The sequence below is a fragment of the Anser brachyrhynchus genome (genome assembly GCF_964034855.1).
Source record: "Anser brachyrhynchus genome assembly, chromosome: 19".
In the NCBI taxonomy this organism is placed as follows: Eukaryota; Metazoa; Chordata; class Aves; order Anseriformes; family Anatidae; genus Anser; species Anser brachyrhynchus.
Genome location: NC_137712.1, coordinates 171,769 through 239,909, shown reverse-complemented (window position 1 = coordinate 239,909; position 68,141 = coordinate 171,769). Strand labels below are relative to the sequence as shown.

At 49.6% G+C, this 68,141-nt stretch overlaps 1 protein-coding gene and 1 long non-coding RNA gene across 2 annotated transcripts; both read left to right on the top strand.

The window, feature by feature from the left end:
- The first annotated feature begins 7,468 nt into the window (after nucleotides 1-7,468).
- LOC308180333 (uncharacterized protein) lies at nucleotides 7,469-30,859 on the top strand. The gene is made up of 10 exons (XM_080561757.1): nucleotides 7,469-7,478; nucleotides 10,225-10,280; nucleotides 12,048-12,120; nucleotides 17,319-17,504; nucleotides 20,779-20,838; nucleotides 20,968-21,027; nucleotides 27,931-27,986; nucleotides 28,377-29,271; nucleotides 29,401-29,460; nucleotides 29,560-30,859. The coding sequence occupies exons 4-8, from the start codon at nucleotides 17,388-17,390 to the stop codon at nucleotides 28,780-28,782; spliced, it is 699 nt and encodes a 232-aa protein (XP_080417883.1). The 5' UTR covers nucleotides 7,469-7,478; nucleotides 10,225-10,280; nucleotides 12,048-12,120; nucleotides 17,319-17,387; the 3' UTR covers nucleotides 28,783-29,271; nucleotides 29,401-29,460; nucleotides 29,560-30,859.
- LOC308180334 lies at nucleotides 13,627-36,400 on the top strand. Its single transcript, XR_013940900.1, has 4 exons — nucleotides 13,627-16,432; nucleotides 32,965-33,527; nucleotides 33,618-33,754; nucleotides 33,888-36,400. It is a non-coding gene; the product is annotated as an uncharacterized lncRNA (long non-coding RNA).
- Nucleotides 36,401-68,141: the final 31,741 nt, after the last annotated feature.

Genomic DNA, 68,141 nt, shown 5'->3' with positions numbered 1-68,141 from the left:
CATCTCCCCCTTGGGTGCGGAGATGCTGCCTCTCGCCCTGCCTACAGGGGGGCTGCACTCTCTGGGCAGCCAGAGGAGCAACGGGCCAAAAGGCCAAAAAGAGTGCAAAGACCCAGCCCTGCTTACAGGGAGGGCGCCCAGCACAAACCAGCCATGCTCTCCCATGACCACAGCCCCGGTGACAGGGGGTTCCCTTTGCCCTGGCTGCCTTTCTCTTGCCACCTCATCAGTCCTCCGCTCCTCTTGCCTCACAGCTCCACACCAGGACTCTTCTTTCTTCCTCCTGCACCATCGGACGCTGCAAAAAGGAAGGATGACGCCGTGAGACAGGACAAGAGCCAGCTCCTGCAGCTGAAGGATATGGGGATGCCCGCTGCGTCCATTTGTCCTCTTGTTACCACAGTTTTTCCCTGCAAAAATGCTTAGTTTGTCCCTTTCAAGGTACCTCAGATTTTAACCCATAATTGTAATTTCATATCCTCTAACGTTACTGTAGATTTTCCCTCACAAAATGCTTCACTTGTCCCCTTCAACTTACCTGAGATTTTAATCCATAAATGTAGTTTTATATCCTCTTATGTTACCACAGATTTTCCCTCACAAAATGCTCCATTTGTCCCCTTCTAGGTACCCCCGATTTTAACCCATAAATGTATTTGCAGTTTTATATCCTCTAATGTTACCACAGGTTTTCCCTGCAAAAATGATAATTCTCCCCTCTAGGTTTCATTAGATTCCACCCCCTAACGGTGTCATTCTCTGCCCTCTGAAGTTACCTCAGATTTTATCCCCAACATATTATTTCATATCCCCAAACGTTACCACAGAATTTCCCTCACAAAATGCTCCATTTGTCCCCTTCAAGTTATCTCAGATTTTAATCCATAAATGTAGTTTCTTATCCTCTAATGCTATCACAGAATTTCCCTCACAAAACAGTAAATTTCCCCCTAGGTTTCATTAGATTCTCTCCCCGCCCCAGCGTCATTCTTCACGCTCCTCAATTCCTGGGACAGGCAAAGCCTCTGGCAGGGGGGCGAAACTGCGGGGCGGGGGAGCAGGTCAGAAAGCTCGGGGCTGGCTCTGGGGCGTCCACACGGTCAGGTGGCTGTGAGCACCCTGCCCTGCAGCATGCCGGGAGTTGTGGTCTTTGGGCTCCAGGCTTCCGGTCGGCCAAGCTGCTTTCTGGGGCACGCCGGGAAATGTAGTTTCACGTTGCCACTCAGCTTCCAATCCCGGAGTGTCACGTGGGCAGTTTGGAACGGCAGTTCCTTCGTCCGCGTCAGTGAAGCGGGGTGACTTTTCTTGCCGTTTTCGTGCGGTGTTCCGCCTGGTTCCCGCTGCTTCCCTTTACGAGCAGACGGTTTTGGAAGCCGTGCCTGCAGTTCTGCTTCCGCGCATGAGAGAAGGATGAGTCGGCACGGGCGCCGGGGCGGTGTCGGGTGACACCTGCTGGCCGAACAGCGGTACTGCAGGCGGAGAGGCGTCACAGCGGCGACTCGCTCTCTGCTCCCACCTGCTGGACAAAAATCGGTATTGCAGACGGAGATGCGCAGCACATGCGCAGTAGCGTCACGTGGCACTCTGCTCCCACCTGCTGGTGAAGAATCGGTACTGCAGGAGGAGAGGCTTTGCGCATGCGCCATAGCTGTGGCCAGGCCTCGCCCCCCGCAGAATGCCGGGAGTTGTGGTCTTTAGGCTCCGGTGCTCCGGACTTCCGGTCGGCCATGTTGGTTTCTGGGGCATGTCGGGAAATGTAGTGTTCCGTTACTGCTCGGCTTCCAAACCAGGAGCGGCACGTTGCTCAGGGCAGTTATTTCCTCCCCTCGACAGTGTGGTGTGCATTTCTTTCTGCTCTTTTCATGTCTAACTTTCCGTGAGGATCCCACTGCTTCCGTTAACGAGAAAACAGTTTGTGAAGCCGTGCCTGCCGTTCTTGGCACGTGCAACTGCCGCACTCTGCCGCCACCTCCTGGCCGAAGAGCGGTACTGCAGGCGGAGAGGCACCACAGCGGCGACTCGCTCTCTGCTCCCACCTGCTGGAGAAAAATGAGTACTGCAGGCGGACATGCGCAGCGCATGCGGAGTCGTGGCGCGTTGCACTCTTCTCCCACCTGCTGGCGAAGAGTTGGTACTGCAGGCAGAGATGTACCGCGCATGCGCTGTAGCTGTGGCCAGGCGTCGTGCCCCGCAGCATGCCGGGAGTTGTGGTCTTTGCGCTCCAGGCTTCCGGTCGGCCGTGTTGGTTCCCGGGTGTCCTGGTTCCAGTTAGGACAGAGTTAATTTTCCTCCTAGTAGCTGGTAGGGTGCTATGTTTTGGATTAGGATGAGAAGAGCGCTGATAACATGCTGATGTTTTAATTGTTGCAGAGCGGTGCTTGCACCAAGCCAAGGACTTTTCAGCTTCTCGCTCTGTCCTGCCGGCGAGCGGGCTGGGGGTGCAGCAGGAGCTGGGAGGGGACAGACCCAGGACAGCTGACCCAAACCGGCCAAAGGGGTATTCCATACCATCTGACGTCATGCTAAACAATATATAGGGGTGGCTGGCTGGGGTGGGGGGGCCGGCTGCTTGGGGATAGGCTGGGCATCGGTCAGCGGGTGGTGAGCAATTGCATCGTGCATCACTTGTTTTCTTACACATTATTATTATTAATACTATTATCATTATTATTATTATTGCTATTATTATTTTCCTGTCTTAATAAACTGTCTTTATCTCAACTCACAGGCTTCACTTTCCCGTTTCTCTCCCCCATCCCAGAGAGGGAGGGGGGAGGGTGAGCGAACGGCTGTGTGGTGTTTAGCTGCCAGCCGGGTTAAACCACAACAGTCCTTTTGGCGCCCAACGTGGGGCTCAAAGGATTGAGATATCGGCAGATTTGATCGGAGTGTGTTAAACTGAAATTGGTATAAGTATTGGACCTGCTTAATAGTTGCTAGTCGCGATGTTGATTGCCTTAATCTCCAGTCTGCTGTGCCTGTTTTCCAAATTGAGTTTTATGGTGCGTTACTTTCTGTATGTGCTCCCTGTTGCACTGTTTATCCTTTCCGGGCCCTGGTTTAAGATTGTTGTGGTACTGTGCGGTGTAACAATGGCTTGTGAAATGATGAGATTTCTGGTCATGACTCTAACCTGGTACTTGTACTCAGCACTGTCATCGACTCTATACTTTGGAAACCATATCTCGGAAACTATTAGCAATTACACCTATTGCCTTTTTTCAACAGGGAGCCAATCTGTGGAGGGGACAGGGGAAGACATGTTTCCCTACCTGTGCACTCTCTCTTTCTCCTTCACCACCCTCTTATCCCCCGAGCTAGTTACGGTAGATCTCCAAGATGTTGAATATCCTTGGGATACTCAGACCAGCATGTTCTTGTTGTTATGTCTCCTGAATGCGCTTCAGGTTTTGTTTAAGGTTAAACAACTACTTAGGAATTTCATCTGGATATCTGTCTTGAGGCGGGATAGTTGCAAGTGGCAGGGAGTGTGGGAGGATATGGGCAGGTTTCTAGAGCAGTGGTCACCTCCAGTGTTTTGGACATTCATCCCTGAACAACTGCAAAATCCTAAAAAGCTGGCAGAATGCTTGAAAAAAGGTGTCATGACTCTGGCAGTTCCAAAGTGACACAAATCACTGTAGCGTGCTGGGGTCTGGCTTGTGCCTATCGAGCTGCAATTGATGCTACTATCAACCTAGCGACAGCTCCTGTAGCCGCTCCAGTTCCAGCTCCTGCAGCCGTTCCAGTTCCAGCTCCCGTAGCCACTCCAGCTCCCGTAGCCGTTCCAGTTCCAGCTCCTGCAGCCGCTCCAGCTCCTGCAGCCATCCCAGTTCCAGCTCCTGCAGCCATTCCAGTTCCAGCTCCCGCAGCCACTCCAGCCCCTGCAGCAGCTCCAGCTCCTGCAGCCGCTCCCACTCCTGTGGCTGGGTCAGAGAAGCGAGCTGTAGCAGTGCAAGTTGCCCCTGCAGAGGGTATTCCAAGCCCTGTGGCAGACCCTGTGGCTGGGTCAGAGAAGCAAGCTGTAGCAGTGCAAGTTGCCCCTGCAGAGGGTATTCCAAGCCCTGTGGCAGACCCTGTGGCTGGGTCAGAGAAACGAGCTGTAGCAGTGCAAGTTGCCCCTGCAGAGGGTATTCCAAGCCCTGTGGCAGACCCTGTGGCTGGGTCAGAGAAACGAGCTGTAGCAGTGCAAGTTGCCCCTGTAGACAAGGTGAAAAAATGGTATAGAGACTCAGGTCGTTTAGAACGCAGACAGTCTTCTGCTAGGTCTAGGTATAGAGAAGATGAGGCTGGGCCATCAAATGTGCAGGAGGATGAAGATGAGGATGAGGATGTCGAAAAATCAACAGTAACTACCTGAACCCTATACCAGCGTGAGCTATGAGATGTGCAAAAAGATTTTGGTCGCTGTATAGGTGAGCAGCTTGTCACCTGGCTGCTCCGGTGCTGGGACACCAGAGCCAATTGTGTGGAATTAGAGGGCAGGGAAGCCAGGCGGCTGGGATCCCTTGCTAGAGACGCAGGCATTGACAAAGCAATTGGAGATGGAGCACAATCTCACAGCCTCTGGAGGCGTCTCCTGTCAGCTGTGCAGGAAAGGTATCCCTTCAAGGAAGAACTTGTATGTCTACCAGGCAAGTGGACCACCATGGAGAAGGGAATTCAGTACCTGAGGGAATTAGCCGTACGGGAAGTAATTTATAAGAACCTAGACGACGCACAAATATCCACAGATCCAGATGAAGTCCAGTGTACACGACCCATGTGGCGGAAGTTTGTACGGAGTGCACCATCATCATATGCCAGCTCATTCGCAATAATAGCCTGGAAAGAGGAAGAGGAACCCACAGTGGATGAAGTGGCTAAACAACTCCGGCAGTACGAAGAAAGTCTCTCCTCTTTCCTACAGGCCTGCGTCTCGGCTGTGGAGAAACTCTCTGAAGAGTTCTACCAACTGAAAGAGAATTTATCTTCCCCTCCACCTGAACGAACCAGTGTCCACCAGCTAAAAGAGAATACTTTGGAGAAACTTTCTGAAGAGGTCCACCAACTTAAAGAGAGTTTATGTTCCTCCCCACCTGTACAAACCAGTGTCTCAGCTATTAGGGGTAAACGTTCATCTGTGCAAGGAAGACAATATGGTGGGCACACACCCCACGCCACCCTGTGGTTTTACCTACGTGACCATGGAGAGGACATGAGAAAACGGGATGGAAAATCTCCTGCGACCCTAGAGGCACGGGTACGTGAGTTGCAAAAGAAAACAATTGGGAAAAAGGGGTTCTCTGAAAAGTTTGCTGCTCCAACTTCCAGCAGGCAGTCCTTTAAACACAGAAATGAAGATTCTGACCAGGACTAGAGGGGCCCTGCCTCCAGCCAGGGGGAGGAAAGGGACAATCGAGTTTATTGGACTGTGTGGATTCGATGGCCTGGCACGTCAGACGCACAGAAGTATAAGGCTTTAGTAGACACCGGTGCACAATGTACTCTAATGCCATCAAGCTATAAAGGGCCAGAGCCCATCTGTATTTATGGTGTGACGGGGGGATCCCAGCAGTTAACTGTATTGGAGGCTGTAGTGAGTCTAACTGGTAATGCGTGGCAAAAGCACCGTATTGTGACTGGCCCGGATGCTCCGTGCATCCTTGGCATAGACTATCTTAGAAGAGGATATTTCAAGGACCCAAAAGGGTTCCGCTGGGCTTTTAGCATAGCTGCCTTAGAGACAGAGGACATTAAACAGTTGTCTACCTTGCCCGGTCTCTCAGAGGACCCTTCTGTTGTGGGGTTGCTGAGGGTTGAAGAACAGCAAGTGCCGATCGCTACCACAACTGTGCACCGGCGGCAATATCGCACCAACCGAGACTCCCTGAGTCCCATCCATAAGCTAATTCGTCAACTGGAGAGCCAAGGAGTGATCAGCAAGACTCATTCACCTTTTAATAGTCCTATATGGCCAGTGCGAAAGTCTAATGGTGAGTGGAGACTAACAGTGGACTATCGTGGCCTGAACGAAGTCACGCCACCACTGAGTGCTGCAGTGCCGGACATGCTAGAACTCCAGTATGAACTGGAATCAAAGGCAGCCAAGTGGTATGCCACAATCGATATCGCTAATGCATTTTTCTCCATCCCTCTAGCAGCAGAGTGCAGGCCACAGTTCGCTTTCACTTGGAGGGGAGTCCAATATACTTGGAATCGGCTGCCCCAGGGGTGGAAACACAGCCCTACCATTTGCCATGGACTGATCCAGTCTGCGCTGGAGCAGGGGGAAGCTCCTGAACACCTGCAGTACATCGAAGACATCATTGTGTGGGGTGACACTGCAGAGGAAGTTTTCGAGAAAGGGAAGAAAATAGTCCAAATCCTTCTGAAGGCTGGTTTTGCCATAAAACAAAATAAAGGTAAAGGACCTGCACAAGAGATCCAGTTTTTAGGAATAAAATGGCAAAATGGACGTCGTCAAATCCCAAATCTGCAGGAGCTGGAACTGGAACACTGGGGCATGCCGGAAAATGTAGTTTTACGTTGCCGTTCGGCTTCCATGCCGAGAGCAGCACGTTGCTCAGGATAGTTATTTCCTCCCCGAGAGCGTGGGGTGCATTTTTCTGCTGTTTTCACGTGTGACTTTCCACGTTTCCCCACTGTTTCCACTTGTTGTGGCCAGCAGCTAAGCACTACACAGCTGTTCCACTCACCCTCCCCCCTCCCTCTCTGGGATGGGGGAGAGAAACAGGAAAATAAAGCCTGTGGGTTGAGATAGAGACAGTTTATTTAGGCAGAGAATAATAATAATAATAATAATGATAATAGTACAACTAATAATAATGTGTACGAAACAAGCGATGCACAATGCAATTGCTCACCACCCGCTGACCGATGCCCAGCCTATCCCCGAGCAGGTGTCACTCACATGCTGTAATGGCACATTGCTCTCTCATCCCACCTTGTGGCAATGGGGTTTAAGTTGGCGCAGCAGAGGACCAGTATCCTGTGTCCTGTTTTGACCTATCAGCACAGCCTTATGTTTTTTCAGATATCCTACTCAAGCCTGTGATTTCTCCTCTTAGTAATGTTATTACGTTGAGAGTGAGCGAGTGAGTGTGTGTGCATGTGTAGTCTGTTACACTCCTAGATTATTTTTACCTATGTAAAGAAAGGTTTAAGCTAATTTCAGTTGAAATAGTTTCAGTTACTTGCTTGGTCGTATTGTCCTTTCAATACTGAAAGCTGAAGCAAAAGCATGGGAATTGTTGCCTCTAGAAACAGCCCAGTTCTCTTTGTTGTGCTCTGCACACTGTTGACCTAAGCCAGCCAAAAAACAGGGCTGCTGCTCCTCCTTTTCTCTTCATCCCTTCTTGAGCTTTGCCCCTCCCCTTTCCCAGGTGATTGGGGCGGGGTGCCAGGCGGGGCCCAATGGTATATGAGCCACAGGCATCCCATCAGAGTTCATTCTGCCTGAGCTGCTTTTTTGGGGGGTAAGTGCTTTGTTTTTTCCTCAGTCAGTTGCAGTTTTTTTTTTTTCTTTTTTAGTGTGGGTCAGAGTCTGTGTGCTGATGTGTTTCCACACTGAGAGAGGTAAACACATCTTTTTGAGGTAACAACTAGTAGGATCATTTAAAGTAAAACAATCTATATAGTAGTAGGTGCATTTATTGCCTACAGCTCTTCTTCAGGTGAGTAATTTTTATGGCGTCTATGGTTAGAAAGATGACATTACTTTGTGTTTGCTTTGTAATTCTAGGCCCTGTTTGATTTTTGCACAATTATAGGGCTTACTGTGAATGTGACCTTATGTCTTCACCTGTTCTGTCAAATATTACCAAAGATATAACCTGGATGGTGAAATGATGGAGCAGGGTTTAGGGTCAATGTATCATCTAAGATCTATGTGCAACTATATATCTGAAAACAGCAGCAGTAAGCACATAAGGAGTAATCTTTTTCAGGGTTAGCTGTAGTTGATTATAATTCTGGAACTTTTGTCTGCTGTTTTGCTGGCTGTTGAGTCTTTAGACCTTGTAGCCTTCTAGATTTTAAGTGCTTAGAATTCAGTTAATAAGTGGATATTTGGTAGAGGTTGCTGGCCAGATTGTTTCTGGGACGTGGTGGGGTATACTTCTGTTTTTAGGTTATGTTTTAATCTCTAGATATATCAGACCACTTGAGTAACTCTCCAGAGGACTCAAAAGAGCTTCAGTACACACCATGAGGGGCTTGACCTCATAGGTGTGGTAATACCAAAAGACTGAGCAGGGTCATAGCAGAGTTACCTTTTTCACCTATAAAGGTTAAGTCTGTGATTACCCCTGCCAGGGCTGCTGTGTATGCATGGCTTTTGTGCATTTGTGGATCTGCTTTTTTTTTTTTTTTTTGGGTTCCGGTATCTGTGTTTGAGTTATTTGGGCAGTCTTGGAAAGCACCGCATGACAGTAGTGTGCATCTCATGCCACATTCCTGAGGTACACCGGATGTCAGCAGTTCCAGTTCCTGAGGTGTTGGAGATGCTCAGAGTGCAGGAGCAGGGAGTGTGATGGATCTCTTTGGGACATTAGGTGAGCAAAGCAGTGGTGCTGGGCTGGGGGACATGGTGGCTCTGGGGCTTGGCTGTTGGGGTAGGGGAGGAAAGAAGGGGAGAGGATATATACTGTCTTGTGGATTTTCGGTTAGGGTTAGTGTTACAGGAATGGATACAATTAGGGTTTGGAAAGAGAGAAGGTGCAGAGTCCTGTTGTGTGTGGGGTTGCATAAAGGCTCCCCAAGGGAGTTCAGGTGTACCCAAAGGCTTCTGTTGGGAGTACTTTTTGATGGGAGAAAGTGGTGCCGTATGTGTTTCCTAGGGCCCTAATTAGGGTTAGCTCAGTTAGGGTTAGCATTACGGTATGGGTTAGGGTTATGGTTAGGGTGTGGGTTAGTGTTACCTGTTAGGGTTAGGGGTAGCTACGTTATGGTTAGGGTTTAGGTTAGGGTTAGTGTTACTGTTATTTTTAGGGTTAGGAATAGGGTTAGGGTTATGGTTAGGTTTAGGGGTTAGGGTTGGTAGGCCGTTAGGGTTATGGTTATGTTTAGGGTTAGCTATTAGGGTTAAGTATTAAGGTTAGTGTTATGTTTAGTGTTAGGTTTAGGGTTAGTGTTCGGCGTTAGGGTTACGGTTATGTGTAGGCTTAGATTTAGGGTTAGGTTTTGGGTTAGGGTTGGGTTAGTGTTACTGTTAGGGTTAGGAGTTTTGGGTTAGGGTTTAGGGTTAGCGCTAGGGTAGAGGTAGGGTTAGGGGTATGGGTAGGTTTTAGTGTTAGGTTTACAGTTAGGGTTAGGGTATTTTTTTTGTTTTTGGGTTAGTGTTAGGGTTAGGATTAGAGTCTTTTTTTTTGGTTAGGGTTAGGGATAGGGTTAGGGTTTAGGGTTAGGTTTTTTTGTTTTTGGGTTAGGTTTAGGGTTAGGGTTTTTTATTTTTTTTGGATTGGGGGTAGGGTTGGGGATAGTGTTAGGGGTAGTGTGGTTTTTTTTTTTTTTTTTTTTTGGGTCTAGGGTTAGGGCAGGAAGAGGTTCTTCACCGAGAGGGTTACGTGCACTGGAGCGGTCTCCCCAAGGAAGTAGTCACTGCACCACGCCTGTCGGAGTTTAAGAAGCGTTTGGACTGTTCACTTAGTCACATGGTCTGAATTTTTGGGTTTGGAGCGCCGGGGGGGAAGGGGCGGTTGTGTGCGCTTGGCCGACTCCGCTCTGGGTTCGATGGACTGCTCCATTCCAAGGCATGCTGGGAGCTGTAGTTCTGCGGTGCCGGGAGGCCACGTGGGCTCCGGGGTGCGCGGCCAGTCTTTCCCTGAGATACATAAAAATACAATTTTCTGTATTCCAAGGTAGTTGTGTAGTCATAATAAGGGGAAATGCTAAGTAGATAAGTGTAGTCCTGGCTTTAAGTGTAGGCGTAGCTAATGATTGTTACTCAAGTGGTTTGATTGTTACTCAAGCTAATGATTGTTCCTTTATCTTGAGTTGAATTTTTGTGCAGCGCTATGTTTGCAGTGGTAACATTGCGGCTGAGGGCTCTTTTTGGCGCGGCGCCGCCCGGGCTCTTTTTGGCGCGGCGCCGCCCGGGCTCGTTTATCTCAGATCAAGCTAACGAGCAGCTGAGGTAAAGGAGCTGGCACGAGGGAGGTATTGCAGCAGGTACGCTGTGGCTGTGAGGTGCCTCAGGGTGTGCTTTTTCTGTCGTCTCTGCAGGTGCTTCGTGCAGTGTTGGACAGGGAAATCCCCGTGTCACGGAGCAGTGAGGGAAGGTGAGCATGTTGTCAGCCTGGTCGTCCCTTAACCGAAGTGAAGGGGTGTAGTGAGTTTATGTGGCAAGGTTTTGGTAGCAGGTGGCTCTAGGGGTGGCTTCTGTGAGAAGAATCTAGAAGCTGCCCCACGTTAGGTAAGGGCCCCGCTGCTGAGCGGAGCCAATAAGCGATGTTGTTTGCGCGTCTGTGAGAGCATATTTAAGACAGGAAAAAAAAAATGAAAACACGCTGTGCCACGCATCAGCTGGGAGAGCAAGAGGAGTGAGGAACAGCCTTGCAGGCGCCAAGGTCAGTGAAGAAGGAGGGCGAGAGGTACTCCAGGTGCCGGAGCAGAAGTCCCCTGCGGCCTGTGGTGAGGACCATGGTGAAGCAGGCTGTCCCCCTGCAGGCCATGGAGTACCACGGTGGAGCAGGGTTCCACGCTGCAGCTGCTGGAGGAGACCACGGTGCAGAAGGTGGACCTGCACTGTCTGAGGCTGCGGCCTGTGGAAGACCCTTGCCGGAGCAGATTCCGGGCCGGACCTGTAGACCATGGAGAGGAGATCCTGCAGGAGCAGGTGAGCTGGCAAGCTGGCAGGAACTGCTGCCCGTGGGGGACCCAGGTTGGAGCAGTTTGCTCCTTGAGGGGTGGACCCCGTGGAATGGACCTACGTCTGGAGCAGTTCTTGAAAAGCTGCTGCCTGTGGGAAGGCCATGCTAGATCAGTTCACCAAGGACTGCATCCTGTGGGAGGAACCCCACAGCACAGGGGACGAGGGCGTCCGAGAAGGAGTGGCGGCGAAGAAGCACTATAGACTGACCATAAACACCGGTCACCTGCACCGCTGGGGGGGAGAAGGTGGAAGAGGGTGGTTGGGGGGGGGGGAAGGTGCTTTTGGTTGCTTTCCTTCGTATCTCGCTTCTCTACATCGTGTAGTAATAAGCAATAAATCTTTCTGTCTTCCTATGCTGAGTGTGTTTTGCCTGTCACTATATTTACTGTGTAATCTCCTCGTCCTTATCTCAACCCTTGAGCCCTTTTCATCATATTTTTTCCCTGTTATTCTTTGAGGAGGGGGAGTGAGAGAGTTATTGTGGTGGAGCTCGGTTGCCCACCCTGTTAGTGTTAGGGATAATCGAACGGATGTTTTATTAATGTCTCTTAGATGATGGGTCATAAAGTATAATTAAGCATTGCCAAATGTACTTATATTATCAATTTATGTATACTGGGAAGTGTAGGGAGTATATTATCAATTAATCTATGTATACTGGGAAACTTAGGGAGTATACTGAACAGTCAAATGAATCTTTGAAGGGGAACCCTGGGAGGGAACAGGTACAACCTGATCTTGGATAAGGGCCTGGAAATGCTGAAATGAGTTGAAGCAGAACCAAGGAGCGGAGGGAGCATGCGTCGAGTGAGAAAGGTGAAAAGTTTAGCGGAGAGGAAGACTCCTTACTTCATCTGGACGACCACCTGGATGACCGCCAGAGAGCACCACGCATGTGCAAAGGGGAGGGGAGCTAATTAGAATGGAATGCGAGGCTGATGTTACCACCTGTAATGAATATGTATGCCTTACGTAATGTTGAAAGTATAAATAATGGCTGGGAAGTAGCGGGACTTGAAGCCACATTTGGGCACCTGCCCCGGCTTCCAGCGCTGAATAAAGCACCTTCATATAATCACTTGGTGGTTATGTGGTTGCTACGCTAACATTTTGGCGACCCAGATGGGACGGCGTTGGCACTGCTGAGGCAGATCTTGTCTCGGTTTTGCTCCAGCCGGCACCGAGGGATTCTTGGGGAGCAGTTGACCGTGACCGACCTCCGCTGCTCACGACGTACCACTGGAGCGGTAAGCAAAGGTGCTTTCGACTTTGGGTATTCGGTACCGATTTGGTTGGGAAAGCCTGCCGGTCAGACGCGGCAAAAGCCACACTCGGTTGGGCAGGGAGCTCCCGGGGTAAGCCTAGGCGCTGTCCGTTAGACAGAGCGAAAGCTCTGCAGGTTCGGCATTGGTGGTTTGGTATTGGTAATTGTATTGGTTCGTGCTGAAGGGTCAGCACCTGGTATTATTGGTATGTGGTAAGCACGCTGCTGCTCCGGCAGCTTCTGGGGGAGTGTGCTGCTGCTCCGGCAGCTTCTGGGGGAGTGTGCTGCTGCTGCTCCGGCAGCTTTTGGGTTTGTATCATAAGTTCAAAATGAAAAAGATTAAAGGAATTTTGGGAAAAGATGTACCTATCTCGCGAACATCCCCACTGGGGTGTTTGCTAGCGCATTGGAAAGAGGGAGGTTTTGGTCAAGAAATGCAGAAAGGAAAGCTGATTGATTATTGTAATATTTGGTGGCCACAGTATAAACTAGAGGACCAAGAAACTTGGCCTGAGAATGGAACATTGCAATATAACACAATTTTACAATTAATGCTATTTTGCAAGCGGGAAGGAAAATATGATGAACTGCCGTATGTGGAATTATTCTTTTATTTGCGCCGAAAGCCTGAATGGCAGCATGCTTGTGGAATAATGGTGCTTGAAGTTTCAACTGAGGAACGTTGTTGTGCATGTACTAAGGAGGGACGCTGTATACAGCATCAGGCAATAGAGAATAATAAGTACCATGGGGAAATGAATAATGGAAATATTGATTTGGAAGTTTCGCCGTCGGCTCCGCCGGAAGAGCCAGGACAGGGAGGGAAAAGGGAGAATGAAGATAGCAGTAGTGATGGAGAATCCCCGACTTTAGTCTCCCCTGTGTCACATAGGACTCGGCAACAGCGAAGGGCAGGAGAAACTATAAATGAACAGAGAGGGAAGATAATCGCTCCCCTCAGGCAAGGAGTGGGGACAGAAGGACCGGTATATGTTAAGGTGCCTTTTTCAGCTGGGGATTTAATGATATGGAAACAAGCAGCCGGCACCTACAGGGAAAACCCAGATAAAGTAGCCAGGGTAATGAAAATGATAATTAAAACCCAAAATCCCGATTGGGATGATCTCCAGGTGATCCTGGATACTTTGATGGACTCGACAGAAAAAGACATGGTATTGCGGGCAGCTAGAGAGAGCCCGAGAGGATGTATGAAATGGATTAGTGCTTGGAAATCTAGATCAAAACTTCCCCACTGAGGATCCCCAATGGGATTATAACACAGGGGATGGAATAAGGAGGCTGAAGAGATATCAAGATTGGGTACAAGTCGGGGTACAGAATGCCATGCCCCGGACCATAAATTGGTCAAAATTGTATAATGTCAGGCAAGAAAAAGCGGAATCACCTTCCGCCTTTTTAGAGAGATTGAAAGAAGCTGCTAAGAAATATACGGATTTAGATGTAGAGACTGAGCAAGCTAAAGCTCAGTTAGCACTCATTTTCCTGGGACAAGCCCAAGAGGATATTAGGAAGAAATTGCAAAAGTTGGAAGGTGCAGATTTGAGAAATTTGGATAGGCTGTTGGAAATAGCCTGGAAAGTGTATAATAACAGAGAAAAGGAAACGACAAAAAGGCAACAACAGAACTTATTAGCAGTAATTCGAGGGAGAGAACATGCAGGATTAAGGGGCAGGGGAAGAGGAAATATTAACGGTCGAGGTAGAGGAACAGGGAGAGGCTACCCGAGCTCAGGGGGAAACCGGCTGGGTCTTAACCAATGTGCCCATTGTAAGGGGGAGGGTCGTTGGAAAAATGAGTGCCCTCTCCGTGGACAGCTGATCGTTGGTGGGGGAAATTCGTTCCGAAACCAAGAAGCGGCCAAGGCGATGGTTCTGGGGGAATATAATAGCTGACTAGGAGATCCGGTAGCAGAAACTAAAGAGCCCTTAGTAAAAATTCAAATAGGAAATAAGGAAGTAAAATTTTTAATTGATACAGGGGCCACATATTCAGTACTCAATAGATTGAGTGGTAAGATAGGGGAAAGGAAAACTACTATTGTAGGTGCCACCGGGAAGGAGGAAATACGGCCGTTCTTACAACCCCTTGATTTACGGTTTGAACGTAAAGAAATTACGCATGAATTTTTATATGTACCAGAATGCCCTATTCCTCTTTTGGGACGGGATTTGTTAACGAAACTAAACGCTACCATAACGTTTGAAGATGGAGAATTGATTATGAGAATCCCGGAATCAAAAGTGGGACAAATATTAATGATTAATATGTTCCTCATATACCAAACATATATGTTCCTCATATACCAAAAGAGGTAGAAAATGCAGTAATGCCTACGATTTGGGAAACAGACGTACCCGGAAAATCGAAAGTAGCCCAGCCAGTAAAAATTGAACTTAAGGAAGGGGCCCGACTGGTACGGATTAAACAGTACCCGTTGAAGCTAGAAGCTAGGCTAAGAATAGTAAAGATTATAGATAAATTTCTTAGCTACCACATTCTGTAAGAATGCAAATCCGAATATAACACCCCAATTTTCCCAGTAAAGAAACCTAATGGGGAATACAGGCTAGTGCAGGACCTTAGGGCAATAAACAAAATAACAAAAGATATTCACCCAGTGGTGGCTAACCCTTATACATTGTTAACATCTGTAAAAGAGAAATATAAGTGGTTTACGGTAATTGATTTAAAAGATGCCTTCTTCTGCATACCCATTGACAAGGATAGTAGAAAACTCTTTGCTTTTGAATGGGAAAATCCACGGAACGGACGAAAGATGCATCTGACCTGGACAAGATTGCCTCAAGGATTCAAGAATAGCCCGACCCTCTTCGGCGGTCAACTAGCTAAAGAAATAGAAGATTGGATTAACCAAGGACAGATTCAGGTACCAAAGGATCGATACCTGCTGTTACAATGTGGACGATATATTAATAGCTACTGAAGGAGAGTCAGAATGTATTCAGGTAACTATTGATATTTTGAATCAATTGGGACTAAATGGGTACAAGGTTTCTAAACAAAAGGCACAAATCGCGTGCACAACAGTAATTTATTTGGGATGTGAAATTTCTCAAGGACAAAGAAAGTTGGGAGTTAACCGAATACAAGCTATTTGTGAAATCCCCGAGCTGTGAAATTTGCATGAACTACGGGCTTTCCTAGGTATGGCTGGGTGGTGCAGACTGTGGGTAATGGACTATGGACTCATAGCAAAGCCCCTCTATGAAACCCAAAAGGCCTGTACATATACCTGGGGAAAGCCACAACAAGAGGCCTTCAAGAACTTAAAGGAAGCCCTGATAAAGGTGCCTGCCTTGGGCTTGCCGGACTTATCAAAGGACTTGCAGCTGTTTGTGCATGAGAGACAACGATTGGCATTAGGAGTACTGACCCAGCGACTTGGAAGCTGGAAAAGACCTGTGGGGTATTTTTCTAAACAATTGGATGCGGTAAGCGCTGGATGGCCCTCGTGTTTAAGGGCCGTGGCAGCCATAGTCCTTTTAATACAGGAAGCCAGGAAGCTCACATTAGGGAAACGAATTGAGGTGTTCGCGCCACATATGGTGACTACGGTATTGGAGCAAAGGGGGGCCATTGGCTATCACCCAGCCGAATGATGAAATATCAAGCTATACTAACTGAGCAAGATGATGTAATCTTAAGAACTACTAACTTATTGAACCCAGCAGTGTTTCTAGGAACAACTACAGAGGAAGGAGACCTCAGTCATGATTGCGTGGAGATCATCGAACATACCTATGCCAGCAGAACAGACTTAAAGGATCAGCCTCTGGGGAGACCGGATTGGGAACTTTTCACGGATGGAAGCAGCTTTGTGGAAAATGCGACTCGTTACGCAGGATACGCAGTAACTACATCAAAGGTAGTGATTGAGGCAAATTCCCTACCTCCGGGAACTTCAGCCCAACGAGCAGAAATAATTGCCCTGACACGAGCCCTGGAACTAAGCGAGGGTAAGAACGTGAATATTTGGACAGATTCAAAATATGCATTCGGGGTAGTTCATGTACATGGGGCATTACGGAAAGAAAGGGGAATGTTATCCTCACAAGGGACTAATATAAAATACCAGGAAGAAATATTGAAATTAATAACAGCTGTACAGAAGCCCCAACAGGTGGCCATAATGCATTGTAAAGCCCATCAAGGAGGGGTGTCAGAGATTGCAGAAGGTAACAGACTGGCAGATTTGACGGCCCGGAAGGTTGCGTGTGAAGTATGGAAAGTAATGACTCTAATTCCATCAAAGGTAGGCCTCTCGTTTTAAATTACCTAAAGACCCAAAGTATTCGGCAGAAGATGAGAGACTTGCGAATTTGATGAAGGCCCAAAAGAATCCTGACAGATGGTATGTGACTACGACAGGGCAACTCATAGTGCCTCCTATAGTAATGCGAGAAATTTTACAAATAAAACATAACGAATGTCACTGGGGTGCAGGAGCAATGGTGACCTATTTGAAACGAGGTGTCATCTCGGTACACATGTTAACAATGGCAAAGCCAGTAATGTCAAAGTGTGAGCTTTGCTTAAAGAATAATCCGGTAGCAAGGAAACATGCTGAGATGGGAAGAACTAGGGCTGGGATAGAGCCTGGAGATTACTGGCAAATAGACTTCGTGGAACTGCCCAAAGCAAGAGGTTATAAATACCTATTGGTAGGGGTTGATACTTTTTCAGGATGGCCGGAGGCCCTTCCCTGTCGCACCAATCAAGCAAAGGAAACGGTAAAATGGTTACTACAGGAAATAATCCCTAGATTTGGTGTACCATTGGGTATTTCTTCAGACAGGGGACCACATTTTATTGCCAATGTGGTTAAGGAGGTTAGTAGGTTACTGGGAATTACCTGGAACTTACATACCCCGTGGAGGCCTCAATCTAGTGGTCAGGTAGAGAGGATGAACCAAACTTTAAAAGGACAATTAAGCAAAATCTGTCAGGAAGCTAAGATACAGTGGCCACAGGCCTTACCAATAGCCTTGCTAAGAATTAGAATAAAGCCAAGAAGTGGGATGTCAGTAAGTCCCTATGAAATCATGGATGGAAAACCTTATGAGTCTCCTGAACCGAACCCGAATATGCATGTTACCGGTAAACAGGATGTATATAATTATGTTTTATCCCTTGGTAAGACTTTAGCTCAACTACGCAGCGTTCTGGTGTGGAACCGACCCCTGGCCTTGGAGAATCCAGTGCATGATATGCAGCCAGGAGACAGAGTCTACATCAAAACTTGGAACGAGGAACCCTTGAAGGAATGGTGGGATGGACCTTACCAAGTTCTACTGGTAACCTTCACCGCTGTCAAGGTAGAAGGGGTAGATGCTTGGATACATTACGCTCGGGTGAAACGAGTACCGAGACTTTGGGAGGCACAGCCACTGGGCCCTACAAAATTAAAGATCCAGAGTATCTGATATGATTGTTTATCAAATTTTGGGAGTGTTTTGGGGTTGGTGGGTACTATCGTATTATAGTGAGACAAATGCTGCTTCTCTGAAAATACCTCAGAAGAAAGAGAATAAGATCGTATATGTTGGGAATAATGCCACTCTGGCCTGCAGGGTCAAAAGTGATTCCCCGATAGATCTGTCTAAAGCCCAGATTGTATGGGAAAAGATTCGAGACCCCCCGCAAGACCCCGATACAATTTACTACAACAAGGGCGGGCATGAGGGATTATGGGAGCACTGGAAAAAGAAAGGATGGGTAAATGAAAAATGTCAAGGGAAAGAAGGAAGTGTAGAGCTGCACCCCCGGAACCTGACTCTCGAAGGCCAAGGAAAGTATAGGTGCTTGGTGAGAATTGGTGAGGATCTGAGAGGAAAAGAGGGCTATGGAATTAGGCCTGGTCATTGTTGTAGGTTACAGGGTAACAGTAGAGCCAATACCAGCTGGACAAGGAACAACGATCCAGTTGAGGAGGATGAGAAACACAAGACAGATATAGGATTGGGAGGCCAGATGACCCTAACAATTAGAGGAGTTACCAGGTAGAACTTAGAAGAATATCAAGGTTCGTATAATAACGGAACTGCTGGAGGATTTAGTAAGATTACAGTCTCCGAAACCAAAAGGAAAAGATCAATTCAGCCTACAACACCAGGAATGCAATGGGTAGTAAAGAATCGAGAAGAAAATCTGATGATAGGTTTGATTAGGGACTTTGCAAAAATGCAGAATGTGAGTCAAGTAACTGCTTGTTTACCTATACCCAAGTAAGCAGGGGACCCTATACCATGGGGCATAATAACATCTTCATTGCCCCAGATTGAGCGGAATAAAACAATTCAATGCAAAGCAGAAAAGACTGTGGAAACGGAAAAGATCGAGGGATATTACAGGGAAAGGGTAATTGCCTACTACTCACAATGCGAAAAGAAAAGAAACTATCAATTCACGAATTTAAACACCGTGAGCAGACAACTAGGATGGTGTGAGTATGATGAGGAACGTACAAAATCACAGGAGAAAGTTAAATGGGAAAGCGAGGAAGTAAGTGAATCAGGAGAATTAGAAGGCTGGGATAGCGCATGGACCATAAGCATACTGCAGAGATATCAATATGGAGGAAATACTCCCTGGTGCATACAGTGGACTGGTAAGACAAATGATAGCCAAAGGGACCAAGAATATATGGCAGATCAGAAGGAAACTAGTAGTCGAGAACGAGTGAAGGCAGTCCCATGGTGGAACTGCACCCAGATCCTGAGTTGCGATACGGACCTGAAAACCATACCTTTACTCCCAGTAAAAATAGCTTTAGCGACCGGATGTGCATGTAGGGGACTGCGAGTCAACGGAAATATAACCAGTCAGAAGAGCAACAAGAGAATCAAGGTAAATTGCAAATATTCAACGATACGGAGTATGGGACACTTCGTATGGGCTGCTAATGATGGAACCTGGACAACACACCTGGAACTAGATGGTCCGGCGAAAGAAATAACACTAGGCTTGCCCACCTTGTGTCCGCTCTGGAAGAAATCTCCTTTTAAAGGGAGTTCGACAAATTTGCGAACTAGAATAAGAAGGGAGGTAGACCAAGATGATGATTGGCAAGACCCCTCAACTGCAATCAGGATAGGATGGGTGATAGAATCACTATTTGCCCCAATAGCAACATACCAGAATAGGGAAATAATATATAGCTTAATGGGCCAAGTAAACAGGTTGGCAAAGGTAACCAAGAAGGGGTTCAAAGATTTAAACTTACAATTACAGGCCACAACCAAAATGACCCTGCAAAACAGAATGGCTCTGGACATGCTTTTGTTAAAAGAGCATGGGGTGTGTGAATATTTGAAAGGCAGAATTGATCATTGCTGTGTACGTATTCCAAATGTAACTACAGATGTGGAAAATGACATATCCCAACTAGTTCATGTGGAACATGAGCTAGAGGAAGAAAAGCAAGAAGCTGAGCAAAATTGGTTGGGAGCAACTTTTGAGGGACTAGGCCTTCATCTGGAAGGATGGCTCAAGTCCCTCCTACAAAGCATTGTGCTGCTGCTAATTGTATTCGCTGCAATGGGAGTAATATTCTCGTGTGTGAAGGGAGAAATAGTTAGGAGCAGTGCATGGAATCGCCGAATAATGAGAGTCCTTACTGGGAATCACCCAGAACACCCTATCCCACTTACTCCACCCCCATCCTATAGTATTAGCGTTAACAAGCAGGCATAGAGGAATCAATAAGATAGTAGACTAACGAAGATGCATTAAGATTATACTTACTAATCTCTATATCAAGTTATACTCACTAACCTCTACTAACCTGATTCAACCTAATAGTAATGAAAATACTTGCTCTCGGTATGAGTGAAGTATTTTCAAAGGGGGGAAATGTTAGTGGAGAGGAGTAGGAGAATCGAACGGATGTTTTATTAATGTCTCTTAGGTGATGGGTCATAAAGTATAATTAAGCATTGCCAAATGTACTTATATTATCAATTAATTTATGTATACTGGGAAGTGTAGGGAGTATATTATCAATTAATCTATGTACACTGGGAGACTTAGGGAGTATACTGAACAGTCAAATGAATCTTTGAAGGGGAACCCTGGGAGGGAACAGGTACAACCTGACCTTGGATAAGGGCCTGGAAATGCTGAAATGAGTTGAAGCAGAACCAAGGAGCGGAAGGAGCATGCGTCGAGTGAGAAAGGTGAAAAGTTTAGCGGAGAGGAAGACTCCTTACTTCATCTGGACGACCACCTGGACGACTGCCAGAGAGTGCCACGCATGTGCAAAGGGGAGGGGAGCTAATTAGAATGGAATGCGAGGCTGATGTTACCACCTGTAATGAATATGTATGTCTTACATAATGATGAAAGTATAAATAATGGCTGGGAAGTAACGGGACTTGAAGCCAGATTTGGGCACCTGCCCCGGCTTCCAGCGCTGAATAAAGCACCTTCATATAATCACTTGGTGGTTATGTGGTTGCTACGCTAACAACCCCAGTAAAACTACCACAGGGGAAGATGTTCAGGTGTTTCCCTCTGAGGGTCTGAGGTGAGGCTGTTTGGGACAGAGGAGCAGTGTGGCAGATGGTCGCTTGCGAATACAGTGGTCATTTTGTCCTTTAGTATTCCCAGGTGGCATGGGTGATGGTGGCCGTTCCTTTCGAGCTTGGATCTAACTTCCAGGTACAGAGGCAAGTGGACTGCTGTTTTGAAACGAAAACATTAAATATGGGGTCACTTCTGTTGTTGAGGGATGGGTGCTAATGCTGTCAGCTGAATGTTTGTCTTCTGACTGTGTTTTCCTTTGTTCAGGCTGAAACGCAGTGTGCAGTACAGGACGTCACAACCCGAGCTACCTCTGGAGTGACTCTTGTGATTGATGAACAGAAGTAGCTGTTATTTTTGGGGTGCGGTTGTCGCTGCACTTACTCTTGATTAGGGAAGCTGAGGCGATTCCAGATAAGAAAGGGTTAAGGAAACTATGGAAACTGTGTATTCTAGCCGACCAGGTCTCAAGGAGGAGCCCTTGGAAGACGCGGACGAATCATGGTATACTGATGGAAGCAGCTTTGTGAAACAAGGACAACGCAAAGCAGGGTATGCGGTGACGACCACTCAACAGGTAATTGAGTCGAAACCATTACCCCCTGGGACGTCTGCTCAGAAAGCAGAAATAATTGCCCTTACGCAGGCATTGGAACTAGCAGCAGGAAAGAAAGTAAATATCTGGACAGACTCTAAGTATGCATTTGGTGTGGTGCATGCACGTGGGGCTATCTGGAAGGAACGAGGATTATTAACGGCCCAAGGAAAACAAATAAAATATGCTGAGGAGATTTTGAAGTTGTTGGAAGCGGTAAAGCACCCAGAGAAGGTGGCTGTTATACATTGCCGGGGACACCAAAAAGGAACCGCTGACTTCGAGGTAGGGAACTGATTGGCTGACCAAGAAGCAAAAAGGGTGGCCGGATTGGCTGAGGCAGAAGCGCTCACTTTAATACCAGACGGTAAAATACAAACTTTAGGTGAAGGACAGGAACCTAGGTACACACGGGAAGATCAAAAGTTAATTGGGGACCTGGGAGGAAAAGCAAGGAGTGATGGATGGGTATACCTGAAAGATAATAGGGTTGTACTACCCTCTAATTTAATATGGCCTACGGTCATGGCAGAACATAATAAGACTCATTGGGGAGCAGACACCTTATATAAAAATCTGAGTCGAGTCTTGGTGGGAAGAAATCTGTATACTACGGTAAAACAAGTAACCCAGCAATGCAGTATTTGTTTGCATCATAACCCTAATACAGAAAATAGGGTAAAGTTCGGAATAATCAGTAAAGGAAACTATCCAGGACAACAATGGCAGATAGATTTTTCAGAACTGCCAAGAAAAGGGGGGTATCGATACTTGTTGGTTTTGACAGATACTTTTTCCGGGTGGCCGGAGGCTTTTCCCTGTCGAACCAACAAGGCAAGAGAAGTGGTTAAGGTTTTACTGAATGAGATAATACCGCATTTCAGAATTCCGGCAGCAATGTCCTCGGATAGAGGCTCTCATTTTTGTGCGCAAATAGTTCAAGAAGTAAGTAAGGTCTTAGGGGTAGACTGGCAACTCCATACCCCTTACAGACCACAGGCAAGCGGACAAGTGGAAAAGATGAATCATCTAATCAAACAACAAATAGCCAAAATAGGACAAGAGACTAATTTATCATGGCCTCAGTCTCTCCCTTTGGCTTTACTTAGAATTAGAGTAAAACCACGGACAAAGGAAAATCTAAGCCCTTTTGAAATATTATACGGAAGACCCTATCAGTTTTTGTTCAGCGGGGAGGACCTGACGCAACTGGGGTCGGGATACTTGTGTAATTATTTAATAGGACTCCAAAAACAGTTGGATCAAATATCTAAAGTTGTCTCAGGAACCAGGGCTAGAGGGCTGGACCAACCAATCCACCCCTTTAAACCTGGGGATTATGTGTATGTAAAAGCATTTGCAGGTCGCCCTTTGGAAGAAAAGTGGACGGGACCATACCAGGTGCTGCTGACAACACATACCGCCATCAAGATTAAGGAGCAAACGGTCTGGATCCATTATTCGAGAGTGAAGAAAGCTCCAAAAGCCCCCTGAAAAGTAACGCTGGGTGACGGTGAACTGAAACTAAAGTTCAGTCAAGCGAAATGAAGACACTATGGTCAGGAGTATTTAGTAATGTAGTTAGCAGAAATTTAGTTAACAGAATTGTTTTATTTCTGTGGCTTATAGTTGTAATTGTGATTCAAGAATTGGAAGGTGCTTCTGTGATGATAGAGAATGGTGGGTGGCCTTGGTCTGAAGCCGTAGAAAAGGCTGAAGACCAGGACCACAGACTAATAATAGATGCACTTAGTATGGCGCAAGATAATGTATCTTTAGCTCTTAGTTGTATACAGATACAGTTATGGATGCAGGCAACGGCTGCCTTGATCATTAGGGAAGGAAGTGAAGGCATTTTTCCGGCTGAAGTCCGAAAGATTGTTTGGGACAATGCCAATGATTTTGAAAAGAAGTTCCAATCTTGGTGGACTCTGGTAAATTTTACCTATGATCCCATTATTAACATGGCTACTGCCTTTGTGCTTACTATACGTAATGCTACAGTTTATGTTATCCACCCCATTATTGCACTAGGATTAAATCATGAGGAAACAGTGCTCTATCCTTCGGAGCATAGAACCTGGGCCCGGATGAAGAACGGGAAATGGCAGTCTGTGAATCTAGAATCATGTGTTACCCAGGAACAACAAGGATTTATTTGTGAGAGCAACACAATTGATGCTCAGGATGTCTGTCTTGACACTGAGCAAGGTGTTTGCCACTTTGAAATTCATCCAAATACTAGTCAAAAGACTGTGCTTGTATATATTGGTCAAGGCTGTGTGTGTTTAAGAACTGCTTGTGCTTTTGTAGAAGTAGATAAGGAAAACATAACTCTACCTAGCAAAAATCATTCTAACTTTTGTATTTCTAACTTTGTTAGAATCATCGGGTGTGATTTTTTTATATTCAGCACCAGTGGTATCCCACCAGTTGATCAAGTCCAACAACACAATGTATCACAAGTTATTACCCACACCTATTGGGATGAACCTCACGCTAGTGAAGCAATTACTTAAACACCAAGACCTGATCAAAATTTTAAAAGGCATTCAGGAAGATGGAGAGAAGACTTTAATCACGGTCCACCATGATACAAAAGAAATAAACAGAGTTTTGCAAAGAGTAAAACAAGACACAGATCATAGCTGGTGGGACAAACTCTTTGGATGGTCGCCAACTGCAACTGGGATTTTGAACACATTGTGTCACCCAATTGTTCTATTGATGTTAGTTGGTATAAGTTTAATATTGTCTTTTGTAATACTTGTTTGGAATTGGAAATTGTTACAACGAATGGCAATATTAGCTTCCCTGACGAAAGTACATGGCAAGGTATTAAGGGATACATATCGTAGAGGCTGGGAAGAAGAATTTTTGTATTCGGAAAGGTCTCTACCGACATAGAGGAAATATAGAAACAAACAAAGGTTCTGTATAAGATTAGTAAGGATAACATTTCATGGGGCTTTGAGGAAATATGGAATAAGTTAACCTCATGGTTACCCAACTTTCAATAGTTAGAACAAGTTTTTACTGATCTGGTTATGTTATTGGTAGTAGGAATATTTGTATGTATGTTACTGCGATACTGCTAATGATAAGGGCATGCAATGCAAAAGAATTTGCATGGGGAAAAGAAAAGGGGGGATTGATTAGGGAAGCTGAGGCGATTCCAGATAAGAAAGGGTTAAGAATGTAACTATTAAAGGAGAACAGAACATTAGGTGTAGGGCAGGAAACAGATGTACGGACAATGTATCTCGAAATAGGACATATACGGGCAATATATCTCGAACAAGACATTGGAATCCAAGATAAGAAAATAATGAGCAGAAGATTCGAAGAAAAAACAGTCCTTGCGGTTAGGAAGAAAGCTAACTCAGCAGAATCCTGACCAAGGGTGAAAAGTACACTGTGAGGAAGACTTATGGCCTTCCTCTCTGAGACCACCGACCACAGCTCGACGACCCCTGCCCAAGACCACCGAGAGGATCTGCGCAGGCGCAGGACACAAAACTGATTAGCATGAGAAGCGAGAGTAGGCGGGGTTAGATAATGAATATGTATAGGCGTTAATAAAATATTAATCACTGTGATGTATAAATTTGGGATGGCTTTTCACTTCGGGATGCACGATAGGCGGAAAGATCCCCTGTGCATCCGGCGCCGTCAATAAAGAATAAATCACTTAAAGAAATTGGATTTATGATCTTTGAATCACTCTACTACATCAAATAGAGTAAAATTCCAGTTTCTCTTTTAGAGGTGCTATAGGTGGCTTCAGAGAACGGGTGGAAGCATCTGCCATGTGGGGTAGGTAAGCGGCTGAGGTAAAGGAGGGCATGAGAGTAACTGTCCTAAGGGCGCAGTGGCTTTTATTGCTGTGGTTGCTTTCTCTTCTGTTTATCAGGTGCCACAGGCAAGGTGGGCTGTGACAGTCTTTAGAATAGGAGCAAAGCAGGTCACTGGAATGCTGTTTGGTTCCTGAGAAAGGTGTTGCAGAGGAAAAAGGTGGTCTGGCGTGGCAGCTCCTGATGGTGGTCTTCTTCAGTAGGTGAAGCGGTGCCTGAAGCCCCATCCTGTGGAGCCTGAGCATGCCTCGCTGAGGATGAAGCCTGCTTTCCAGCAGTTCCCAAAACTGTGTTGAGGCTGAAATGGTGTGTCTGTGTTTGGGTTGGGCTTGCACCTTGGTGAGTGTAGGGATGAGTTTTAAGTTGGTGCAGCAGAGGGCCAGGCTCCGTTGTCCTGTAGTGTGTTTTGACCCATCAGCATAGCCTTTTGGTTTTCAGATAGCCTACTCAAGTACGTGAATTTTTCTGCGAGTGATGTTATTACATGGAATTGGTGACTTTTTTTGATGTGTGATCTGTTATGCTCCTAGATTTTTCTTTCTATCTAAAGAAATGTTAGAGCTAATTCTAGCCGAGAAAAAATCAGTTACTTGCTTGGTCGTATTGTCCTTTCAATATTCAAAGCTGCAGCAAAAGCATGGGGATTGTTGCTTCTAGAAACACCCCAGTTCTCTTGTCTGCAGTCTGCATGCTGTTGAGCTAAACCAGATTTAAAAAAAAAAAAAAAAAACCACAGCTGCTGTTGCTTGTGCTCTTTCTACTTTCTTGTGCTTTGCCCCTCCCCTTTCCCAGGTGGTTGGGTTTGGGTGCTGGGCGGGGCCAAATGGTATATGAGCCCCAGGTATGCCATTAGAGAGTTCATTGTGCCTGGGCTGCTCTTTGGGGTAAGTGTTTTGTTTTTCCTTCAGTCAGTTGCAGGGTTCTTTGGGCTGGTTGGAGTCTATGGATTTCTAGATTTTAAGTGCTTGGAAATCACTTACTAGAGGGATATTTAGCAGAGATTGCTGGCTCACTTGTTTTTGGGATGGCGGGATACACTTGTGTTTTTGGGTTATATTTGAATCTCTGGATGTATCAAGCCACTTGTGTAACTCTCTAGAGGACTAAAAAGAGCTTGATTACACACTACAAGAGGCTTGACCACGTAGGCGCAGTATTACCAAGAGACTGAGCAGGGTCGTATCAGAGTTACCTTTTTCATCTGTAAAGGGTAGGTCTGTGATTGGTGCTGCCCGCCTGGGCACATTTTCATGTGGTGCTGCCTGGGCACATTTTCGTGTGGTGCTGCCCGGGCACATTTGTCTTAGATCGAGCTAACGAGCAGCTGAAGTAAAGCAACTGGGAAGAGAGAGGTATTGCAGCAGGTACGCTGTGGCTGTGAGGTGCATCAGGGTGTGCTTTTCTCTCGTCTCTGCAGGTGCCTGGTGTAGTCTTGGACAGGGAAATCCCCGTGTCACGGAGCAGTGAGGGAAGGTGAGCATGTTGTCAGCCTGGTCGTCCCTTAACCGAAGTGAAGGGGTGTAGTGAGTTTATGTGGCAAGGTTTTGGTAGCAGGGGGCTCTAGGGGTGGCTTCTGTGAGAAGAATCTAGAAGCTGCCCCACATTAGGTAAGGGCCCTGCTGCTGAGCGGAGCCAATAAGTGATGTTGTTTGCACCTCTGTGAGAGCATATTTAAGACAGGAAAAAAAAAAAAACAAACACGCTGGTCCATGCAGCAGCTGGGAGAGCAAGAGAAGTGAGGAACAGCCTTGCAGGCGCCAAGGTCAGTGAAGAAGGAGGGCGAGAGGTACTCCAGGTGCCGGAGCAGAAGTCCCCTGCGGCCTGTGGTGAGGACCATGGTGAAGCAGGCTGTCCCCCTGCAGGCCATGGAGTACCATGGTGGAGCAGGGTTCCAATATTCAAAGCTTTCAATGTTCAAGGATGAAGCAAAAGCATGGGGATTGTTGCTTCTAGAAACACCCCAGTTCTCTTGTCTGCCCTCTGCATGCTGTTGAGCTAAGCCAAATAAATAAATAAACCACAGCTGGTGCTCCTCCTCTTTCTACTTGTGCTTTGCCCCTCCCCTTTCCCAGGTGATTGGCTTTGGGTTCCATGCAGGGCCTAGTGGTAATTGAGTCACAGGCATCCCATCAGAGAGCTCATTGTGCCTGGGCTGCACTTTGGGGTAAGTGCTTTGTTTTTCCTTCAGTCAGTTGCAGGTTTCTTTAGGTGGTTAAGAGTCCATGGACCGATGCATTTCCAGGTAGAGACCGGTACGCCCATCTTTGTGAGGTAACAACTAGTAGGATCTGTTAGAGTAAACCAATCTAGTAATAGGTGCCTGTATTGTATGCAGCTCTTCTTCAGGTGAGTAATTGTTATAGCATGTTTATGGATAGGGTGGCAATCTTACTATGTGTGTTTGCTTTGTGGTTCTGGGTCCCTTATGATTTCTGCAGAATTAAGGCAAATATTATCAAAGTTACAACCTTGATGGCAAAGTGATGGAGCAGGGTTTAGGAGATGAGTATAATTGAAGGAAAAAAAAATTTTGGGAAATGGTGGGGTACGGTTCCTCGACCGCATAAGCGCTGTAGTATTACCAAGAGACTGAGCAGGGTCACCTCTTTCATCTGTAAAGGGTAAGTCTGTGATTTTTCGCGCGGCGCCGCCCGGGCTCGTTTATCTCAGATCAAGCTAACGAGCAGCTGAGGTAAAGGAGCTGGGACGAGGGAGGTATTGCAGCAGGTACGCTGTGGCTGTGAGGTGCCTCAGGGTGTGCTTTTTCTGTCGTCTCTGCAGGTGCTTCGTGCAGTGTTGGACAGGGAAATCCCCGTGTCACGGAGCAGTGAGGGAAGGTGAGCATGTTGTCAGCCTGGTCGTCCCTTAACCGAAGTGAAGGGGTGTAGTGAGTTTATGTGGCAAGGTTTTGGTAGCAGGGGGTTCTAGGGGTGGCTTCTGTGAGAAGAATCTAGAAGCTGCCCCACGTTAGGTAAGGGCCCCGCTGCTGAGCGGAGCCAATAAGCGATGTTGTTTGCGCGTCTGTGAGAGTATATTTAAGACAGGAAAAAAAAAAAATAAAAACACGCTGTGCCACGCATCAGCTGGGAGAGCAAGAGGAGTGAGGAACAGCCTTGCAGGCGCCAAGGTCAGTGAAGAAGGAGGGCGAGAGGTACTCCAGGTGCCGGAGCAGAAGTCCCCTGCGGCCTGTGGTGAGGACCATGGTGAAGCAGGCTGTCCCCCTGCAGGCCATGGAGTACCACGGTGGAGCAGGGTTCCACGCTGCAGCTGGTGGGGGAGACCACGGTGCAGAAGGTGGACCTGCACTGTCTGAGGCTGCGGCCTGTGGAAGACCCTTGCCGGAGCAGATTCCGGGCCGGACCTGTAGACCGTGGAGAAGAGATCCTGCAGGAGCAGGTGAGCTGGCAAGCTGGCAGGAACTGCTGCCCGTGGGGGACCCAGGTTGGAGCAGTTTGCTCCTTGAGGGGTGGACCCCGTGGAATGGACCTACGTCTGGAGCAGTTCTTGAAAAGCCGCTGCCTGTGGGAAGGCCATGCTAGATCAGTTCACCAAGGACTGCATCCTGTGGGAGGAACCCCACAGCACAGGGGACGAGGGCGTCCGAGAAGGAGTGGCGGCGAAGAAGCGCTATAGACTGACCATAAACACCGGTCACCTGCACCGCTGGGGGGGAGAAGTCGGAAGAGGGTGGTTGGGGGGGGGAAGGTGCTTTTGGTTGCTTTCCTTCGTATCTCGCTTCTCTACATCGTGTAGTAATAAGCAATAAATCTTTCTGTCTTCCTATGCTGAGTGTGTTTTGCCTGTCACTATATTTACTGTGTAATCTCCTCGTCCTTATCTCAACCCTTGAGCCCTTTTCATCATATTTTTTCCCTGTTATTCTTTGAGGAGGGGGAGTGAGAGAGTTATTGTGGTGGAGCTCGGTTGCCCACCCCAGTAAAACTACCACAGGGGAAGATGTTCAGGTGTTTCCCTCTGAGGGTCTGAGGTGAGGCTGTTTGGGACAGAGGAGCAGTGTGGCAGGTGGTCGCTTGCGAATACAGTGGTCATTTTGTCCCTAAGTATTTTCAGGTGGCATGGGTGATGGTGGCCGTTCCTTTCGAGCTTGGATCTAACTTCCAGGTACAGAGGCAAGTGGACTGCTGTTTTGAAACGAAAACATTAAATATGGGGTCACTTCTGTTGTTGAGGGATGGGTGCTAATGCTGTCAGCTGAATGTTTGTCTTCTGACTGTGTTTTCCTTTGTTCAGGCTGAAACGCAGTGTGCAGTACATGACGTCACGACCCGAGCTACCTCTGGAGTGACTCTGGTGAGTGATGAACAGAGGTAGCTGTTATTTTTGGGGTGCGGTTGTCGCTGCACTTACTCTACTACATCAAATAGAGTAAAATTCCAGTTTCTCTTTTAGAGGTGCTATAGGTGGCTTCAGAGAACGGGTGGAAGCATCTGCCATGTGGGGTAGGTAAGCGGCTGAGGTAAAGGAGGGGATGAGAGTAACTGTCCTAAGGGTGCAGTGGCTTTTATTGCTGTGGTTGCTTTCTCTTCTGCTTATCAGGTGCCACAGGCAAGGTGGGCCGTGATAGTCTTTAGAATAGGAGCAAAGCAGGTCACTGGAATGCTGTTTGGTTCCTGAGAAAGGTGTTGTAGAGGAGAAAAGCTTTCAATATTCAAAGCTGAAGCAAAAATAAATAAACCACAGCTGCTGCTTCTCCTCTTTCTACTTGTGCTTTGCCCCTCCCCTTTCCCAGGTGATTGGCTTTGGGTTCCATGCAGGGCCTAGTGGTAATTGAGTCACAGGCATCCCATCAGAGAGCTCATTGTGCCTGGGCTGCACTTTGGGGTAAGTGCTTTGTTTTTCCTTCAGTCAGTTGCAGGTTTCTTTAGGTGGTTAAGAGTCCATGGACCGATGCGTTTCCAAGTAGAGACCGGTACGCCCATCTTTGTGAGGTAACAACTAGTAGGATCTGTTAGAGTAAACCAATCTAGTAATAGGTGCCTGTATTGTATGCAGCTCTTCTTCAGGTGAGTAATTGTTATAGCATGTTTACGGATAGGATGTCAATGTTACTTTGTGTGTTTGCTTTGTGGTTCTGGGTCCCTTATGATTTCTGCAGAATTAAGGCAAATATTATCAAAGTTACAACCTTGATGGCAAAGTGATGGAGCAGGGTTTAGGAGATAATTATAATTGAAGCTCCCTGTATAAGCATGTATCTGAAAAGAGCAGCAGTAGGCGTGTGAGGGGTGGTCTTTTTCAGGGTTAGGGACAGTTTGTTATAGTTTTGGAGCTTTTGCCTGCGGTTTGGGTGGCTGTAGAGTCTTTAGACGTTGCAGCCTTCTAGATTTTAAGTGCTTGGAATTCACGTAATAGAGGTGTGCTTAGGAGGTGTTGCCGGCTAACTCGTTTTTAAGAAATGGTGGGGTACGGTTCCTCGACTGCATAAGCGCTGTAGTATTACCAAGAGACTGAGCAGGGTCACCTTTTTCATCTGTAAAGGGTAAGTCTGTGATTACCCCTGTTGGGGCTGCTGTGCATTCATGGCCTTTTGGTATTTGTGGACCTGATGGTGTTTTTTTTTTTCTGGCTCTCGTCTCTGTGTTTGAGTCCTGTGCAAGGAGCTGTACTGTTTGTGTGTCCATCACGGATATGACCTCCTATTTTTGTTTCTTGTAGCCCAGGGCATGGGCACGGACACTTGAATGAGGCACGAGGGTGAGTAGACAGCAGTGTGGGCCCTGAGTTGGTCAGTGGATTGTGTTAGTCTGTTTTGCCTGTTACGCAGGCTTTGGAAGCACCTTGCGACAGCAGAGTACATCTCCTGCCACGTTCCTGAGGTGCGCCAGGCGTCAGCGGTTCCAGTTCCTGAAATGCTGGAGATGCTCGGAGCACAAGAGGAGCTGGGAGCGTGATGCATCTCCTTGGGATGTTATGTGAGCGAAGCGGTGGTACTGGGTGGGGGAACGTGGGTCTGGGGCTTCTTGGCTGTTGGGGTAGGGGAGGAAAGAAGAGGAGTGGGTATAGACTGTTTTGTGGATTGTCATTTTTGTTTGTTCTTTCTCCTTGGTCTAAGCTACGTGACCTTGGCTCAGCACAGTAAATGGAAGCGCTAAGCCTGGATCGGGAGGGTGAATGGAGTACAGTTGGAAAAAGGGCATTGTTTTTGGTTTGGTAGTCTATTGGTCCCACCTCTGGGTGACTCCTCTTTTCCGGGGACGAAGAAGATACTGGGAACATCCTAGTTGGCCTCTGTGGTCCACCTTGAGGACGGATTGTGACCCCTGAGAATTAAGTCCAGGGGCAAATACTGTGTGTTTGGGGGTGGTAGGCAGGGGAAGGCGGGCAGTTGTTTCGAGTTGGTCTATCTGACTTCAGTAGCAGAGCAGGTCAGTGGACTACTGTTTTGTTTTTGAGGTGGGTGTTTCACTAGAAGAGGTTTAGCTGGTGTGCCAGTGCCTGATGGCACTTTATTTCTGCAGGTGAAGAGGAGCCTCGTGCTGGAAGCAATGTCCTGGCTAGCCTTCGTGCTCCTTGATGAGGATGGAACCTGCCTCCCATCGTTCCCAAGCTAAGTTGTGGGGCAAGTGCTATGTTTGCTTTCGGGTTTTGAATGCACACATAGGGCGAGGGTCTGTGCTTTTAAGTCATTGCTGTGGATGGGGCCTTTTAGGATTGATCACGGTCAGACAGTGTGTGGGGGCGTGGGATTCTGTCAGGTAGGGCTTGAGCACGTGCCAGGCAGGGCAGTTCCAGCTTGGTGTCTGTGTTCTGTGTTGTCTGTGCTGTGCTGTTGCTCCTGGTGCTTGGCAGCCCCTGGGGAAGCCATCCTGAGGGTGTTGAACACTTGACCTCACTGGAATAATGCTGATGCTCAATCGGAAGCTGAGCATTTCTTGTCTTGCAGTGGGAGCCTAAAGAGATCATTTCTTCTGTGCGTGTAATTTTTTTTGTATCAAATGTTTCTTGATGTGATGATCATATGTTACGTGCTCCTCAGGTCTTGATATCCTCATTGCCTTTTTCCACTGGACAGATTAGATAGGCAACTTGTTAGCCACACCAAAGGTCCTAAATGCTTGTTTCATCATCGTAGGGCTGATCTGAGCACTTCTTGACTGGCAGTCGCAGCTTAAAGCGCAGATGTGTTTCAGGTCTTGTGCATCATATTCGGTTTCTGATCGCGTCTGTTTCCATCCTCACTCTTGCAGAAGTCATCTGGGTCGCATCAGGAGCGCTTGCTTGGGAATTCATTTCCTAAGAGATTTCTTCTGGGGTTTGCACTCCCCATCCTTCTGGTCTCTTGCCTTGAAGGCAGGCTTTTTATGCCTCCATCATCCCAGTTCTGGCAGTTGCTTCCAGTCACAGGTCGTGACATTTGAGTCTCTCCTTGGGTCTGCTGCTGCAGAGCACCTGTTCTGACTTGCTGTTGTTGTAGGGCTTCCCTCTGGGAGTCCTTTTTTTTTGCGCCTTGTGTTCTGTGTTTTGTTCGTAATGTTTGTAGCGTGCCTGTGTGTGTGTGTGTGTGTGTGTTTGGCCTGGAGCTGTCCTGCCTGGCAGTTAGTGATGGTAGCTACCGTGACGGTGTACTAATACATTGTCCGGACTGTTTTGGCAAAGACATCCGGTCTGCCTCTGGGCACGTACTGAAGGGCAGCTGGCACAGAGTCATCTCTGTGGTGTTTGGCAAATGTGGAGGGGGAGACCTGAGCTGCTTGCGAGCAGCTGTTCGCATAGTGCTTGAGTAGTGCTAGAGGAGAGGTCTGTCATTGAATCTTGAAAGCTCGCAGATGTGGAGTGTTTTTTTTTTTTCTCCAGTCGTAGATAAACCTTAGGAGGAACCGGTCAAAGGAAAGAGCTCCTTCTGGAGCTGTCAAGCTCTCGTTCGGCAGCTCGGTGACTGGCTTGATCTACTTCTGAGGTGCTGAGGCAAGTTGTCTGCTGTTTTGAAACAATAACATTGGAAATGGGGTCCCTTGTGTTGTTGAGGGATGGGTGCTAATGCTGGCAGCTGAATGATTGTCTTCTGACTGTTTTCGTTTGTTAAAGCTGAAGCACAGCGTACAACCTGGGACGTAACACCCAGAGCTGCCTCTGGCAAGGTGAGCGATGAACAGATTTAGCAGTTAAAGTTGGTTTGTGGTTTTCACTGTCACTCTGTGTCCCCTCTTTTCTGTTTTAGAGGTGTTGTAGCTGGCTTAAGAGGGCAGATGGAAGCATCTGCCTCGGGGTAGGTAAGCGGGTAGAGGTAAGGCAGCAGATGAGAGTAACTGTCCTAGCTGTGCTGCGGCTTTGGATGCTGCCTTGGCCTATGCTTTTCTTCCTGTTTCACAGGTGTCTCGCACAGGCTCAAAGGAGCAAACTGCATTCTGAAGAGCTGCGTAAGTAGGGGGGCTGCTGATGAGCTGGGTTGGAGCGGAATGGCCAAGTTGCGCAAGGTGACTATGAAATGTCTCTGTCTTGCTTTGCAGGTGCCATGGCAGGCTCTACACAGAAGTGGCTGAGGACTTGAGATGAGGCTGGAGAGTGACAAGGAGCAGCACGTGCAGGGATGGTTTTCAAGCGCTGCGGTTGCTTTCTCTTCTGTTGATCAGGTGCCACAGGCAAGGTGGGCTGTGACATCAGTCTTTAGAATTGGAGCAAAGCGGGTCACTTGAATGCCGCAGGGCATCTGAGAAGGGTGTTTTAACAGGAAAAGTTCGTCTGGCGTGGCGGCGTCTGATGGCAGTGTGTTTCCACAGGTGAAGAGGTGCCTGGAGCCCCATCTCATCTAGCCTGCGTGTGTCTTGATGATAAAGCCTGCTTTCCAGCAGTCCCGAAAGCTAAGTTTGACCTGAAATGCCCTGTCTGTGTCTTGGGTATGGTTGTACCTTGGCGTGTGTGTGATACGTGCCTGGGGAGGGCTTTTAAATCAGTGCAGCAGAGGAACAGGATCCAGTAACAACTGGATAAAGAGGCCCTGGGTTCATCCTTTTCAGCCTAGCGTGTGCCAGGCAGGGCAGTTCCAGCATGTGTTCTGTGGTGTATGTTTGTTTCTGTACTATAGTATCCATTTATCAGGTCTTGTTCCCATAGTTCTTGGCTTCTGCAGTGCTTGCTGAGCACCATATCATGGGTCTTAAATGTATTGTCTTGGTGGCATGGGACTAGTAATGAAGTGTTTCTTGTCTTTCATCGGGACTTCAAAAGGCTGATCTCTCTGAAGAGCTTGACGTTGTCTACATTTCTTGATGGTAGCCATCATGGCCCTCAGTCTTGGGCTTGTGTGTGTTCATGTTCATGTACGGTTTGGGAGCCTGGCTCCATGTGGTTTGGGGTCCTGGTTCTGTGGTTTTGGACTAATGTTTCTGGTTTGGGGTGTGGGGGGGTGGCTCCCTGCATGGCGCAGGTCTGCTGCGGCCCGCCTTGCTGCTGTGTGGTGCCGGCCCAGCCGAGTTGGAGCATGTGAGCAGCTGAAGGAAAAGAGCTAGTGAAAGAGGTATTGCAGCAGGTAGGTTGTGCCTGTGAGGTGCCTGAGGATCTGCCTTTTCTTTTTTTTCTTTTGTGGGTGCTTCCTGCAGCCTTGGAGAGTTGAATCCCCACATTGTGGAGTGCTGAGGAAAAACAAGAGGGTCATCAGCCCAGTTAGTGTTCTTAAGCAAGGTCCCATTAAGGAAAGTCTTTGAAGTGCTTCCCCTCTGTTTTAGCAGGTGCTGCGGCAGGCCTTCCTCAGAATCTGCTGAGGGTCTGAGGTGAGGCTGGGTGGGGTAGAGAAGCAGTGTGGTGGGTGATTACTTGAGAACACAACGATCATTTTATCTCTGTTTTCCCAGGTCGTGTGGGTGATACTGGCTGTGCTGTTGGAGCTTGGACTCAGAGAGGAACGGGTGAGCACAACGGTATGTTGCTTCAGTGGTAGTCAGTATTGCGGAGGAGGTGGGCATCATGGCCGGTGTGCTAGTGAGTGCTGGTACGCTGTTTTTGCAGATGATGATAAGCCCGGCAATGGACTAAGACGTCTCTCAGTGCCTGTGCATTTCTTGAGGTGGAAGGAATTTACCATCCAGCAATCTGAGAGCTAAGTTGAGGGGCACCTGTTATTTGCATATGTGGTGTGGCTGATGGGAGCTGGGAGCCGGAGCAGCATGGAGCCAGCCGGCTGAATATACTTGGTGACACTGTGAGGGTGGTTTAGGCTGGGTCACCTTCAGGCTGCTTGAGGCTGGGTCTCCAGGCTAATAGAAGGAGGAGGGGGTATTTGGTAGTGTGAGTGTATGTGCCAGGCAGGACAGTTCCCATCTGTTTATTTGTCTTGTAGTGCTGCTTCTGCAGTGTGTGTTCTGTGTCATGCACTCCTCAGGTCTTGATATCCTCATTGCTTTTTGCTCTGGACTGTCTAGACAGGCAACTTGGTAGCCGTGCCAAAGGTCCTAAATGCTTGTTTCGTCATCATGGGTCTGATCCGAGCACTTCTTGTCTTGCAGTTGCAGCTTAAAGCGCAGATGTGTTTCAGGTCTTGTGCATCATATTCGGTTTCTGATCGCGTCTGTTTCCATCCTCACTCTTGCAGAAGTCATCTGGGTCGCATCAGGAGCGCTTGCTTGGGAATTCATTTCCTAAGAGATTTCTTCTGGGGTTTGCACTCCCCATCCTTCTGGTCTCTTGCCTTGAAGGCAGGCTTTTTATGCCTCTATCATCCCAGTTCTGGCAGTTGCTTCCAGTCACAGGTCGTGACATTTGAGTCTCTCCTTGGGTCTGCTGCAGAGCACCTGTTCTGACTTGCTGTAGGGCTTCCCTCTGGGAGTCCTTTTTTTTTGCGCCTTGTGTTCTGTGTTTTGTTCGTAATGTTTGTAGCGTGCCTGTGTGTTTGGCCTGGAGCTGTCCTGCCAGGCAGTTAGTGATGGTAGCTAACGTGGCGGTGTACTAATACATTGTCTGGACTGTTTTGGCAAAGACATCCGGTCTGCCTCTGGGCACGTACTGAAGGGCAGCTGGCACAGAGTCATCTCCATGGTGTTTGGCAAATGTGGAGGGGGAGACCTGAGCTGCTTGCGAGCAGCTGTTTGCATAGTGCTTGAGTAGTGCTAGAGGAGAGGTCTGTCATTGAATCTTGAAAGCTCGCAGATGTGGGGTTTTGATTTGTTTATTTGTATTTCTTTCCCCTCCCCAGTAGGAGGGGTAAACCTTAGGAGGAACTGGTCACAGGAAAGAGCTCCTTTTGGAACTGTCAAGGACTTGGTAGGCAACCCGGTGACTGGCTTGATCTACTTTCCAGGTGCTGAGGCAAGGGGGCTGCTGCTTTGAAATGATAAAATGAGACATGGGGTCCCTTGTGTTGTTGAGGGATGGGTGCTAATGCTGGCATCTGAATGATTATCTTCTGACTGTTTTCATTTGTTAAAGCTGCAACACAGCGTACAACCTGGGACTTCACGACCAGAGCTGGTTTTGGCAAGGTGAGCGATGAACAGATGTAGCAGTTATTTTAGGGGTGCGGTTGTCACTGCAGTTACTTAACTACACAAAATACAGTTAAAGTCCTGTTTATATTCCAGAGGTGTTGTGGCTGGCTTAAGAGAGCAGGTGGAAGCATCTGCCTCGAGGGCAGGTGAGGGGGCAGAGTAAGGGAGCAGATGAGAGTACCTGTCCTAGCTGTGCTGCGGCTTTGGATGCTGCCGCGGCCTATGCTTTTCTTTTTCTTTTGCAGGTGCCTTGCACAGACTCAGAGGGGCCAAGCTGCACTCTGAAGAGCAGCACGAGAAGGGCAGGCTGGTCGTGAGTGGGGTTGGAGCAGAATGGCCAAGTTGCGCAAGGTGACTGCGAAGGGTATCCATCTTGCTTTGCAGGTGTCATGGCAGGCTCTACACAGAAGTGGCCGAGGATTTGAGAAGAGGTTACAGAGCATCAAGGAGCGGCACGTGCAGTGACGGTTTCCAAACGGTATGGTTGCTTTCTCTTCTGTTGATCAGGTGCCACAGGCAAGGTGGGCTGTGACACTAGTCTTTAGAATCGGAGCAAAGCAGGTCACTGGAATGCCGCAGGGCATCTGAGAAGGGTGTTTTAACAGAAAAAGCTTGTCTGGCGTGGCAGTGCCTGATGGCACTGTGTTTCCACAGATGAAGAGGTGCCTGAAGCCCCATCCTGTCTAGCCTGCGCACACCTCGCTGAGAACGAAAGCCGCTTTCCAGTAATTCAGAAAGCCAAGTTACGTCTCGGCCTCGAGCATCTGGGGCTTGTGCCTGTGCTTTTGGGCCTGTCTGTAGCATTTGGCACCTGCATTAGTACTTTCTTGGCGTATGTTTAGGCTTTTGGGGCCTGTGTCTTGGGGGGAGGGTTGAGGCCAGTGTCTTGGGGGGGTGTGGAGCTGCTTGTACACCTTTGGGGCTTGCATCTGGGCGGGGGGTGTTGGGAGTTGCTTGAACACCTTTGGGGACTGTCTTGGGGGGGGGTCAGGGCCTGCATGTGGGGGGGTTGGAAGCTGCCCCTACAATGTAGGGATCTGTATCTGTGGGGGTTGGGAGCTGCTTGTACACAGTATGGGCTTGCGTTTGGGGGCGGGTGTTGCGAGCTGCTTGTACAATGCAGGGATCTGCATCTGGAGGGGGTTGGGAGCTGCTTGCCCACCTTTGGGACTTGCGTCTGGGGGGGGGGGTTGGGAGCTGCTTGTACACTGCAGGGACTTGCGTCTGGGGGGGGGGGTTGGGAGCTGCTTGTACACTGCAGGGACTTGCGTCTGGGGGGGGGTTGGGAGCTGCTTGTACACCTTTGGGACTTGCATCTGGAGGGGGTTGGGAGCTGCTTGTACACTGCAGGGTCCTGCCTTGGGCAGGGTTTGTAGCTGCTTGTACAGCTTTGGGGTCTGCAGCTGGGGGGTGGTTGAGAGGTGCTTGTCCACTGTAGGTGCCCATGTTTGGGGAGTTGGGAGCTGCTTGTACACTTTTGGGGCCTGCAGCTGGGAGGGGTTGTGAGTTGCTTGTACACGCTAGGGGCTTCCCTTTATGGGGCTTTGGGGCCTGCCTCTGGGGGGGGGGTTGGGAGCTGCTTGCACACCCTTGGGGCCTGCCTCTGCGGGGGCTTGGTGCCTGCGTCTGGGGAGTGGGGGGGTTCAGAGCTGGTTGTACAGTATAGGAGCCTGCGTTGTGGGGGGGGGGTTGGGAGCTGCTCGTACACTGGAAGCCTGGGGTGGGGGGGGGAGGTTTGGAGCTGCTTGTGCACCTTTGGGGCTTGCATCTGGGGGCGGTTGGGAGCTGCTTGTACACTGTTAGGGCCTGCCTTGGGGGGGGGGGTTGGGGCACGTGCCTGGGGGGGTGGGATTGGCAGCTGCTTCTGTGCTGTAGGGGTCTGGGTCTTGGGGGGTTGGGGCTGTTTGTACACCTTTGGGGCGTGCCTCTGGGGAGGGTGGGGAGTTGCTTGTGCACGCTAGGGGCTTCCCTCTATGGGGCTTTGGGGCCTGCCTCTTGGGGGGGGGGGGGTTTGGGAGCTGCTCGTACACTGGACGCCTGGGTTGGGGGGGGGGAGGTTTTGAGCTGCTTGTGCACCTTTGGGGCTTGCATCTGGGGGGGGTGGGTGGTTTGGAGCTGCTTGCACACCCTTGGGGCCTGCCTCTGCGGGGGCTTGGTGCTTGCGTCTGGGGAGTGGGGGGGTTCAAAGCTGGTTGTACAGTATAGGAGCCTGTGTTGGGGGGGGGGGGGTTCAGAGCTGCTTGTACACTGGAAGCCTGGGATGGGGGGGGAGGTTTGGAGCTGCTTTTCCCCCTTGGGGCTTGCATCTGGGGGGGGTCGGGTGCTGGTTGTACACCTTTGGGGCCTGCCTCTGGGGAGGGAGGGTGGGGAATTGCTTGTACACCTTTGGGGCCTGTGTCTGGGGGGGCTTGGGGCCTGCGTCTTGGGGGGGGGGGTTGGAGCTGGTTGTACACCTTTCGGGATTGCATCTGGAGGGGGTTGGGGCCTGCCTGCCTTTTGGGGGGTGGTTGTGAGCTGTTTGTATACTGTAGGGGCCTGCTTGTACACCTTTGGGGCCTGCTTCTCTGGGGGGGGTGGGAGCTGCTTGTACACTGGTAGGGCCTGCCTTGGGGGGGGGGGGTTGTGGCATGTGCCTTTTGGGGGGGGGGTTGGGAGGTGCTTCTACGCTGTAGGGGTCTGGGTCTTGGGGGGTTGGGGCTGTTTGTACGCCTTTGGGGCATGCCTCTGGGGAGGGCGGGGAGTTGCTTGTACACCTTTGGGGCCTGTGTCTGGGGGGGGTTGGGGCCTGTGCCGGGGGGGTTGGGAGCTGGTTGTACACTCTAGGGTCCTCTGGTGGGCTTTGGAGCCTCCCTTTGAGGGGGGCAGTTGGGAGCTGGTTGTACGCCTTTGGGGCCTGAGTCTGGGGCATGGGGGCTGGGGCTGGGGCCTGCATCTGGGTGGGGTTGGGTGGGGTCCAGTTCATGGGGGGAGCGGGTTGGGAGCTGCTTGTGGACAGTTGGGGTCTGCGTCTGGGGGTGGGTTGTGGCCCGCTTGTAGACTTCTGCAGCCTGCGTCTGGTGTTTGGGGGCTTTTCTGTAGCGTTTGGGGCTTGCATTTTGGCTTTGGGATGTGTCTTGAGCTTCTGGGGCCTAGCTGTAGTGCTTGGGGCCTGCGTCTGGGGCTTTTCTGTAGCATTTTGGTCGCGTGTTTGTGATTTGGGGTCTGTATCCAGGGTTTTGCCTTTTTTGTAGTTTTCAGCTTTGTGTCAGTTTCTTTGTCGGTTGCCTGGGGTTAGGGGCAGTTTGGGGTTTGGATCATTAGTCAGCGTCATTAGCGTTGGGGGGTTGATATGAAGGGTTAGGGTTGTGGTTAGAGTTGTTAGGGTTAAAGGGAATAAGGATTTTAGGGTAAGGGGATCAAGGTTGTGGGAATAAAAATGTTTTTGCACAGAGTTACATTGTTTAGAGGGAAGGAAGGTGGTATTGAGATATGTTTGCAGTGATAAGAAAGCTTAACAGACAACCTTGTGAAATGCAGACAACCAGAATCCTTAGAGCAATTGGGTGGAAATCACGGTGTAAGAAACATTACCACCTCAAAGAGGAAAACAGTCAAGGAAGAAAGAAAATTGACTTGTAACAGGCCAGCAGCTGTGTATTTTCAGTGAAGCACCTGATAAATCGTGAACCTGGATTACCCAGTCAATGGGGAAACTGGGGAGGGTCCTGGTCACCGAGAGGAAAAGAAAAATTATATAAACTGTGTTATGGAACTAGTAGGTAGTTTGTGGGACGCCTGCCATTGCAATCGTGAATAAAAATGCTACTTCACTGAGATCCTTGCCTGAGCCTATGTTATTGGTTACAGAGTGTTTCTAACAAGGTGTTGGGTTTTAAGGTTTCAGGGCTAAGGCACTAGGGTTGGGTTTCAGGGTTAGGGTTTCCAGGGTTTAGGGTTAGGATTTTAAGGTTGTTAGGGTTGGAGTTATAAGGGTTAGGGTTTGGGGGTTAGTGTGTTAAGGTTTTAAAGTATTTTGTGGTTTTAGTGTTGATAGGGTTTTTAGGGTTAGGGTCTTAGGGTTTTAGTTATGGTCAGGTATTTAGGGTTAGGGTTTTAAGGTCTTTTTTTTTTTTTTTTAAAGGTTAGGTTTTTTAAAGGTCTCCAGGGTTAGGGCTTTGAGAATCTTTATTTTTTGGGTTAGGGTTTAGAGGGTCCTAATTTTTAGGGTTAGGGTTTTTAGGCGTAGGTCTTCAGGGGTTTAGTGTGGTAAATTTTATCGGGTTAGGGCTGTAAGGGTTTTTAGGGTTAGGGTTTCTAGGGTTTGTTGGGGTAGGGGTTAGGGTTAGATGTGTGGTTGCCATAGGGTTAGGGGTCAAGGTTCTTAGGGGTTAGGCCTAATATTAGGGCGGAAGGCCAAAATTGAAGGGTTGAAGCCCCCCCAAAATTGAAGGGTTGAAGCCCCCCCAAAATTGAAGGGTTGAAGCCCCCCCAAAATTGAAGGGTTGAAGCCCAAAGTTAGGGGAAGGAATGTCAAAATTGTGGGGTCCCCCAAAATTGGGTGGAAGAACTCTTAATATTAAGGGGGAACCCAAAAAAGGAGGGTGGGGGACTCTAAAATTGGGGGGGACCCCCAAAATTGGTCGGGTCCCCCCAAATTAGGGGAGGAACCCCCAAAATTGGGTGGGCGAACCCCCAAATTGGGGGGGGGAAGAAGACTTCAATGGAAGTGTGAAATTCCAGAATTGAATGTGGACCCCCCACAGACCTGGGGAGGAATCCCCAAACTTGGGGGGGACCCACAAAATTGGAGTTAAAGCCCCAGATCCAGGGGAGCTAAGCCCCAAATTAAGGGAAGGAACCTCAAAAATGTGGTGAGAACCCCAACATTGGGGGAGAGAACCTTAATATTAGGGTGGCAGGCCAAGAAAGGATGGTGGGGGACTCCAAAATTGTGGGGGGCTTGGAATTAGGGGGAATCCCCAACACGGAGGGGGAACCCCAAAACTGGGGGGGCGAAGCACCAAAATAGGGGAAGGAACACCAAAATTGCGGGGAAGAACTGTGAAATGGAGAGGTGAAAACTTTGATGGCAGAAAGTGGCACGGTACGTGTTTTTTCGGGTCTAACTCGGGTTCAGGTTCTTGTTCTGGTTAGGGTTATGTTTAGGGTATTTGGAAAGAGTGAAGGCGCAGAGTCCTGCTGAGTGTGGGGTTGCGTAAAGGCTCCCCCAGGGAGTTCAGGTGTAGCCAAAGGCTTCCGCTGAGAGCACTTTTTGATGGCAGAAAGTGGCACCGTCCTTGTTTTTTCGGGTCTAACTCGGGTTCAGCTTCTTGTTCCGGTTAGGGTTATGTTTAGGGTTGTTAGGAAAGAGTGAAGGCGCAGAGTCCTGTTGAGTGTGGGGTTCCGTAAAGGCTCCCCCAGGGGGTTCAGGTGTACCCAAAGGCTTCCGCTGAGAGCACTTTTTGATGGCAGAAAGTGGCACCGTCCGTGTTTTTTCGGGTCTAACTCGGGTTCAGCTTCTTGTTCCGGTTAGGGTTATGTTTAGCGTTGTTTGGAAAGAGTGAAGGCGCAGAGTCCTGTTGAGTGTGGGGTTGCGTAAAGGCTCCCCTAGGGAGTTCAGGTGTACCCAAAGGCTTCTGCTGAGAGCACTTTTTGATGGCAGAAAGTGGCACCGTCCGTGTTTTTTCGGGTCTAACTCGGGTTCAGCTTCTTGTTCCGGTTAGGGTTATGTTTAGGGTTGTTAGGAAAGAGTGAAGGCGCAGAGTCCTGTTGAGTGTGGGGTTGCGTAAAGGCTCCCCCAGGGGGTTCAGGTGTACCCAAAGGCTTCCGCTGAGAGCACTTTTTGATGGCAGAAAGTGGCACCGTCCGTGTTTTTTCGGGTCTAAGTCGGGTTCAGCTTCTTGTTACGGTTAGGGTTATGTTTAGGGTTGTTTGGAAAGAGTGAAGGCGCAGAGTCCTGTTGAGTGTGGGGTTGCATAAAGGCTCCCCCAGGGGGTTCAGGTGTACCCAAAGGCTTCCGTTGAGAGCACTTTTTGATGGCAGAAAGTGGCACCGTCCGTGTTTCTTCGGGTCTAAGTCGGGTTCAGCTTCTTGTTCCGGTTAGGGTTATGTTTAGGGTTGTTTGGAAAGAGTGAAGGCGCAGAGTCCTGTTGAGTGTGGGGTTGCGTAAAGGCTCCCCCAGGGAGTTCAGGTGTAGCCAAAGGCTTCCGCTGAGAGCACTTTTTGATGGCAGAAAGTGGCACCGTCCGTGTTTTTTCGGGTCTAACTCGGGTTCAGCTTCTCGTTCCGGTTAGGGTTATGTTTAGGGTTGTTTGGAAAGAGTGAAGGCGCAGAGTCCTGCTGAGTGTGGGGTTCCGTAAAGGCTCCCCCAGGGAGTTCAGGTGTAGCCAAAGGCTTCCGCTGAGAGCACTTTTTGATGGCAGAAAGTGGCACCGTCCGTGTTTTTTCGGGTCTAAGTCAGGTTCGGCTTCTTGTTCCGGTTAGGGTTATGTTTAGGGTTGTTAGGAAAGAGTGAAGGCGCAGAGTCCTGTTGAGTGTGGGGTTGCGTAAAGGCTCCCCCAGGGAGTTCAGGTGTACCCAAAGGCTTCCGCTGAGAGCACTTTTTGATGGCAGAAAGTGGCACCGTCCGTGTTTTTTCGGGTCTAAGTCGGGTTCAGCTTCTTGTTCCGGTTAGGGTTATGTTTAGGGTTGTTAGGAAAGAGTGAAGGCGCAGAGTCCTGTTGAGTGTGGGGTTGCGTAATGGCTCCCCCAGGGAGTTCAGGTGTACCCAAAGGCTTCCGCTGAGAGCACTTTTTGATGGCAGAAAGTGGCACCGTCCGTGTTTTTTCGGGTCTAACTCGGGTTCAGCTTCTTGTTCCGGTTAGGGTTATGTTTAGCGTTGTTTGGAAAGAGTGAAGGCGCAGAGTCCTGTTGAGTGTGGGGTTCCGTAAAGGCTCCCCCAGGGAGTTCAGGTGTACCCAAAGGCTTCCACTGAGAGCACTTTTTGATGGCAGAAAGTGGCACCGTACGTGTTTTTTCGGGTCTAACTCGGGTTCAGCTTCTTGTTCCGGTTAGGGTTATGTTTAGGGTTGTTAGGAAAGAGTGAAGGCGCAGAGTCCTGTTGAGTGTGGGGTTGCGTAAAGGCTCCCCCAGGGGGTTCAGGTGTACCCAAAGGCTTCCGCTGAGAGCACTTTTTGATGGCAGAAAGTGGCACCGTCCGTGTTTTTTCGGGTCTAACTCGGGTTCAGCTTCTTGTTCCGGTTAGGGTTATGTTTAGGGTTGTTTGGAAAGAGTGAAGGCGCAGAGTCCTGCTGAGTGTGGGGTTCTGTAAAGGCTCCCCCAGGGAGTTCAGGTGTAGCCAAAGGCTTCCGCTGAGAGCACTTTTTGATGGCAGAAAGTGGCACCGTCCGTGTTTTTTCGGGTCTAAGTCGGGTTCGGCTTCTTGTTCCGGTTAGGGTTATGTTTAGGGTTGTTAGGAAAGAGTGAAGGCGCAGAGTCCTGTTGAGTGTGGGGTTGCGTAAAGGCTCCCCCAGGGAGTTCAGGTGTAGCCAAAGGCTTCCGCTGAGAGCACTTTTTGATGGCAGAAAGTGGCACCGTCCGTGTTTTTTCGGGTCTAACTCGGGTTCAGCTTCTTGTTCCGGTTAGGGTTATGTTTAGGGTTGTTAGGAAAGAGTGAAGGCGCAGAGTCCTGTTGAGTGTGGGGTTGCGTAAAGGCTCCCCCAGGGAGTTCAGGTGTAGCCAAAGGCTTCCGCTGAGAGCACTTTTTGATGGCAGAAAGTGGCACCGTCCGTGTTTTTTCGGGTCTAAGTCGGGTTCAGTTTCTTGTTCCGGTTAGGGTTATGTTTAGGGTTGTTTGGAAAGAGTGAAGGCGCAGAGTCCTGTTGAGTGTGGGGTTGCGTAAAGGCTCCCCCAGGGAGTTCAGGTGTACCCAAAGGCTTCCGCTGAGAGCACTTTTTGATGGCAGAAAGTGGCACCGTACGTGTTTTTTCGGGTCTAAGTCGGGTTCAGTTTCTTGTTCCGGTTAGGGTTATGTTTAGGGTTGTTTGGAAAGAGTGAAGGCGCAGAGTCCTGTTGAGTGTGGGGTTGCGTAAAGGCTCCCCCAGGGAGTTCAGGTGTACCCAAAGGCTTCTGCTGAGAGCACTTTTTGATGGCAGAAAGTGGCACCGTCCATGTTTTTTCGGGTCTAACTTGGGTTCAGCTTCTTGTTCCGGTTAGGGTTGTGTTTAGGGTTGTTAGGAAAGAGTGAAGGCGCAGAGTCCTGCTGAGTGTGGGGTTGCGTAAAGGCTCCCCCAGGGAGTTCAGGTGTACCCAAAGGCTTCCGCTGAGAGCACTTTTTGATGGCAGAAAGTGGCACCGTCCGTGTTTTTTCGGGTCTAACTCGGGTTCAGCTTCTTGTTCCGGTTAGGGTTATGTTTAGGGTTGTTAGGAAAGAGTGAAGGCGCAGAGTCCTGTTGAGTGTGGGGTTGCGTAAAGGCTCCTCCAGGGAGTTCAGGTGTACCGAAATGCTTCCGCTGAGAGCACTTTCTGATGGTAGAAAGTGGCACCGTCCGTGTTTTTTCGGGTCTAACTCGGGGTCATCTTCTTGTTCCGGTTAGGGTTATGTTTAGGGTTGTTAGGAAAGAGTGAAGGCGCAGAGTCCTGTTGAGTGTGGGGTTGCGTAAATGCTCCCCCAGGGAGTTCAGGTGTAGACAAAGGCTTCCGCTGAGAGCACTTTTTGATGGCAGAAAGTGGCACCGTACGTGTTTTTTCGGGTCTAAATCGGGTTCAGCTTCTTGTTCCGGTTAGGGTTATGTTTAGGGTTGTTAGGAAAGAGTGAAGGCGCAGAGTCCTGTTGAGTGTGGGGTTGCGTAAAGGCTCCCCCAGGGAGTTCAGGTGTACCCAAAGGCTTCCGCTGAGAGCACTTTTTGATGGCAGAAAGTGGCACCGTCCGTGTTTTTTCGGGTCTAACTCGGGTTCAGGTTCATGTTCCGGTTAGGGTTATGTTTAGGGTTGTTTGGAAAGAGTGAAGGCGCAGAGTCCTGTTGAGTGTGGGGTTGCGTAAAGGCTCCCCCAGGGAGTTCAGGTGTAGCCAAAGGCTTCCGCTGAGAGCACTTTTTGATGGCAGAAAGTGGCACCGTCCGTGTTTTTTCGGGTCTAACTCGGGTTCAGCTTCTTGTTCCGGTTAGGGTTATGTTTAGGGTTGTTAGGAAAGAGTGGAGACGCGGAGTCCTGTTGAGTGTGGGATTGCGTAAAGGCTCCCCCAGGGAGTTCAGGTGTACCCAAAGGCTTCCGCTGAGAGCACTTTTTGATGGCAGAAAGTGGCACCGTCCGTGTTTTTTCGGGTCTAAGTCGGGTTCAGTTTCTTGTTCCGGTTAGGGTTATGTTTAGGGTTGTTTGGAAAGAGTGAAGGCGCAGAGTCCTGTTGAGTGTGGGGTTGCGTAAAGGCTCCCCCAGGGAGTTCAGGTGTACCCAAAGGCTTCTGCTGAGAGCACTTTTTGATGGCAGAAAGTGGCACCGTCCATGTTTTTTCGGGTCTAACTTGGGTTCAGCTTCTTGTTCCGGTTAGGGTTGTGTTTAGGGTTGTTTGGAAAGAGTGAAGGCGCAGAGTCCTGCTGAGTGTGGGGTTGCGTAAAGGCTCCCCCAGGGAGTTCAGGTGTACCCAAAGGCTTCCGCTGAGAGCACTTTTTGATGGCAGAAAGTGGCACCGTCCGTGTTTTTTCGGGTCTAACTTGGGTTCAGCTTCTTGTTCCGGTTAGGGTTGTGTTTAGGGTTGTTAGGAAAGAGTGAAGGCGCAGAGTCCTGTTGAGTGTGGGGTTGCGTAAAGGCTCCTCCAGGGAGTTCAGGTGTACCGAAATGCTTCTGCTGAGAGCACTTTTTGATGGTAGAAAGTGGCACCGTCCGTGTTTTTTCGGGTCTAACTCGGGGTCATCTTCTTGTTCCGGTTAGGGTTATGTTTAGGGTTGTTAGGAAAGAGTGAAGGCGCAGAGTCCTGTTGAGTGTGGGGTTGCGTAAATGCTCCCCCAGGGAGTTCAGGTGTAGCCAAAGGCTTCTGCTGAGAGCACTTTTTGATGGCAGAAAGTGGCACCGTCCGTGTTTTTTCGGGTCTAACTCGGGTTCAGCTTCTTGTTCCGGTTAGGGTTATGTTTAGGGTTGTTAGGAAAGAGTGAAGGCGCAGAGTCCTGTTGAGTGTGGGGTTGCGTAAAGGCTCCCCCAGGGAGTTCAGGTGTACCCAAAGGCTTCCGCTGAGAGCACTTTTTGATGGCAGAAAGTGGCACCGTCCGTGTTTTTTCGGGTCTAACTCGGGTTCAGGTTCATGTTCCGGTTAGGGTTATGTTTAGGGTTGTTTGGAAAGAGTGAAGGCGCAGAGTCCTGTTGAGTGTGGGGTTGCGTAAAGGCTCCCCCAGGGAGTTCAGGTGTAGCCAAAGGCTTCCGCTGAGAGCACTTTTTGATGGCAGAAAGTGGCACCGTCCGTGTCTTTTCGGGTCTAACTCGGGTTCAGCTTCTTGTTCCGGTTAGGGTTATGTTTAGGGTTGTTAGGAAAGAGTGGAGACGCGGAGTCCTGTTGAGTGTGGGATTGCGTAAAGGCTCCCCCAGGGAGTTCAGGTGTACCCAAAGGCTTCCGCTGAGAGCACTTTTTGATGGCAGAAAGTGGCACCGTCCGTTTTTTTTCGGGTCTAACTCGGGTTCAGCTTTTCGTTCCGGTTAGGGTTATGTTTAGGGTTGTTAGGAAAGAGTGAAGGCGCAGAGTCCTGCTGAGTGTGGGGTTGCGTAAAGGCTCCCCCAGGGAGTTCAGGTGTAGCCAAAGGCTTCCGCTGAGAGCACTTTTTGATGGCAGAAAGTGGCACCGTCCGTGTTTTTTCGGGTCTAACTTGGGTTCAGCTTCTTGTTCCGGTTAGGGTTATGTTTAGGGTTGTTAGGAAAGAGTGAAGGCGCAGAGTCCTGTTGAGTGTGGGGTTGCGTAAAGGCTCCCCCAGGGAGTTCAGGTGTAGCCAAAGGCTTCTGCTGAGAGCACTTTTTGATGGCAGAAAGTGGCACCGTCTGTGTTTTTTCGGGTCTAACTCGGGTTCAGCTTCTTGTTCCGGTTAGGGTTATGTTTAGGGTTGTTTGGAAAGAGTGAAGGCGCAGAGTCCCGTTGAGTGTGGGGTTGCGTAATGGCTCCCCCAGGGAGTTCAGGTGTACCGAAATGCTTCTGCTGAGAGCACTTTTTGATGGCAGAAAGTGGCACCGTCCGTGTTTTTTCGGGTCTAACTCGGGGTCATCTTCTTGTTCCGGTTAGGGTTATGTTTAGGGTTGTTAGGAAAGAGTGAAGACGCAGAGTCCTGTTGAGTGTGGGGTTGCGTAAAGGCTCCCCCAGGGAGTTCAGGTGTAGCCAAAGGCTTCCGCTGAGAGCACTTTTTGATGGCAGAAAGTGGCACCGTACGTGTTTATTCAGGTCTAACTCGGGTTCAGCCTCTTGTTCTGGTTAGGGTTATGTTTAGGGTTGTTTGGGAAGAGTGAAGGCGCAGAGTCCTGTTGAGTGTGGGGTTGCGTAAAGGCTCCACCAGGGAGTTCAGGTGTAGCCAAAGGCTTCTGCTGAGAGCACTTTTTGATGGCAGAAAGTGGCATCGTCCGTGTTTTTTCGGGTCTAACTCGGGTTCAGCTTCTCGTTTTGGTTAGGGTTATGTTTAGGGTTGTTAGGAAAGAGTGAAGACGCAGAGTCCTGTTGAGTGTGGGGTTGCGTAAAGGCTCCCCCAGGGAGTTCAGGTGTACCCAAAGGCTTCCGCTGAGAGCACTTTTTGATGGCAGAAAGTGGCACCGTACGTGTTTTTTCGGGTCTAAGTCGGGTTCAGCTTCTTGTTCCGGTTAGGGTTATGTTTAGGGTTGTTTGGAAAGAGTGAAGGCGCAGAGTCCTGTTGAGTGTGGGGTTGCGTAAAGGCTCCTCCAGGGAGTTCAGGTGTACCCAAAGGCTTCTGCTGAGAGCACTTTTTGATGGCAGAAAGTGGCACCGTCCGTGTTTTTTCGGGTCTAACTCGGGTTCAGCTTCTTGTTCCGGTTAGGGTTATGTTTAGGGTTGTTAGGAAAGAGTGAAGACTCGGAGTCCTGTTGAGTGTGGGATTGCGTAAAGGCTCCCCCAGGGAGTTCAGGTGTAGCCAAAGACTTCCGCTGAGAGCACTTTTTGATGGCAGAAAGTGGCACCGTCCGTGTTTTTTCGGGTCTAACTCGGGTGCAGCTTCTTGTTAGGGTTATGTTTAGGGTTGTTAGGAAAGAGTGAAGGTGCAGAGTCCTGTTGAGTGTGGGGTTGCGTAAAGGCTCCCCCAGGGAGTTCAGGTGTACCCAAAGGCTTCCGCTGAGAGCACTTTTTGATGGCAGAAAGTGGCACCGTCCGTGTTTTTTCGGGTCTAACTCGGGTTCAGGTTCATGTTCCGGTTAGGGTTATGTTTAGGGTTGTTTGGAAAGAGTGAAGGCGCAGAGTCCTGTTGAGTGTGGGGTTGCGTAAAGGCTCCCCCAGGGAGTTCAGGTGTAGCCAAAGGCTTCCGCTGAGAGCACTTTTTGATGGCAGAAAGTGGCACCGTCCGTGTTTTTTCGGGTCTAACTCGGGTTCAGCTTCTTGTTCCGGTTAGGGTTATGTTTAGGGTTGTTAGGAAAGAGTGGAGACGCGGAGTCCTGTTGAGTGTGGGATTGCGTAAAGGCTCCCCCAGGGAGTTCAGGTGTACCCAAAGGCTTCCGCTGAGAGCACTTTTTGATGGCAGAAAGTGGCACCGTCCGTTTTTTTTCGGGTCTAACTCGGGTTCAGCTTTTCGTTCCGGTTAGGGTTATGTTTAGGGTTGTTAGGAAAGAGTGAAGGCGCAGAGTCCTGCTGAGTGTGGGGTTGCGTAAAGGCTCCCCCAGGGAGTTCAGGTGTAGCCAAAGGCTTCCGCTGAGAGCACTTTTTGATGGCAGAAAGTGGCACCGTCCGTGTTTTTTCGGATCTAACTTGGGTTCAGCTTCTTGTTCCGGTTAGGGTTATGTTTAGGGTTGTTAGGAAAGAGTGAAGGCGCAGAGTCCTGTTGAGTGTGGGGTTGCGTAAAGGCTCCCCCAGGGAGTTCAGGTGTAGCCAAAGGCTTCTGCTGAGAGCACTTTTTGATGGCAGAAAGTGGCACCGTCTGTGTTTTTTCGGGTCTAACTCGGGTTCAGCTTCTTGTTCCGGTTAGGGTTATGTTTAGGGTTGTTTGGAAAGAGTGAAGGCGCAGAGTCCCGTTGAGTGTGGGGTTGCGTAATGGCTCCCCCAGGGAGTTCAGGTGTACCGAAATGCTTCTGCTGAGAGCACTTTTTGATGGTAGAAAGTGGCACCGTCCGTGTTTTTTCGGGTCTAACTCGGGGTCATCTTCTTGTTCCGGTTAGGGTTATGTTTAGGGTTGTTAGGAAAGAGTGAAGACGCAGAGTCCTGTTGAGTGTGGGGTTGCGTAAAGGCTCCCCCAGGGAGTTCAGGTGTAGCCAAAGGCTTCCGCTGAGAGCACTTTTTGATGGCAGAAAGTGGCACCGTACGTGTTTTTTCGGGTCTAACTCGGGTTCAGCCTCTTGTTCTGGTTAGGGTTATGTTTAGGGTTGTTTGGGAAGAGTGAAGGCGCAGAGTCCTGTTGAGTGTGGGGTTGCGTAAAGGCTCCCCCAGGGAGTTCAGGTGTAGCCAAAGGCTTCTGCTGAGAGCACTTTTTGATGGCAGAAAGTGGCATCGTCCGTGTTTTTTCGGGTCTAACTCGGGTTCAGCTTCTCGTTCCGGTTAGGGTTATGTTTAGGGTTGTTAGGAAAGAGTGAAGACGCAGAGTCCTGTTGAGTGTGGGGTTGCGTAAAGGCTCCCCCAGGGAGTTCAGGTGTAGCCAAAGGCTTCCGCTGAGAGCACTTTTTGATGGCAGAAAGTGGCACCGTCCGTGTTTTTTCGGGTCTAAGTCGGGTTCAGCTTCTTGTTCCGGTTAGGGTTATGTTTAGGGTTGTTAGGAAAGAGTGAAGGCGCAGAGTCCTGTTGAGTGTGGGGTTGCGTAATGGCTCCCCCAGGGAGTTCAGGTGTACCCAAAGGCTTCCGCTGAGAGCACTTTTTGATGGCAGAAAGTGGCACCGTCCGTGTTTTTTCGGGTCTAACTCGGGTTCAGCTTCTTGTTCCGGTTAGGGTTATGTTTAGCGTTGTTTGGAAAGAGTGAAGGCGCAGAGTCCTGTTGAGTGTGGGGTTCCGTAAAGGCTCCCCCAGGGAGTTCAGGTGTACCCAAAGGCTTCCACTGAGAGCACTTTTTGATGGCAGAAAGTGGCACCGTCCGTGTTTTTTCGGGTCTAACTCGGGTTCAGCTTCTTGTTCCGGTTAGGGTTATGTTTAGGGTTGTTAGGAAAGAGTGAAGGCGCAGAGTCCTGTTGAGTGTGGGGTTGCGTAAAGGCTCCCCCAGGGGGTTCAGGTGTACCCAAAGGCTTCCGCTGAGAGCACTTTTTGATGGCAGAAAGTGGCACCGTCCGTGTTTTTTCGGGTCTAACTCGGGTTCAGCTTCTTGTTCCGGTTAGGGTTATGTTTAGGGTTGTTTGGAAAGAGTGAAGGCGCAGAGTCCTGCTGAGTGTGGGGTTCTGTAAAGGCTCCCCCAGGGAGTTCAGGTGTAGCCAAAGGCTTCCGCTGAGAGCACTTTTTGATGGCAGAAAGTGGCACCGTCCGTGTTTTTTCGGGTCTAAGTCGGGTTCGGCTTCTTGTTCCGGTTAGGGTTATGTTTAGGGTTGTTAGGAAAGAGTGAAGGCGCAGAGTCCTGTTGAGTGTGGGGTTGCGTAAAGGCTCCCCCAGGGAGTTCAGGTGTAGCCAAAGGCTTCCGCTGAGAGCACTTTTTGATGGCAGAAAGTGGCACCGTCCGTGTTTTTTCGGGTCTAAGTCGGGTTCAGCTTCTTGTTCCGGTTAGGGTTATGTTTAGGGTTGTTAAAAAGAGTGAAGGCGCAGAGTCCTGTTGAGTGTGGGGTTGCGTAATGGCTCCCCCAGGGAGTTCAGGTGTACCCAAAGGCTTCCGCTGAGAGCACTTTTTGATGGCAGAAAGTGGCACCGTCCGTGTTTTTTCGGGTCTAACTCGGGTTCAGCTTCTTGTTCCGGTTAGGGTTATGTTTAGGGTTGTTAGGAAAGAGTGAAGGCGCAGAGTCCTGTTGAGTGTGGGGTTGCGTAAAGGCTCCCCCAGGGAGTTCAGGTGTAGCCAAAGGCTTCTGCTGAGAGCACTTTTTGATGGCAGAAAGTGGCACCGTCCATGTTTTTTCGGGTCTAACTTGGGTTCAGCTTCTTGTTCCGGTTAGGGTTGTGTTTAGGGTTGTTAGGAAAGAGTGAAGACGCAGAGTCCTGCTGAGTGTGGGGTTGCGTAAAGGCTCCCCCAGGGAGTTCAGGTGTAGCCAAAGGCTTCCGCTGAGAGCACTTTTTGATGGCAGAAAGTGGCACCGTCCGTGTTTTTTCGGGTCTAAGTCGGGTTCAGTTTCTTGTTCCGGTTAGGGTTATGTTTAGGGTTGTTTGGAAAGAGTGAAGGCGCAGAGTCCTGTTGAGTGTGGGGTTGCGTAAAGGCTCCCCCAGGGAGTTCAGGTGTACCCAAAGGCTTCTGCTGAGAGCACTTTTTGATGGCAGAAAGTGGCACCGTCCATGTTTTTTCGGGTCTAACTTGGGTTCAGCTTCTTGTTCCGGTTAGGGTTGTGTTTAGGGTTGTTAGGAAAGAGTGAAGGCGCAGAGTCCTGCTGAGTGTGGGGTTGCGTAAAGGCTCCTCCAGGGAGTTCAGGTGTACCGAAATGCTTCCGCTGAGAGTACTTTCTGATGGTAGAAAGTGGCACCGTCCGTGTTTTTTCGGGTCTAACTCGGGGTCATCTTCTTGTTCCGGTTAGGGTTATGTTTAGGGTTGTTAGGAAAGAGTGAAGGCGCAGAGTCCTGTTGAGTGTGGGGTTGCGTAAAGGCTCCCCCAGGGAGTTCAGGTGTAGACAAAGGCTTCCGCTGAGAGCACTTTTTGATGGCAGAAAGTGGCACCGTACGTGTTTTTTCGGGTCTAACTCTTGTTCAGCTTCTTGTTCCGGTTAGGGTTATGTTTAGGGTTGTTAGGAAAGAGTGAAGGCGCAGAGTCCTGTTGAGTGTGGGGTTGCGTAAAGGCTCCCCCAGGGAGTTCAGGTGTACCCAAAGGCTTCCGCTGAGAGCACTTTTTGATGGCAGAAAGTGGCACCGTCCGTGTTTTTTCGGGTCTAACTCGGGTTCAGGTTCATGTTCCGGTTAGGGTTATGTTTAGGGTTGTTTGGAAAGAGTGAAGGCGCAGAGTCCTGTTGAGTGTGGGGTTGCGTAAAGGCTCCCCCAGGGAGTTCAGGTGTAGCCAAAGGCTTCCGCTGAGAGCACTTTTTGATGGCAGAAAGTGGCACCGTCCGTGTTTTTTCGGGTCTAACTCGGGTTCAGCTTCTTGTTCCGGTTAGGGTTATGTTTAGGGTTGTTAGGAAAGAGTGGAGACGCGGAGTCCTGTTGAGTGTGGGATTGCGTAAAGGCTCCCCCAGGGAGTTCAGGTGTACCCAAAGGCTTCCGCTGAGAGCACTTTTTGATGGCAGAAAGTGGCACCGTCCGTGTTTTTTCGGGTCTAAGTCGGGTTCAGTTTCTTGTTCCGGTTAGGGTTATGTTTAGGGTTGTTTGGAAAGAGTGAAGGCGCAGAGTCCTGTTGAGTGTGGGGTTGCGTAAAGGCTCCCCCAGGGAGTTCAGGTGTACCCAAAGGCTTCTGCTGAGAGCACTTTTTGATGGCAGAAAGTGGCACCGTCCATGTTTTTTCGGGTCTAACTTGGGTTCAGCTTCTTGTTCCGGTTAGGGTTGTGTTTAGGGTTGTTTGGAAAGAGTGAAGGCGCAGAGTCCTGCTGAGTGTGGGGTTGCGTAAAGGCTCCCCCAGGGAGTTCAGGTGTACCCAAAGGCTTCCGCTGAGAGCACTTTTTGATGGCAGAAAGTGGCACCGTCCGTGTTTTTTCGGGTGTAACTCGGGTTCAGCTTCTTGTTCCGGTTAGGGTTATGTTTAGGGTTGTTAGGAAAGAGTGAAGGCGCAGAGTCCTGTTGAGTGTGGGGTTGCGTAAAGGCTCCTCCAGGGAGTTCAGGTGTACCGAAATGCTTCTGCTGAGAGCACTTTTTGATGGTAGAAAGTGGCACCGTCCGTGTTTTTTCGGGTCTAACTCGGGGTCATCTTCTTGTTCCGGTTAGGGTTATGTTTAGGGTTGTTAGGAAAGAGTGAAGGCGCAGAGTCCTGTTGAGTGTGGGGTTGCGTAAATGCTCCCCCAGGGAGTTCAGGTGTAGCCAAAGGCTTCTGCTGAGAGCACTTTTTGATGGCAGAAAGTGGCACCGTCCGTGTTTTTTCGGGTCTAACTCGGGTTCAGCTTCTTGTTCCGGTTAGGGTTATGTTTAGGGTTGTTAGGAAAGAGTGAAGGCGCAGAGTCCTGTTGAGTGTGGGGTTGCGTAAAGGCTCCCCCAGGGAGTTCAGGTGTACCCAAAGGCTTCCGCTGAGAGCACTTTTTGATGGCAGAAAGTGGCACCGTCCGTGTTTTTTCGGGTCTAACTCGGGTTCAGGTTCATGTTCCGGTTAGGGTTATGTTTAGGGTTGTTTGGAAAGAGTGAAGGCGCAGAGTCCTGTTGAGTGTGGGGTTGCGTAAAGGCTCCCCCAGGGAGTTCAGGTGTAGCCAAAGGCTTCCGCTGAGAGCACTTTTTGATGGCAGAAAGTGGCACCGTCCGTGTTTTTTCGGGTCTAACTCGGGTTCAGCTTCTTGTTCCGGTTAGGGTTATGTTTAGGGTTGTTAGGAAAGAGTGGAGACGCGGAGTCCTGTTGAGTGTGGGATTGCGTAAAGGCTCCCCCAGGGAGTTCAGGTGTACCCAAAGGCTTCCGCTGAGAGCACTTTTTGATGGCAGAAAGTGGCACCGTCCGTTTTTTTTCGGGTCTAACTCGGGTTCAGCTTTTCGTTCCGGTTAGGGTTATGTTTAGGGTTGTTAGGAAAGAGTGAAGGCGCAGAGTCCTGCTGAGTGTGGGGTTGCGTAAAGGCTCCCCCAGGGAGTTCAGGTGTAGCCAAAGGCTTCCGCTGAGAGCACTTTTTGATGGCAGAAAGTGGCACCGTCCGTGTTTTTTCGGGTCTAACTTGGGTTCAGCTTCTTGTTCCGGTTAGGGTTATGTTTAGGGTTGTTAGGAAAGAGTGAAGGCGCAGAGTCCTGTTGAGTGTGGGGTTGCGTAAAGGCTCCCCCAGGGAGTTCAGGTGTAGCCAAAGGCTTCTGCTGAGAGCACTTTTTGATGGCAGAAAGTGGCACCGTCTGTGTTTTTTCGGGTCTAACTCGGGTTCAGCTTCTTGTTCCGGTTAGGGTTATGTTTAGGGTTGTTTGGAAAGAGTGAAGGCGCAGAGTCCCGTTGAGTGTGGGGTTGCGTAATGGCTCCCCCAGGGAGTTCAGGTGTACCGAAATGCTTCTGCTGAGAGCACTTTTTGATGGCAGAAAGTGGCACCGTCCGTGTTTTTTCGGGTCTAACTCGGGGTCATCTTCTTGTTCCGGTTAGGGTTATGTTTAGGGTTGTTAGGAAAGAGTGAAGACGCAGAGTCCTGTTGAGTGTGGGGTTGCGTAAAGGCTCCCCCAGGGAGTTCAGGTGTAGCCAAAGGCTTCCGCTGAGAGCACTTTTTGATGGCAGAAAGTGGCACCGTACGTGTTTATTCGGGTCTAACTCGGGTTCAGCCTCTTGTTCTGGTTAGGGTTATGTTTAGGGTTGTTTGGGAAGAGTGAAGGCGCAGAGTCCTGTTGAGTGTGGGGTTGCGTAAAGGCTCCCCCAGGGAGTTCAGGTGTAGCCAAAGGCTTCTGCTGAGAGCACTTTTTGATGGCAGAAAGTGGCATCGTCCGTGTTTTTTCGGGTCTAACTCGAGTTCAGCTTCTCGTTCCGGTTAGGGTTATGTTTAGGGTTGTTAGGAAAGAGTGAAGACGCAGAGTCCTGTTGAGTGTGGGGTTGCGTAAAGGCTCCTCCAGGGAGTTCAGGTGTACCCAAAGGCTTCTGCTGAGAGCACTTTTTGATGGCAGAAAGTGGCACCGTCCGTGTTTTTTCGGGTCTAACTCGGGTTCAGCTTCTTGTTCCGGTTAGGGTTATGTTTAGGGTTGTTAGGAAAGAGTGAAGACTCGGAGTCCTGTTGAGTGTGGGATTGCGTAAAGGCTCCCCAGGGAGTTCAGGTGTAGCCAAAGACTTCCGCTGAGAGCACTTTTTGATGGCAGAAAGTGGCACCGTCCGTGTTTTTTCGGGTCTAACTCGGGTGCAGCTTCTTGTTAGGGTTATGTTTAGGGTTGTTAGGAAAGAGTGAAGGCGCAGAGTCCTGTTGAGTGTGGGGTTGCGTAAAGGCTCCCCCAGGGAGTTCAGGTGTACCCAAAGGCTTCCGCTGAGAGCACTTTTTGATGGCAGAAAGTGGCACCGTCCGTGTTTTTTCGGGTCTAACTCGGGTTCAGGTTCATGTTCCGGTTAGGGTTATGTTTAGGGTTGTTAGGAAAGAGTGAAGGCGCAGAGTCCTGTTGAGTGTGGGATTGCGTAAAGGCTCCCCCAGGGAGTTCAGGTGTACCCAAAGGCTTCCGCTGAGAGCACTTTTTGATGGCAGAAAGTGGCACCGTCCGTTTTTTTTCGGGTCTAACTCGGGTTCAGCTTTTCGTTCCGGTTAGGGTTATGTTTAGGGTTGTTAGGAAAGAGTGAAGGCGCAGAGTCCTGCTGAGTGTGGGGTTGCGTAAAGGCTCCCCCAGGGAGTTCAGGTGTAGCCAAAGGCTTCTGCTGAGAGCACTTTTTGATGGCAGAAAGTGGCACCGTCTGTGTTTTTTCGGGTCTAACTCGGGTTCAGCTTCTTGTTCCGGTTAGGGTTATGTTTAGGGTTGTTTGGAAAGAGTGAAGGCGCAGAGTCCCGTTGAGTGTGGGGTTGCGTAATGGCTCCCCCAGGGAGTTCAGGTGTACCGAAATGCTTCTGCTGAGAGCACTTTTTGATGGTAGAAAGTGGCACCGTCCGTGTTTTTTCGGGTCTAACTCGGGGTCATCTTCTTGTTCCGGTTAGGGTTATGTTTAGGGTTGTTAGGAAAGAGTGAAGACGCAGAGTCCTGTTGAGTGTGGGGTTGCGTAAAGGCTCCCCCAGGGAGTTCAGGTGTAGCCAAAGGCTTCTGCTGAGAGCACTTTTTGATGGCAGAAAGTGGCACCGTACGTGTTTTTTCGGGTCTAACTCGGGTTCAGCCTCTTGTTCTGGTTAGGGTTATGTTTAGGGTTGTTTGGGAAGAGTGAAGGCGCAGAGTCCTGTTGAGTGTGGGGTTGCGTAAAGGCTCCCCCAGGGAGTTCAGGTGTAGCCAAAGGCTTCTGCTGAGAGCACTTTTTGATGGCAGAAAGTGGCATCGTCCGTGTTTTTTCGGGTCTAACTCGGGTTCAGCTTCTCGTTCCGGTTAGGGTTATGTTTAGGGTTGTTAGGAAAGAGTGAAGACGCAGAGTCCTGTTGAGTGTGGGGTTGCGTAAAGGCTCCCCCAGGGAGTTCAGGTGTACCCAAAGGCTTCCGCTGAGAGCACTTTTTGATGGCAGAAATTGGCACCGTACGTGTTTTTTCGGGTCTAAGTCGGGTTCAGCTTCTTGTTCCGGTTAGGGTTATGTTTAGGGTTGTTTGGAAAGAGTGAAGGCGCAGAGTCCTGTTGAGTGTGGGGTTGCGTAAAGGCTCCTCCAGGGAGTTCAGGTGTACCCAAAGGCTTCTGCTGAGAGCACTTTTTGATGGCAGAAAGTGGCACCGTCCGTGTTTTTTCGGGTCTAACTCGGGTTCAGCTTCTTGTTCCGGTTAGGGTTATGTTTAGGGTTGTTAGGAAAGAGTGAAGACTCGGAGTCCTGTTGAGTGTGCGATTGCGTAAAGGCTCCCCCAGGGAGTTCAGGTGTAGCCAAAGACTTCCGCTGAGAGCACTTTTTGATGGCAGAAAGTGGCACCGTCCGTGTTTTTTCGGGTCTAACTCGGGTGCAGCTTCTTGTTAGGGTTATGTTTAGGGTTGTTAGGAAAGAGTGAAGGCGCAGAGTCCTGTTGAGTGTGGGGTTCCGTAAAGGCTCCCCCAGGGAGTTCAGGTGTAGCCAAAGGCTTCTGCTGAGAGCACTTTTTGATGGCAGAAAGTGGCACCGTCCGTGTTTTTTCGGGTCTAAGTCGGGTTCAGCTTCTTGTTCCGGTTAGGGTTATGTTTAGGGTTGTTAGGAAAGAGTGGAGACGCGGAGTCCTGTTGAGTGTGGGGTTGCGTAAAGGCTCCCCCAGGGAGTTCAGGTGTACCCAAAGGCTTCCGCTGAGAGCACTTTTTGATGGCAGAAAGTGGCACCGTCCGTTTTTTTTCGGGTCTAACTCGGGTTCAGCTTTTCGTTCCGGTTAGGGTTATGTTTAGGGTTGTTAGGAAAGAGTGAAGGCACAGAGTCCTGCTGAGTGTGGGGTTGCGTAAAGGCTCCCCCAGGGAGTTCAGGTGTAGCCAAAGGCTTCCGCTGAGAGCACTTTTTGATGGCAGAAAGTGGCACCGTCCGTGTTTTTTCGGGTCTAACTTGGGTTCAGCTTCTTGTTCCGGTTAGGGTTATGTTTAGGGTTGTTAGGAAAGAGTGAAGGCGCAGAGTCCTGTTGAGTGTGGGGTTGCGTAAAGGCTCCCCCAGGGAGTTCAGGTGTAGCCAAAGGCTTCTGCTGAGAGCACTTTTTGATGGCAGAAAGTGGCACCGTCTGTGTTTTTTCGGGTCTAACTCGGGTTCAGCTTCTTGTTCCGGTTAGGGTTATGTTTAGGGTTGTTTGGAAAGAGTGAAGGCGCAGAGTCCTGTTGAGTGTGGGGTTGCGTAATGGCTCCCCCAGGGAGTTCAGGTGTACCGAAATGCTTCTGCTGAGAGCACTTTTTGATGGTAGAAAGTGGCACCGTCCGTGTTTTTTCGGGTCTAACTCGGGGTCATCTTCTTGTTCCGGTTAGGGTTATGTTTAGGGTTGTTAGGAAAGAGTGAAGACGCAGAGTCCTGTTGAGTGTGGGGTTGCGTAATGGCTCCCCCAGGGGGTTCAGGTGTAGCCAAAGGCTTCCGCTGAGAGCACGTTTTGATGGCAGAAAGTGGCACCGTACGTGTTTTTTCGGGTCTAACTCGGGTTCAGCCTCTTGTTCTGGTTAGGGTTATGTTTAGGGTTGTTTGGGAAGAGTGAAGGCGCAGAGTCCTGTTGAGTGTGGGGTTGCGTAAAGGCTCCCCCAGGGAGTTCAGGTGTAGCCAAAGGCTTCTGCTGAGAGCACTTTTTGATGGCAGAAAGTGGCATCGTCCGTGTTTTTTCGGGTCCAACTCAGGTTCAGCTTCTCGTTCCGGTTAGGGTTATGTTTAGGGTTGTTAGGAAAGAGTGAAGACGCAGAGTCCTGTTGAGTGTGGGGTTGCGTAAAGGCTCCCCCAGGGAGTTCAGGTGTACCCAAAGGCTTCCGCTGAGAGCACTTTTTGATGGCAGAAAGTGGCACCGTACGTGTTTTTTCGGGTCTAAGTCGGGTTCAGCTTCTTGTTCCGGTTAGGGTTATGTTTAGGGTTGTTTGGAAAGAGTGAAGGCGCAGAGTCCTGTTGAGTGTGGGGTTGCGTAAAGGCTCCTCCAGGCAGTTCAGGTGTACCCAAAGGCTTCTGCTGAGAGCACTTTTTGATGGCAGAAAGTGGCACCGTCCGTGTTTTTTCGGGTCTAACTCGGGTTCAGCTTCTTGTTCCGGTTAGGGTTATGTTTAGGGTTGTTAGGAAAGAGTGAAGACTCGGAGTCCTGTTGAGTGTGGGATTGCGTAAAGGCTCCCCCAGGGAGTTCAGGTGTAGCCAAAGGCTTCCGCTGAGAGCACTTTTTGATGGCAGAAAGTGGCACCGTCCGTGTTTTTTCGGGTCTAACTCGGGTTCAGCTTCTTGTTAGGGTTATGTTTAGGGTTGTTAGGAAAGAGTGAAGGCGCAGAGTCCTGTTGAGTGTGGGGTTCCGTAAAGGCTCCCCCAGGGAGTTCAGGTGTAGCCAAAGGCTTCCGCTGAGAGCACTTTTTGATGGCAGAAAGTGGCACCGTCCGTGTTTGTTCGGGTCTAAGTCGGGTTCAGCTTCTTGTTCCGGTTAGGGTTATGTTTAGGGTTGTTTGGAAAGAGTGAAGACGAAGAGTCCTGTTGAGTGTGGGGTTGCGTAAAGGCTCCCCCAGGGAGTTCAGGTGTAGCCAAAGGCTTCCGCTGAGAGCACTTTTTGATGGCAGAAAGTGGCACCGTCCGTGTTTTTTCGGGTCTAACTCGGGTTCAGCTTCTTGTTCCGGTTAGGGTTATGTTTAGGGTTGTTTGGAAAGAGTGAAGGCGCAGAGTCCTGCTGAGTATGGGGTTCCATAAAGGCTCCCCCAGGGAGTTCAGGTGTAGCCAAAGGCTTCCGCTGAGAGCACTTTTTGATGGCAGAGAGTGGCACCGTCCGTGTTTTTTCGGGTCTAAGTCGGGTTCAGCTTCTTGTTCCGGTTAGGGTTATGTTTAGGGTTGTTAGGAAAGAGTGAAGGCGCAGAGTCCTGTTGAGTGTGGGGTTGCGTAAAGGCTCCCCCAGGGAGTTCAGGTGTAGCCAAAGGCTTCCGCTGAGAGCACTTTTTGATGGCAGAAAGTGGCACCGTACGTGTTTTTTCGGGTCTAAGTCGGGTTCAGCCTCTTGTTCCGGTTAGGGTTATGTTTAGGGTTGTTTGGAAAGAGTGAAGGCGCAGAGTCCTGTTGAGTGTGGGGTTCCGTAAAGGCTCCCCCAGGGAGTTCAGGTGTACCCAAGGGCTTCCGCTGAGAGCACTTTTTGATGGCAGAAAGTGGCACCGTCCGTGTTTTTTCGGGTCTAACTCGGGTTCAGCTTCTTGTTCCGGTTAGGGTTATGTTTAGGGTTGTTAGGAAAGAGTGAAGACTCGGAGTCCTGTTGAGTGTGGGATTGCGTAAAGGCTCCCCCAGGGAGTTCAGGTGTAGCCAAAGGCTTCCGCTGAGAGCACTTTTTGATGGCAGAAAGTGGCACCGTCCGTGTTTTTTCGGGTCTAACTCGGGTTCAGCTTCTTGTTAGGGTTATGTTTAGGGTTGTTAGGAAAGAGTGAAGGCGCAGAGTCCTGTTGAGTGTGGGGTTCCGTAAAGGCTCCCCCAGGGAGTTCAGGTGTAGCCAAAGGCTTCTGCTGAGAGCACTTTTTGATGGCAGAAAGTGGCACCGTCCGTGTTTGTTCGGGTCTAAGTCGGGTTCAGCTTCTTGTTCCGGTTAGGGTTATGTTTAGGGTTGTTTGGAAAGAGTGAAGACGAAGAGTCCTGTTGAGTGTGGGGTTGCGTAAAGGCTCCCCCAGGGAGTTCAGGTGTAGCCAAAGGCTTCCGCTGAGAGCACTTTTTGATGGCAGAAAGTGGCACCGTCCGTGTTTTTTCGGGTCTAACTCGGGTTCAGCTTCTTGTTCCGGTTAGGGTTATGTTTAGGGTTGTTTGGAAAGAGTGAAGGCGCAGAGTCCTGCTGAGTATGGGGTTCCATAAAGGCTCCCCCAGGGAGTTCAGGTGTAGCCAAAGGCTTCCGCTGAGAGCACTTTTTGATGGCAGAGAGTGGCACCGTCCGTGTTTTTTCGGGTCTAAGTCGGGTTCAGCTTCTTGTTCCGGTTAGGGTTATGTTTAGGGTTGTTAGGAAAGAGTGAAGACGCAGAGTCCTGTTGAGTGTGGGGTTGCGTAAAGGCTCCCCCAGGGAGTTCAGGTGTAGCCAAAGGCTTCCGCTGAGAGCACTTTTTGATGGCAGAAAGTGGCACCGTACGTGTTTTTTCGGGTCTAAGTCGGGTTCAGCCTCTTGTTCCGGTTAGGGTTATGTTTAGGGTTGTTTGGAAAGAGTGAAGGCGCAGAGTCCTGTTGAGTGTGGGGTTCCGTAAAGGCTCCCCCAGGGAGTTCAGGTGTACCCAAGGGCTTCCGCTGAGAGCACTTTGATGGCAGAAAGTGGCACCGTCCGTGTTTTTTCGGGTCTAACTTGGGTTCAGCTTCTTGTTCCGGTTAGGGTTATGTTTAGGGTTGTTAGGAAAGAGTGAAGACACAGAGTCCCGTTCAGTGTGGGGTTGCGTAAAGGCTCCCCCAGGGAGTTCAGGTGTACCCAAAGGCTTCCGCTGAGAGCACTTTTTGATGGTAGAAAGTGGCACCGTACGTGTTTTTTCAGGTCTAACTCGGGGTGTTGTGGTTTAACCCGGCTGGCAGCTAAACACCACACAGCCGTTCGCTCACCCTCCCCCCTCCCTCTGTGGGATGGGGGAGAGAAACGGGAAAGTGAAGCCTGTGAGTTGAGATAAAGACAGTTTATTAAGACAGGAAAATAATAATAACAATAATAATAATAATAGTGATAACGGTAATAGTATTAACAATAATAATGTGTAAGAAAACAAGTGATGCACGATGCAATTGCTCACCACCCGCTGACCGATGCCCAGCCTATCCCCGAGCAGCCGGCCCCCCCACCCCGGCCAGCCACCCCTATATATTGTTTAGCATGACGTCAGATGGTATGGAATACCCCTTTGGCCAGTTTGGGTCAGCTGTCCTGGGTCTGTCCCCTCCCAGCTCCTGCTGCACCCCCAGCCTGCTCGCTGGCAGGACAGAGCAAGAAGCCGAAAAGTCCTTGGCCTGGTGTAAACACTGCTCTGCAACAATTAAAACATCAGCATGTTATCAGCGCTCTTCTCATCCTAATCCAAAACATAGCACCCTACCAGCTACTATGAGCTACTTAACTCTGTTCTAACTGGAACCAGGACACGGGGTCATCTTCTTGTTCCGGTTAGGGTTATGTTTAGGGTTGTTAGGAAAGAGTGAAGGCGCAGAGTCCTGTTGAGTGTGGGGTTGCGTAAAGGCTCCCCCAGGGAGTTCAGGTGTAGCCAAAGGCTTCCGCTGAGAGCACTTTTTGATGGCAGAAAGTGGCACCGTACGTGTTTTTTCGGGTCTAAGTCGGGTTCAGCCTCTTGTTCCGGTTAGGGTTATGTTTAGGGTTGTTTGGAAAGAGTGAAGGCGCAGAGTCCTGTTGAGTGTGGGGTTGCGTAATGGCTCCCCCAGGGAGTTCAGGTGTACCCAAGGGCTTCCGCTGAGAGCACTTTTTGATGGCAGAAAGTGGCACCGTCCGTGTTTTTTCGGGTCTAACTCGGGTTCAGCTTCTTGTTCCGGTTAGGGTTATGTTTAGGGTTGTTAGGAAAGAGTGAAGGCGCAGAGTCCTGTTGAGTGTGGGGTTGCGTAAAGGCTCCCCCAGGGAGTTCAGGTGTACCCAAAGGCTTCCGCTGAGAGCACTTTTTGATGGCAGAAGGTGGCACCGTCTGTGTTTTTTCGGGTCTAACTCGGGTTCAGCTTCTTGTTCCGGTTAGGGTTATGTTTAGGGTTGTTAGGAAAGAGTGAAGACGCAGAGTCCTGTTGAGTGTGGGGTTCCGTAAAGGCTCCCCCAGGGAGTTCAGGTGTACCCAAAGGCTTCCGCTGAGAGCACTTTTTGATGGCAGAAGGTGGCACCGTCCGTGTTTTTTCGGGTCTAACTCGGGTTCAGCTTCTTGTTCCGGTTAGGGTTATGTTTAGGGTTGTTAGGAAAGAGTGAAGACACAGAGTCCCGTTCAGTGTGGGGTTGCGTAAATGCTCCCCCAGGGAGTTCAGGTGTACCCAAAGGCTTCCGCTGAGAGCACTTTTTGATGGTAGAAAGTGGCACCGTACGTGTTTTTTCAGGTCTAACTCGGGGTGTTGTGGTTTAACCCGGCTGGCAGCTAAACACCACACAGCCGTTCGCTCACCCTCCCCCCTCCCTCTGTGGGATGGGGGAGAGAAACGGGAAAGTGAAGCCTGTGAGTTGAGATAAAGACAGTTTATTAAGACAGGAAAATAATAATAACAATAATAATAATAATAGTGATAACGGTAATAGTATTAACAATAATAATGTGTAAGAAAACAAGTGATGCACGATGCAATTGCTCACCACCCGCTGACCGATGCCCAGCCTATCCCCGAGCAGCCGGCCCCCCCACCCCGGCCAGCCACCCCTATATATTGTTTAGCATGACGTCAGATGGTATGGAATACCCCTTTGGCCAGTTTGGGTCAGCTGTCCTGGGTCTGTCCCCTCCCAGCTCCTGCTGCACCCCCAGCCTGCTCGCTGGCAGGACAGAGCAAGAAGCCGAAAAGTCCTTGGCCTGGTGTAAACACTGCTCTGCAACAATTAAAACATCAGCATGTTATCAGCGCTCTTCTCATCCTAATCCAAAACATAGCACCCTACCAGCTACTATGAGCTACTTAACTCTGTTCTAACTGGAACCAGGACACGGGGTCATCTTCTTGTTCCGGTTAGGGTTATGTTTAGGGTTGTTAGGAAAGAGTGAAGGCGCAGAGTCCTGTTGAGTGTGGGGTTGCGTAAAGGCTCCCCCAGGGAGTTCAGGTGTAGCCAAAGGCTTCCGCTGAGAGCACTTTTTGATGGCAGAAAGTGGCACCGTACGTGTTTTTTCGGGTCTAAGTCGGGTTCAGCCTCTTGTTCCGGTTAGGGTTATGTTTAGGGTTGTTTGGAAAGAGTGAAGGCGCAGAGTCCTGTTGAGTGTGGGGTTGCGTAATGGCTCCCCCAGGGAGTTCAGGTGTACCCAAGGGCTTCCGCTGAGAGCACTTTTTGATGGCAGAAAGTGGCACCGTCCGTGTTTTTTCGGGTCTAACTCGGGTTCAGCTTCTTGTTCCGGTTAGGGTTATGTTTAGGGTTGTTAGGAAAGAGTGAAGGCGCAGAGTCCTGTTGAGTGTGGGGTTGCGTAAAGGCTCCCCCAGGGAGTTCAGGTGTACCCAAAGGCTTCCGCTGAGAGCACTTTTTGATGGCAGAAGGTGGCACCGTACGTGTTTTTTCGGGTCTAACTCGGGTTCAGCTTCTTGTTCCGGTTAGGGTTATGTTTAGGGTTGTTAGGAAAGAGTGAAGACGCAGAGTCCTGTTGAGTGTGGGGTTCCGTAAAGGCTCCCCCAGGGAGTTCAGGTGTAGCCAAAGGCTTCCGCTGAGAGCACTTTTTGATGGCAGAAAGTGGCACCGTCCGTGTTTTTTCGGGTCTAACTCGGGTTCAGCTTCTTGTTCCGGTTAGGGTTATGTTTAGGGTTGTTTGGAAAGAGTGAAGACGAAGAGTCCTGTTGAGTGTGGGGTTGCGTAAAGGCTCCCCCAGGGGGTTCAGGTGTACCCAAAGGCTTCCGCTGAGAGCACTTTTTGATGGCAGAAAGTGGCACCGTCCGTGTTTTTTCGGGTCTAACTCGGGTTCAGCTTCTTGTTCCGGTTAGGGTTATGTTTAGGGTTGTTAGCAAAGATTGAAGACGCAGAGTCCTGTTGAGTGTGGGGTTGCGTAAAGGCTCCTCCAGGCAGTTCAGGTGTACCCAAAGGCTTCTGCTGAGAGCACTTTTTGATGGCAGAAAGTGGCACCGTCCGTGTTTTTTCAGGTCTAACTCGGGTTCAGCTTCTTGTTGCGGTTAGGGTTATGTTTAGGGTTGTTAGGAAAGAGTGAAGACTCGGAGTCCTGTTGAGTGTGGGATTGCGTAAAGGCTCCCCCAGGGAGTTCAGGTGTAGCCAAAGGCTTCCGCTGAGAGCACTTTTTGATGGCAGAAAGTGGCACCGTCCGTGTTTTTTCGGGTCTAACTCGGGTTCAGCTTCTTGTTAGGGTTATGTTTAGGGTTGTTAGGAAAGAGTGAAGGCGCAGAGTCCTGTTGAGTGTGGGGTTCCGTAAAGGCTCCCCCAGGGAGTTCAGGTGTAGCCAAAGGCTTCCGCTGAGAGCACTTTTTGATGGCAGAAAGTGGCACCGTCCGTGTTTTTTCGGGTCTAACTCGGGTTCAGCTTCTTGTTCCGGTTAGGGTTATGTTTAGGGTTGTTTGGAAAGAGTGAAGACGAAGAGTCCTGTTGAGTGTGGGGTTGCGTAAAGGCTCCCCCAGGGAGTTCAGGTGTAGCCAAAGGCTTCCGCTGAGAGCACTTTTTGATGGCAGAAAGTGGCACCGTCCGTGTTTTTTCGGGTCTAACTCGGGTTCAGCTTCTTGTTCCGGTTAGGGTTATGTTTAGGGTTGTTAGCAAAGAGTGAAGACGCAGAGTCCTGTTGAGTGTGGGGTTCCGTAAAGGCTCCCCCAGGGAGTTCAGGTGTAGCCAAAGGCTTCCGCTGAGAGCACTTTTTGATGGCAGAAAGTGGCACCGTCCGTGTTTTTTCGGGTCTAAGTCGGGTTCAGCTTCTTGTTCCGGTTAGGGTTATGTTTAGGGTTGTTTGGAAAGAGTGAAGGCGCAGAGTCCTGTTGAGTGTGGGGTTGCGTAAAGGCTCCCCCAGGGAGTTCAGGTGTAGCCAAAGGCTTCCGCTGAGAGCACTTTTTGATGGCAGAAAGTGGCACCGTCCGTGTTTTTTCGGGTCTAACTCGGGTTCAGCTTCTTGTTCCGGTTAGGGTTATGTTTAGGGTTGTTTGGAAAGAGTGAAGGCGCAGAGTCCTGCTGAGTATGGGGTTCCATAAAGGCTCCCCCAGGGAGTTCAGGTGTAGCCAAAGGCTTCCGCTGAGAGCACTTTTTGATGGCAGAGAGTGGCACCGTCCGTGTTTTTTCGGGTCTAAGTCGGGTTCAGCTTCTTGTTCCGGTTAGGGTTATGTTTAGGGTTGTTAGGAAAGAGTGAAGGCGCAGAGTCCTGTTGAGTGTGGGGTTGCGTAAAGGCTCCCCCAGGGAGTTCAGGTGTACCCAAAGGCTTCCGCTGAGAGCACTTTTTGATGGCAGAAAGTGGCACCGTACGTGTTTTTTCGGGTCTAAGTCGGGTTCAGCCTCTTGTTCCGGTTAGGGTTATGTTTAGGGTTGTTAGGAAAGAGTGAAGGCGCAGAGTCCTGTTGAGTGTGGGGTTGCGTAAAGGCTCCCCCAGGGAGTTCAGGTGTACCCAAAGGCTTCCGCTGAGAGCACTTTTTGATGGCAGAAGGTGGCACCGTCCGTGTTTTTTCGGGTCTAACTCGGGTTCAGCTTCTTGTTCCGGTTAGGGTTATGTTTAGGGTTGTTAGGAAAGAGTGAAGACACAGAGTCCCGTTCAGTGTGGGGTTGCGTAAATGCTCCCCCAGGGAGTTCAGGTGTACCCAAAGGCTTCCGCTGAGAGCACTTTTTGATGGTAGAAAGTGGCACCGTACGTGTTTTTTCAGGTCTAACTCGGGGTGTTGTGGTTTAACCCGGCTGGCAGCTAAACACCACACAGCCGTTCGCTCACCCTCCCCCCTCCCTCTGTGGGATGGGGGAGAGAAACGGGAAAGTGAAGCCTGTGAGTTGAGATAAAGACAGTTTATTAAGACAGGAAAATAATAATAACAATAATAATAATAATAGTGATAACGGTAATAGTATTAACAATAATAATGTGTAAGAAAACAAGTGATGCACGATGCAATTGCTCACCACCCGCTGACCGATGCCCAGCCTATCCCCGAGCAGCCGGCCCCCCCACCCCGGCCAGCCACCCCTATATATTGTTTAGCATGACGTCAGATGGTATGGAATACCCCTTTGGCCAGTTTGGGTCAGCTGTCCTGGGTCTGTCCCCTCCCAGCTCCTGCTGCACCCCCAGCCTGCTCGCTGGCAGGACAGAGCAAGAAGCCGAAAAGTCCTTGGCCTGGTGTAAACACTGCTCTGCAACAATTAAAACATCAGCATGTTATCAGCGCTCTTCTCATCCTAATCCAAAACATAGCACCCTACCAGCTACTATGAGCTACTTAACTCTGTTCTAACTGGAACCAGGACACGGGGTCATCTTCTTGTTCCGGTTAGGGTTATGTTTAGGGTTGTTAGGAAAGAGTGAAGGCGCAGAGTCCTGTTGAGTGTGGGGTTGCGTAAAGGCTCCCCCAGGGAGTTCAGGTGTAGCCAAAGGCTTCTGCTGAGAGCACTTTTTGATGGCAGAAAGTGGCACCGTACGTGTTTTTTCGGGTCTAAGTCGGGTTCAGCCTCTTGTTCCGGTTAGGGTTATGTTTAGGGTTGTTTGGAAAGAGTGAAGGCGCAGAGTCCTGTTGAGTGTGGGGTTGCGTAATGGCTCCCCCAGGGAGTTCAGGTGTACCCAAGGGCTTCCGCTGAGAGCACTTTTTGATGGCAGAAAGTGGCACCGTCCGTGTTTTTTCGGGTCTAACTCGGGTTCAGCTTCTTGTTCCGGTTAGGGTTATGTTTAGGGTTGTTAGGAAAGAGTGAAGGCGCAGAGTCCTGTTGAGTGTGGGGTTGCGTAAAGGCTCCCCCAGGGAGTTCAGGTGTACCCAAAGGCTTCCGCTGAGAGCACTTTTTGATGGCAGAAGGTGGCACCATCTGTGTTTTTTCGGGTCTAACTCGGGTTCAGCTTCTTGTTCCGGTTAGGGTTATGTTTAGGGTTGTTAGCAAAGAGTGAAGACGCAGAGTCCTGTTGAGTGTGGGGTTCCGTAAAGGCTCCCCCAGGGAGTTCAGGTGTAGCCAAAGGCTTCCGCTGAGAGCACTTTTTGATGGCAGAAAGTGGCACCGTCCGTGTTTCTTCGGGTCTAACTCGGGTTCAGCTTCTTGTTCCGGTTAGGGTTATGTTTAGGGTTGTTTGGGAAGAGTGAAGGCGCAGAGTCCTGTTGAGTGTGGGGTTGCGTAAAGGCTCCCCCAGGGAGTTCAGGTGTAGCCAAAGGCTTCCGCTGAGAGCACTTTTTGATGGCAGAAAGTGGCACCGTCCGTGTTTTTTTGGGTCTAACTCGGGTTCAGCTTCTTGTTCCGGTT

Excerpts from the sequence above, each read along its gene's own strand:
- LOC308180333 (XM_080561757.1), top strand. The coding sequence starts at position 17,388 with ATGCAGCCAGGAGACAGAGTCTACATCAAAACTTGGAACGAGGAACCC. Across the intron at positions 17,505-20,778 it reads CCGCTGTCAAGGTAGAAGGG|TATTCCCAGGTGGCATGGGT; the intron begins GTAGATGCTTGG and ends TTTGTCCTTTAG. Across the intron at positions 20,839-20,967 it reads AGCTTGGATCTAACTTCCAG|GCTGAAACGCAGTGTGCAGT; the intron begins GTACAGAGGCAA and ends TCCTTTGTTCAG.